Here is a 72,089-nt window from a genome sequence, read left to right as displayed (position 1 = left end):
CCAATAGATGCACCTGACTCATCAAACTTTTGACCAACCACTCATTCTAAATATTGTTGAGTGAGGGCGCTATTTACTAATGAGAGGAATATTTTAAAAGAATGCAACAGATATATATAACGAACTACAAAAATAAACTAGTAAGATACATGCGAGATAAAATACATAAAACACAGTTGTATTCATTTAACTCGTTATTTTCAACATTACATATGCTTTCTAATTCATGTATTCAATTTCAATATCTCTGTTGAAGCGGGGCATCGTCACCTGCGCATACATCTATCCATCAGTCTTTGCCTATTAACGTGCGTTGTCACCGTCAGCTTCTTTAATATTAAATTGTGTTAATCACACCTGGTACAAAAACAAAGCAATATTTTAATTTCTGTAAAGATCAGATTTGTTTTGGTTTTGTGATGTGAATCATCAGTATTGATAACTTTTATTTTAATAGCATATGTTGTAACTGTCTATAAATGACAATTTATTTAATAACATTATTCAACTAACTTACTTTTCCATTCAGTAGCATCATGAACTACAGTACCATCAGGTGTTAGGAAGTCATTACGAGATGATTAGTGATTTACAAGTCTGAAGACAATTAGACAATCAGAGAAAGCTTATAAAGAACTCCCATGTGCTGAGAGTTTTGGATAAACATTAAAAATCAAATCAATCAATTACTTGTACTTGAGATACTGTAGCTGAAAATTGATTAATTATACAAATAAGGTAATTAATATACATAGATTTTTAACCCAAACTAATCAAATTTGCTCATTAGTTCAGAGCATCAATATACCAAGTTTCATCAAAATCCAATGAGTGGCTCTTTAGAAATCAGTGGGACAGTCATTTAGGGGTGATCTCATATTCAAACATGCGGGTCAAACCTACGAAAACCCAAAACGCCCGAACAAAACCCAGTTTTTGCGGTTTGGAAGTTTAAACAATAGACAGTGCGGTTCAGGATGACCGCACACATTTGCATAAAAACTGCGGTTCGAACCGATCTCATTCACACCTCATTCAAGCTGTTGTTTATTTTTAGGATTGACAGAGTTTACATTTCTTTTTGAAGCCTAGATAGTTGTCTCTAAAATGTGTTGATTTATTGGTGTACAGTAGTCAATACCGTGTGTCTTGCCTAAAAACACTCTTTCATATATTGGTGAACAGCATGCTGAATAAATTTTGTTTTGATAAACTGTTATGCTCGAGTCGCAATTTGAGGACGTGAATCAGACTTTTCATTGGGCTGGACAATTGATATGTGTCTCTGACAGCTAATAAGTATCAGAATACGAACATTTGTTGATACAAAGTTGCACTTGAGACTTGCGCTACTGTGTTCAAGCCTTTACTACTGTTGCGCGTTCAATTTTCAAACAGTTCTTTCAAATGCAGCGTACGCCATGAAAATTTATTTCGATTTGCTACACATCGGTTATTTGCAGTTTTTCTTATTCAATTGCCAGTGACACGAAGTATCAAAACAGAAAATTAAACAAGTCATTGTCAATGACACGTCCCCGTTCCGTTCATATTTGAGTGACATATACATTCAAAGCAGATCATGACCGAAATGCACCTGCATATGTACAACACATTGTGCTAAATCTGAACAAAATCCATCCATGCATGACTGAGATCCGGTTCTGGAATTGTGAAAATACGTGATTTTGATGCATTTTCGGCCTTAAAATGGCCATCATTCCGCTATTGTTAAGCAGATCATGAAACAAATGCACATATCTATTTGTGACATGATGTACCATGTGTGTGTGAAGTTTGAACTTGATCAATTCAGACATGTCTTGGATACGGATCCAGAACTGAATTCTTTAACAAAATGGCCGCCAGTCGGCCATTTTGAACTTGATCCGAAAAAAAAGACGTGCATCACGGTCCTATTATGTTTAATGTATGTACCAAATTTGAACAAAATCCATCCATGCATAACTGAGATACGGGTCCGGAATGGTGAAAATGTGCGATTTCAATGCATTTTCGGCCTTAAAGCGGCCCCCATTTGGCTATCGTTAATGAGATCATGAAACAAATACACATACATATTTGTGACATGATGTACCTTGTGTGTGTGAAGTTTGAACTTGATCAATCCAGACATGTCTCGGATACGGATCCAGAACTGAATTTTTTAAAACAAAATGGCCGCCAGTCGGCTATTTCGAACTTGATCCGAAAAAAAAATGACGTGCATCAAGGTCCTATTATGTTTAATGTATGTACCAAATTTGAATGAAATCCGTCCATGCATAACTGAGATCCGGGTCCGGAATGGTGAAAATGTGCGATTTCAATGCATTTTCGGCCTTAAAGCGGCCGCCATTTGGCTATCGTTAATGAGATCATGAAACAAATGCACATACATATTTGTGACATGATGTACCTTGTGTGTGTGAAGTTTGAACTCGATCAATCCAAGCATGTCTCAGATACGGATCCAGAACTGAATTCTTTAAAACAAAATGGCCGCCAGTCGGCCATTTCGAACCCGATCCAAAAAAAAAATGACGTGCATCAAGGTCCTATTATGTTTAATGTATTTACCAAATTTGAACAAAATCCGTCCATGCATAACTGAGATCCGGGTCCGGAATGGTGAAAATGTGCGATTTTGATGCTATTCGCTATTCGGCTATCGTTAATCGGATCATGAAAAAAATGCATGTGCATATGTCCCATATAATGTGTGATGTATGAGTGAAGTTTGAACTTAATCGGTCCATGCATGTTCGAGATACAGGTGATCACGGACGCACGGACGCACGGACGGACGGACGGACGCACACAGGGCAAAACATAAGTCCCCGTTTTCGGACTGCGTCCGAACGGGGACTAATTAAATGGACTCGCGCTGCTTATTTAAGGCTATTCATCTGCAGACGAGACTGCTTATAAAAGACGAACCCTTACCTCTGAAAATACCTTATTCATAGAGTGCCTTGTACCTAGGACCGTCGCCCAAGGCGACACAGTGCACGTTGCGATATCGCAATCGATGCATGATGGGTGACAAGGAGAAATTTGGATTGAGGTAACCAAGATGGCTGCGTTGAGTGCATGATTTACTGCGGTGTTTAAAAACAACACCTCGCTGCCTACTTCGCCCACAGTCCCTCAAGGCACTGTGCTTCGATGTATTTTCTAAAATAATCGTTTATTTTTAATTAACCGGGGCCGGGGTTCGAAATGTGTGCATTTTGTCACAGAAAAGTAAGATATTGGCAGCGGTAAATACCCGTAATTTCCCCGCAATGCCGTCAGCTGACAGTGCTACGGTGGTCGTAGCGCCGTAGTCGTAGCTAACGACTTTAGTTTTGACACAGTAATAGAGGAACTGTGGTTTTCAGATGCCTTCGTAGAAAAAAATGTTGCCATTATCGATTTAATACTTACATATTTTGATAACTCACAGTCTCACAGACTTTACAAACTTAACCAAAATAATGTGTTCTATGAATTTATGAACTGACATGGGCACAAAACTGACCGTACTTGTTGCGAATAAAAATGTACCAGTTCGCTCCATGGATAAACATATTTTACTGACTATGCCAAATATATATATAACGTATAGTAATTTATCCTAAGAAGCTGCTCATTAAAATTCTAGTGCATTTTTTCCCTGTTCTGTTTCAAACATTAATTTACCATATAGGGTTTAGAGAGGGTTTATGCACAGGTGTTGAGGGACTGTGGTTTATGGTATCACTTGATTCACAAAATATAACAAACATTCACGTCTGTAATTAGTTCCAGATAAATTGAATAACAATAACAATTGTATTGACTTGTACCAAAATGTAAGTTGTGGGAAACTAATTATTATTACCAATCACAGAAATAAATAAATATAATTTTCATCACACTTATAAATGACATGATGTAAATAGATTTGTGAAACGAATGCAAGTTTACTTTTTATTAGCATTTACATGTACAACTACAAGACTTGCAAAGAAAAGAAATAGCTGCTGTTATTCTTAACACTTCAAAATATAACACTCAGTATGAACATGGAGCTCCATAGTATACATCTTATTTTTTTCCTACTGAAACCAGGCTGAAACAGTATTGTAAGAAAAACCTAGGTTTCCCTAGGTCTGTCTTTTTTGTTCTCTGTTGTTTGTTTTCAGTGGGGCGTTAATGGGCAGTTAATCAGGAGGTTAGGTTAAAACCTACTACTAATTTGCATATTGTAGGTCTAGTAAGTCTGAATAGGGCAGGCCGGGTTAACCCAGGTGTTTGAATATGAGCTCATCCTTTACTACCTTCACGTTACGGGATCTCGGCACGTGACGGAATTTTTCATCCTTTGTGTTTGCAGAGGGATTACAGCAGTTGCGTTCACGTTATTCGGAACCCACTTAGGACCGGCTCAGCTCATGCCAAAATCACGCCCTCATTTATCGATCTGTTATTAGGCCTAAACATGGAAAACTATACGCATACGATAATAATAATAATTGCTATACTGAAATTATATCCATTTGTTGTTATGGTATTTATTACGAGTCATCGTGGACATGAATGGCAACGATTAAAAAAAAAAAAACAATTATTTTTTCACATCAATGTAGCATTGCAAGAAAATAGCGGTTGCAGCAGCACATTAATATGCGTCGCTGACGATGGTTTGCATTCATTTCATTCATTACTACAGCATCCGACCATATACTAGTATATCTGCATTCCTGTCATCGTCATTTTATACTACATGTAGTATGAATCAGCATATGTTCTCTTAAATTTACCACTGAGGGCGTGATTTTGGCTCGTGCCGAGTGTTCAAGCAGTAAATCCTGGCACGTGCCGAGTTTCACGACCAAGATCGAGTTTGTTTGGCACGTGCCGATTCGGTCCTGACCGTTCGCATACAAGTTTCGGTCTTGAGTCTCGGCACGTGTCAAGATCTCTAACATGAACACTACTGTTAAAAGCTAAATACTAGCTAATTATCATGCAAATTAGATAATTAATATGCATGGTTTCTACCAAAATCTAATAAAATCTGCACATTAGTTAGAACATCTATGCATTAAGTTTCATCAAAAACCAACATATAGTTCTTGAGATATCAGTGGAATAGACAGACGGACGGACGGACAAACACACACACACACACATACATACAAACACACTAACTGCAAAGACCCCCATTGGGAGTAAAAAAAAAGACTATTGTAATCATATGCAGACAATTTTAACTGAAATTGCACCAATAATTTGAATAATATATAAAACACATACCAAAAACAAACTTGGCCTAACATCCAAACTGATTAATAAAATATCAAAATTTGAAAAAGATTGGACAATCGAAGTTAAACTCTGTTGATCCAATGTGAATACAGAACATATCAGCATCACACATTTAGGACAAAACTCCATTCATGACCAAACATTTTGCATAATTATCATCTTGCCCATGAAAAATGTGTTTACTGGTACTTAAGTTTGATTGAGATGCAGTTTAATAATAAATTAAACAGATTAAATTTCAATTTGCTACAGAATTATACAAGATTTCAAATATATAAAATATAGAATATTCTCTAACTACATAGCAAATTTGTTTGAAATACATGAAGCAAAAATTACTCAATAACGAATCATGTTTGCATATGAATTTGCTCATTTTTTTTTATAGTTTGTATTCACAGACTCAGCAAACTGAGTTTGCACCACTGTTTTGCACCAATGGGAGCTAAAAACTGCTAAAAAATAGTTTACGCTAGAGACAAAAATGATGAGAAGGGCAGACATTTTCCCCTCGTATGAACAAATATAAAATAAGGCCTATATAGAGTATCCTGTTAAGTTTTCATCAAAGACAATTGCATTGGTGAAGGTTAAATTGTCATTAGAAGAGAAACAGAATTACCTTTTGATTCACATTTTTCTTTTATATAACTATGAAAAAACTCAAGTCCTTCTGTTCAGTATCATCTAGATGATCATCCTCCTTCAATGTTATCTTCGATTTCAGGAAATCATAATGAATAACTGGCTCAGCTGGAAATAATGTTGCCATGATTCCATGTTCACGTTACAACACTTTCAGGAGTCCAAAACTATTCATCCCACGACACAACTGATCCATTTGTATTTTTCTGCTCAGTAATACATGATGTTGTATTAACTCAAATACAAGTATTCCCTTATTCTCCGGTGTCACTTCGAAATGTGATGCTCCAGCATTAGCCAACATTTCAATAAGTTGTGGTCCATATGCCTGAAGGTTTTCACTGCAATCCAAAATCTATTCAGGGAACAATTACAATAAAACATAATATCAGTTTATGGCATATTTCAAATGCATAACCCTTTATCAATTTTATACTCCCTAGTACATGCACATTAAATCGTGAAAGGGAGCAACTTGTTAGCTTAAACAGATCTGCTGTGTCAGAAGCATATAACGAAAAAAAAATATATAAAATCAGTCAGATTCTGTTTCTGTTTCAGTCTACTCTCAGACACAGCAAGAGGCTTGGAAAACTTGGTCATAGTGCTGTGTCTGTCCACAGAGAGTGGGTAGGAAGATATTACCGGTATATATATATTTTTTAGAAAATTTAAGTTTTTTATATCCTGCTGTATAATGGGCTGTTTGTTTTCCTCATCAATGGCCTATTAACAGAATGCAATGGTCCACTCCATCAACGATTTCATCAAAAAATATATTATACATCAGTGTACATAGTCAATGGCCCATACCGGTATATACATATATAGCGCCAAGGGTGTTAAATGAAACTTCAAACTTGTGTTGGTCAATCATTTATGGCAAGGCAAGTTCAAACCAATCTGACTGGCTGTTTTCAAGAAGTAAAATATTGAATCGCTGATGACTGACATACGGATAGACAATACAGAATAGCCAGGTAACAATATAAATATGCAGGAAAAAATATTTTGTTTATATCCTACCTTCATTAGACTTTCTTTTAGTTCATAGTCTGCTAATCACCAAGTGATAAGTGGTTTGCAGTCTGATCATTATTCCCATGGACTAAATACTGTTGAACTGGCTTAGCTAGGCCATTTAATCCTGGTACACCATGCAGCAAAGAATGTGTGATAACCTTACCAACCAACTCAAATAATTCTTGGCTTATGATATACTGTTTATTAATAGGTAAAAGATGATCTTTGGCTCCTTCAAACAAGGGTTCTTCACTTGTAAGAATGGTTTGCATGAGATGAAAGAATTCTCTACTGGTCCCCCTGCATCAACTGCCACTTCCTCTTTCCCACCAGAAATAAAATACACCATAGGATGAATGCAAATGTTGATGTTTTTCTTATAAATCCCAACTAATTGTCGAAAAGGGTGTTTACAATCCGGGTCATAATAAATTCGTGGCTGTTTTCCATCCTCCACTAAGGTTATTTTTCTCCAGTCATCTAATAATCTTTCTTCTGGTGTCTTAAGTACTGCTGATTTGCTAGCATCTGAATAAAGACAAAATTACATTCAAGTAATTAGTATACAAAATGTTTGAGCCTGGTGCATTTGAACTACCATTCATCCCAAACTGGAACTGTTTATTTTAGCTGGATATTAAAAAAATAGAGAAACTTTCTAATCCTTATTTGTTTAAAAAATTTAGAGAGCAGATTATGCTGTAAAAGATTTTGGTCATTACTTGCATCGCATATCAGGAAATCGTGAACATGCAACAGCATTATATAAGGTATCATATTACAGCATTATCAAGAGTATGTGAGGCATATTTACTTGATTATACTGGTATGTACTTAGAACCACAAAGTCAAAGCATATCACGAGATATGGCTCTAGAAGCGCATTCATTTAAACAAAATGGCCGTCAGTCAGCCATTTTGAATCCGATCTGAAAAATAAAATGACGTGAATCAGGAACCCCAAATCTTTAATACATGTACCAAATCTATCCATAATATAAACACCAAGATCCAGTTCTGGAATGCCAGAAATGCTTGATTTTTGAGCAAAAAAATGGCTGCCATTTGGCCATTTTGAATCATATAGTCAAACCAATATATCTATGTCATGATGTACAATGAATATATACAAAATTTGAACATAATCAGTTAAAGCATGAGAGAGATATGGCACTAGAACTGCATTCATTAAAACAAAATGGTCGCTAGTGCATCAAGGTCCCACAATGTCCAACGTATGCACCAAGTTCAAACAAAATCCATCCATAAGTGCTTGATTTTGTTAATTTTTTAGCACAAAAATGGCCACCATTCGGCCATTTTGAATCAGATCGTGAAACAAATTGATGTATATATCATGTATGATGTATGTGTGAAGTTTGATTGTGATTGGTCCAGGCATTTATAAGATACAAGTACAGACGCACAGAAGCACGGAAGCACAAAGGTCAAAACATAAGTCCCTGTTTTCGGACTGCGAAGACAAGCATACTGAATGAATTATTTTTTCCAAAAGATGACAAAAATTGACAGTGGAATGAAAATTAATCTTATCATTAACGGATGATAAAGCATAGAATACCATATCAGCATCTCCATTGTATTCTACCAATTTAGAAAGAACATCTTCCCTTGATTTATCCTTTAAGATTTCTATCAATGTGTCAGCTTTTTCGTGTACCTGAAACATGTTTAGAAATCAGATGTGTTAAGGTGACATCTCAAGTGGAGGGATATAAATGCCAAACAGCTTAGTTTCAACTCAGTTGATACAAGTATGATACAGATCTGCTACCTGCAATCAAGCATCCCAAAGTAAGTGTCATATTGAATTAGGAATAAATATGAGAACAATAAATACCTCCGACTGCTTGGTATCATCATGCACATCAGAAATAACAGTGACATCGCTGGCACATGCTGAATTATCCTGAACAATATCTTCTGGATCGATATCAATAGGCATGGAATTACAGACTTCCTGGTGATCAGTAATATTGGCAATTATAATATTTTCATGACAATAGATACAGTCAACTGTAGCCACTTCTCCATGCAGGTTCTGTGAAATTAAGATTGAATAATATTATGACCAACGGAGATATAACTGATATGTTGATTTAAATGTCAACAGCATACTAGACAAAATGACAAATATAATGTGCATCACACTTTTGAACATTCAGTATATCCCTGCTGTATTTCTTGGTAATGAGAATTCTTTTTGTTTTATTTTTAAAATTCAGAACCAAAAATCCAAACTTATCAAAGTTTAGTAAAAAATCCCTTAGTAAGCAACTGAAATATTAAATAAACAAGCACTGAGTACTAAGTTTTTACATAATGTTTGTCTTAGATGAAGTATATTTTTGATTGTTTATTGTGTCTAATCAGATGCAGCTTATCTGTAAACAGTCTGCTGTTGAATAGTACAGGTAATGTCTGATAGTGGATTATCCATTGATTGGTATACTTATATAACAATGGATACTAACATATCACTGGCAACACACGATTTTCCCGAAATTTGCATCCATCGGTATGAAATTATTCTCTTAGCAGCATGATTATTATATGCTCTGCAGTAGAAATGGTTAATAAACTGTAACATTCATTTACAAGTATTTTGTTGTAATAGTGGGAAAAATTAGTCTAGTGTCGAACACACAGGGGAATACTTTAAGATCTAACTTACTATTCTAACCAGAAATAAAATGTGTGTTTTTACCTTTTGATCGCCGTTGTTCCCTTCAAATCGGCCAATTTTTGGATGAGTTACAGCTTTTTTAATATTTCCTATTTTTAATATTGTGAATACATAATGAGCAAATTTATAGTAGTATTTATTATTTTGATTTTTCCAAGAATTAGTGAAATTTTCGGTTTTTATAAAGGTCAAGTGGCAGTGTTGGCTTTGACAATGTTCCTTTTTGTGGATGCTTTGTACGATATGCTCACACAACTGAACAAATGAAGGCATTTAAATATTCTGTAGGATGCTTGTAGTTTAATGGAGCATAAATTTTAATTATCTCTATTCTCGTTTTTTGTATAAATAGAGAAACATGGAGATTAAACTTAGAAATAACCTGCATATGTTTTGCCGCATTTGTTGTGAAAGGAAATGAACCACGATCCAACTACCCAGTAATACTACTCCGTGTGTACATATCGTGTTATTTGATAAAAGTAATAAAGGACATTGCATTAATTTAACATGCTTTCAGGGAATGACAGGTTTAATCATTTTGACAAGGTGAATAATAAATGTGTCATATGATGCTTATGTAAACAAATGACTAGCTAGTATGTTCAAATGTGGTCCTCTATATAAGGACTTTCAAACAATATTTAGAAGATGAAGGTTTTGAGTGGGATAAGAGACAGAATTCTTCATGCAATAATATATTTTAATTTTGTGTTTATTTTGAAATAAAAAATAAAACTGATTTTCAATAATTGTTACAGTCTCCCTAGGTTTTCAGTTAATGATCACACCATATACACACACATACTCAAATGTAATAAATATTGCCTCACAAGGAACAATCATATTTGAAGACGAGCATGTACTAGTAAGGAATTACTAAGGGCTAACTATTTGATCACTGGACGAACAATCATTCATAGTTGGCTAGACACCTTAACAATATAGTATATAGTATCTACTATGATGCTTGAAAAAAAAATCTTCACCCTCCCAGTTTTCAAACATAAAAACACGAAAGATATAATATGAATATAGGTACCTTCTCATTTTCTTGGATTGACGTTAAGTCTAGATCTCTTTGTAGTGGTACCACATATGCGATAGATTGACGCAAAGGACTTTCATCACGTAAATACGGTATGGTGTCACCATTTCTGTTCTGGAAGATGACCTTTTTATCACGCAGCCCGGCTCTTCTCAGGTTATCTTTTTCTGCACTTGGCACTTGAATAATGAAATTTGATGAATTAGTTTTTTGCCGCTTTCTGAACTGTGACTTCGACGTCTGGTTCCTGTTTCTACCAAATAAAGCTTTTAGTTCGCTGTCAGATGAACCTCTGCTAGAGGCCGGCGACGTGGTTGTTGTGCGCGCTCCTCTGGGCGTGACAACATTCGCGCCGGAACTGCATGGTGAATTTGGCACGCGGGTCGAAGTTCGACTTCCAAATCATTCTCTGTTGATAGTGGTGTTGCTTCTCCATCACTATGTCTTATAAGCTGAGCTGCAATTGATAGGTAACGTCTTGCGCGATCAAAGGACGATCGCCCTGCACCTAATGAACTTTAATTGTTCTGGAAGTTCTGCGCCATTTTACTTAACATTTCCGAAATTTGTCGATAGAGGGTGCATTCGACGAATGAGCTTCCTTCAAATGAGGTGACGTCGAATGCGAAGCCTTCAAATGGTGAGACGCACAATGCGAAGGCGTGAAATGAGCGTGCTTCAAATAGCAGGACGTAGAATGCAAAGGCATCGAATGAGGTCCCTTCAAATGGCATTTCGCATAGTGGAATGGCACTTCGAGGCATCAAATGGCATGTTTTGGCGTCAAATGGCACGAAGCATTGTGGAATGACATGACGCATTGTGAAATTGCAATACAAATACTCGAATCTCGCATTGTAAAATTGCAATACGAATACTAGAATATGGCATTGTGGAATTGCAATATAAATACTCAAATCTTTCATCGTAGAATGGTATGTTGTGGCGTCAAATGGCATAGAATACCATTAAATGGAATATTATAATTTTGGCAGGAATACGATGCCATACCAGAACAATTTTGCAGTGGTATCTTTATTATGTACACATACACACATAACCCCATATACTTGATCACTGTGGTAGAAGGTTTAATTTCTACAGAACTCGTAAAACAATAAGGACACCACTGATTTTCAATGATTCCGAGTATTTCACATTGTCAGTATCGAAGCGTATCATCTCAACAACATTGGTCAGCTGTCACAGAGAGTAACTTCTCGCCATACTTTCCAGTTGTGCAACTCTCCCTGGTTAAAATAACTATATGACCACCTGTAAAACAGATCAAATATACAAATTATTCAAATAAAGTTAAATGTTGTATATTATGAGCGTTACAATCAATATTTCTTATATTGATACGACGCATTGTCATTATTGTGTGGCGGGGGTTAGTGGGAAAATTTTTTTGTTACGATGTTGGCTTGTTTTTAGCTTTCGATTTCACTCCCAGAATAAACTAGCTCGAAAAATAAATAGATTTACGAGAGAACTGGAGGAGGGGAGTTCACTTAGATAAACATACCCATAAGGCAACTGATACAAACAACCTTCCAACACCAATGTAAGGTTCTCTGTTTACAAATTTCATTTCATTATATATATATATATGATGGCACCTCACACCTCACCTCGGGGTTATGAGTTCAACAAATAAATACTATCCCACATTTCTTCACCACGCGAACAATTTCCTTGATACCAGATGGTGGTATATGGTTGGGTAAGAACGACCCCACAGAGATAGCTGCATCATACATATCTGAAACGAATTGCGATAGTATTAGTTTTACCCAAAATAGAGGTAATGTAATATGCAGTTGGACCTTCATCGCATCAGGATTCATAGAAAGTGAACCACTTTTTCTCGATTTGGACATATTTCATAATTAGTATCATGCAAAGCCTTCACCAAGACTAATAGGTGCTTTCCGATTTGATGATCGATTTCATGGAAAGCAAAACTAATTCCTACATAAAAGAATTTCTACTTCGGGTACAGTCCCATATAACATGACACATATTGTATGAAAGTTCTAATTTAAAATTAATGCAACAATTGTATGTCACTGAATTTCAGCGGCAAAACACTCTCAAAATTGTGGAGAAAAGGACTTGGGTACAATGTAAATTGTATTTATACCATGTATATTAGGATGATTACTAGAATGTTATCTGACTCCATTTGGATATAATTTGAATAAATGCTTAAATATGTACCAATACTTAAATAATAACATAATAAATAACATAATGATTTCATCGATTTTCTATTTTTGGCGGATATATTTTTTGGAAAAAAGACATAACAACAGTATCATGAACAATTTTCCCCAATTGTTTTGAAACTTGATATGTAAGTCTTGTTGATGACCCTCTCTCAGATTTTTCAATTTTATGACACTTCCATTATTTTTGGTGTAAATTTTTGTTAAAGGCCAAGGTATACTATAAATACGCTTCTAAACAATAGGCATTATTTCCTTGCTTGTCACGCAGTAGTAAATAACTCCAGCCAAGCTCCTGTAAAAAACGCGTTTTCTCGAACTTACAGTGGATGTATGTGACTATGAATATCACAGCAGTGGCTGTGTGCAGTATTTATGACAATAAATAGTGTACGAGTTGAGATTTTGGCGGATAAAAGTCAAAAACACGAACCCAGAAAAGGAACGCGCTACTAAGCTTGAATAATTAACTGCTGTCAATCAAAGTCACGCGATGGCGGACCGCTGAAACAGGATGCGTCATCTAATCTCCATTTACACCACCGTTATTTTTTTAGTAACCGTGATTTACACAGTTCCTAATGCGTTTCTCATTATCACATAGCGGATTCAACGAAGACAATGACAATCGTGTTCCCAAATTTAAAAAGTCGCCACAGAGAGTACGAGTCAGAAATACCTCTAGTTATTTTAAGGGTATGTACGTAGTGATAGAGCATGTTCCGAAAATAACGCAGCCTATGACGGTAAATGGAATCTAATCACATGATTTTTAGGGTTGCCGATGACGGTACACTCGTGACTATTTTTTATATTCTCTAAAATCATTTTTTTCAATGTGACTACAAAAGCTAGCCTTCACAGTCATGCTGAAATATATATAGCCGTTCTGTTTCCGTTACGAGTGGCTGTAGTCGGTCAACAGGCTTTTTTACGCAGTGGTTTTAGCGCAGAGAAACAGAAGCTTCAGACTATCTTTTAAAAAATGGATATTATACTAAGCTACATTCGAACACATTTGATATTTACTGCTTTTCTCTTTTTGGAGGATGTGGGTGGACCTTTGTTTTGTTTGTAACGAGTATATACTTATTCCAATGTCGTCGATGTACCATATATGGCAATGCTGATAAATAAGGGTGAGGTGTTAACGCGAAATCCCCTGTAACCGCGAAATCACCCAGACTGGACGTTTTTACCGCGCCCTCTGTGGTGAAAGTTTTTATGTTAATGAGCAGAATAACAGGCAAGAACGTTATCCAATCAGAGTAATTTGACCTTTAAACTATATTTAGTTAACCTTTGTACCTGAAGACTTCACTTTTCTTCAAGTTTCTCGATCGTCAATCATAACAAACGAATCACTGTTTATAACGTTCCGTACAAATTATTCTAATGGAGAGAAGTAGCCTGCGTGTAGCTTTATCTCGCCTGGGTACAGTGAAGCGCGATCTGCACAGAAGACCCACAATGTTACTCATTATGCAGCGCGCACTCCCACTTTTTTTCTGCATCCGTTCAGTGATGTCACTGCATATCATGAATAAATAATAGCAACAGATTTGCTGCAAATAAGACCATTCTGTGGTGGTTTCGCGTTCACCCAACCCAACTATTTTTTCTATTTTTTTAACTGAAAAAAAAATCACCACAGCTGGGCCAGTCTACACATAGGCTATGTAAATGATTAACAACACTCATTAGCATAGCCACACCTCTAATTCATATTTGCTTGGGGCAAGTAAATTGGGCATTTAAAGATGAAATTTTAGAATTTGACTTAATCATATTTTTTTTGGATACTTGATTGTTAATTTGCATTTTTGTGATGATATCATCATTTTTTTTTATTTTTTATAGGCGATTCTGTCTATATAGGTTGGTATGTATATTGAATATTTTGGACAAAACTGGTTCAATGTTATTTTTTGGACTACAAGAATTAACAAAAAAAAAGAACCACTTTTTGAAATCACCATAACTTTTATCTAATTGTCAAATGTTTTTATATTATTATACAACATAATACTAAAAATAGCTTGACACTGAATAATATATTTTAATTACATGATTTATTCATTTGTTTATAAGTTAGAAATGATCATCGCAACTAGTGTGCATGAAAATTATTACAAAAGCAAAAACATTTTGGATAAAGGTATGCCTCTAAACGAATAAGATTAACTTTCATCACAGAAGTGAACTGAGCGTTTTGTTAGCAACCAAGTAAATGTCCATATCAACCAACAACAAAACATTAGTGGTGAACATGAACATTAATTGCCACTGCACTGAGTGAAAGTAAATATTCTTGACAACTAGCAACCAATTCAAAATGATCTATAAGCTACTGTTACACGTTTTATGTTAAAATAATAAATTAAATTCGCACGCTTTCTTCATTACATTTGAAACACATGCAAATCTAAGTAAACACATGGAAACAACTAACATAATATATCAGCCAAAAATTAGTATAGTCATTACTTACCTTCTCATATTCCTCTGAATTGTTCCACTCGTCAGCCCTTTTGATAGTAGTAGTTTATCCATGTCTAATATACGCGTGTTGCTGTATTGTGATGTTTTCAGACTGACTCAATCGACAATAATGCGATTATAAGGAATATTTATACTTACAACGGATATATAGAAACATTTGGAGTTATTGGCTTGCACGTGACCATATTAAACGGTCATGGGTATATACATTATTAGAGGTCGCTGATTGGATTGTAACAGCAACACAGTATGGAGGGTGCTGATTGGTAGATTGAAACAGCAACACAGTATGGAGAGTGCTGATTGGTAGATTGAAACATCAACACAGTATGGAGGGTGCTGATTGGTAGATTGAAACAGCAATACAGTATGGAGGGTGCTGATTGGTAGATTGAAACAGCATCTGATGTGCATATTAGTGTTCAGGGGCTGGCGTCTATACAAACCATCGTGTGATATTACATGTGACTGATTTTTCATGTAATATTTGTGTCTCGTGATATGTTTGACCAGCTCCAGTGAAAGTGTGTTTGTGTACAGTGCCTACTGCCTACACCTGTCAATGTGTCTGCATGCAGGTGTGAAGACATTGTTGGACCACCATGTCATACACGTTTACTTTGCTTTTCGACCACGACCAACTATGCCACTACTTCTCTCTTAACACTCACTTGTACATTATAAGCCGTCCATTACATTATTGTACTGATTGTATTGGTGTAACTACTTTGTAAAAATAAATTATATTTGACCGTGTCATCAAGAATTCAATCCTTACTAAATTTACATAAGCTTCCTATTTATTTCGCAAGATTTGTACTTTTGTCTTTGAGAATGCAGAATGTTTGATTTTTTAATTTGCTTATTTGTTCCTGCGATACTCATGGATGTAAAAGCTATAAAACAAATGGGGTGCAGTCTTATTATGAGACAGAAGATTTGGCCAGGAAATGGTTAGACAGCTGCAAGGACGGGCAAGGAAGCGAATGCGTTCAGTTTCAAAAGAAGCAGAATAAAATCATAGAAGCTACAGAGATGAGATGGAAAAATGAGAAAAATTAAAGAACAGCATTTACTGTTCAGAAAGCATCCTTGCTATATACCACACCTAAAAAAAAATTCCAGATGTAGTGGGGTTTTAATCAGGAACGATCGGATCGTCTTAAACATCCCTCTACTGACGAGCCCAAGTGTGGTATATAGTATTCATATCAAAATGCAGCCAGCCGTGACAACAGTCTTCGAACCTTAACATGATGACATCCAGCCTTTTTGCAAATTACAGCTGCATTGACACAACCATTAGGCCTGTGGTGGTTCATTTGGTACGACCAATTGACGATAATAGAACCGGCAGTTACTGAAGCCCTGATTTATATCTACAGATAGGTAGGTGTACCCAAACAAAGCCATTTTGATATGAGTAAACAGTTCACAGCTGGCTTAACGGTTGAAGTGAGTAGACGGCACCCCTCGCATTCCATGGCAAATGGTTTGGTAGACAAATATAATGGTAATCTTAATAATATATCTTGCTGCTAAAAAGTCAACCCTACTTGAATCTGGACAGCTTATCAATGAGTTTAATTATGTATTGATTTGTTTAGCACGCAAAAACACATTATAGAACAAACATCTCACTCAAGTGTAAGTTTCACTAACACAACTATAATTACAACAACGTGAATATACTAGTTCGTTGTTGTTTGATATTGATGACTTGGTGCCAAAATACTTTTTTTAAATATTATTACTGATTATTATTTATTTCCACATTTACCGAATTTAGGAATCGCAAACGCCGCGATTTGGTAAACGATGTTGTGTATTTGATGCCGAGTTTCTGTGTGTAAATCGTTAAGGATACACACCTTCCTAGGTGAATTATAAAAAAACAAACAAAACAGAACACCCCTGTCACAATGTTTCCAAATAAACAACTTTAAATCTCATCAACAATTATTATTTGATGTTATTATTTAGTGATATTATACAGGTTAGCCGAACTTAGATACATATAGCTTCCTTCCAGCGAAGAAGTGTAACATTCGACAATATGATATACAATATAGACGGGATATAGTTTAGAATATTATATGTGTACATTGTATTAACATGTTTAGAGTCTTGCAATTACGGTGGATCACTGGTGGGGCATTCCAGAGTTAAACAATTAATATCTCCTTTATTCATTGACGTGTTTGGCATAGGAATACACTGGCGATCAACAGTAGCCTGGTCAGTATTGTAGTTATGCGAAGAAACAATTCGATAACAAAGTTTGTAAAACATGTATAGCACTATGCAGGTTTACGACAACGATAAACTCCCTAGCAATATAAACTAGTCTCAAATCAAAAGAAAGCGAGAAATCTAAAATAAACATTGTGAAAGCGGACTTCCTGGGATCAGCCAGGGTCGTAACACCAGTATATTATAATTGCAGGAATGTACACAATACATATACATTCGTATTATAATATATACACATTGAACTTGTTAACATATTTCAATTAATTAATTAATTTATTTGTTCATACATATTGAAGTTTTTTTAGTTCGGCACACCAATCAGCAAAACGTGAATATCAAATTAAAAAAGAAACTGACGCGTATTCGCCATCATTATGCCTTCTGTCTAAGGAAGAAAGCGTGTCGTGCTGAACACGGGAACAGCCATTGTAATTAAGAGATGTTGGTTCACATCGACCTTCTCTTCGACGGCTATACGCGACGGGCAGCATTTCGGTAGTATTTTCTTTCAGTTTTGTAGCAATAAAATAAGTTGGAATACAAACATAGAATTCATATTGTCAGAGGCATGCATGTGAAGACGCCTTCTCAAATATCTACTCTATACAATGAACCCAGGGTTGTATTTGTTATAATCCTCTGATCTGTTGTAGTCACTAGGAAATTATGTCCGATTATTTTTTTAGCAAAATGTATTAAAATATCTAGAATGTTGTAGCACCGATATTTTAGCTGGTCTGTCGTTTAAGAGAGTGAACTACATTGAACGAACCCAGCTAGTATTTGCTATTTAGTGCACACGGCTCGATCATAATATACTAGTGTGAAATTACAAGACGACAAACACTCATAAATTGTGCCAATTTAATTGTTTTTGGCAAAAGTCAAACGATTGTTTACATAGATAGTTGAGATATAATCATAAATATACATAAATATTTGATGCGACTGCTAAGATAGATTAGCGTAAATTATTTATGTTGTGAGTGTTAGTAATTAGAAAGAAAAACACAAGTACAATACATAAACCCTGGCATAAATAATGGAACAATCCTAAGACTATATGTCCTGTTGCAATGAAGTTGAATCATTTATATATGACCATATTTCTATACTCTTTGATACTGCATGCTGATGATCAAATTGAAGTATGATTTATTGTACTCTATTATATATATTATAATATATGGCCACTGTTTAACAGGTAGATGTAATTAAAACTATACATTAAAAATCGCACAGCTCCTGTTGATATCTCATATGAGTTAAACACAAGACATTTGAAAAAAAAACGTTGATTATGAAGCACTTTCATGTGATTGCAATGAAAGCATTATTCAGTCTCCTGTCTGGGCAGTCAGCGTACACCAAATGTACACAGGGTATAAACTTATGTGAAATGCGTCTATCGCTCGATCTGTGCCACATCTAGTGGACTTTCTATATTATGCGACACACACCAGAAAGAAAGTTTAATGTTCTCAATTGTAGAAAGCTAACAATACTGTATTTCCATCAGTTTGACGATGATGGTAAAATTTGACAGAGGGGTTTCAACGCGCCTATTCACATAAGTTCATACCCACCATAGACACTGGTCAGTCAAAATGACTATTAATCTGCGAGTCAGTCAATGACTGAGAGAAAAATCTAGGTCAGGGCAAACCCCATGATCTCATAAATTTTCTTCCACGTCCCGTACACGTGACCAGGATCAAGAGGGTGATGCCATCTTGCCTTAATATCACTTCTGGTTTTCTCCGTATACAAAGAATAAGCCAATCCCTACAGAGAAGTGGGGTGGTCGGGAGGGCCCTGGATTCTATAATGGGTATGAACTATGTGAAGGCAGGTTGAAAACCCTCTGCCTAAATTCACTTCATTCAATTACTCACTATAGACTCCGGTTAGACAAAATGACTATTTTGAACTGTAGGCAGAGTCAGACGCCGAGAGGTGGTGGGTTTCCGAGCAAAAACAGAAACAATAATGGGTGTCCCAGCCGGGACAATATTCCTTACTTACGACGACCACCTTGTTAACCAAGTGACTTACCTTGTCAGTGTTATCCCATCTGGTCTGAGATTGTCAATTGCCATCCATCAGGATAAGGCATCCATCTCTTGGTCCGCGAGAGTTACTTACCTCTGCAGTTCTGCTGCGTAATGCAGCTTGGGGAACTACCCTGTGAACTGACGCCATCAATCCAATGATATGCATCAGCTGTCGGAAAGAGACCGGGAGAGGTCTGACTAGACGTTCAGCTAGGTCACTTAGTGCCCGACAACTAGCCTGTGATGACTGTACCAAGCCTGCTTCCATGTCAAACTTCATGCCGAGTAACACCAACTGCTGTGTTGTGTGGGGATGGGACATTTCTCGATTTACCTGGAAGCCCAACTGGTGTAGTGAATCCCATGTTAGCCTTACTTGCTTGGCCAACAACCCCTTGTTTTGGTTGTGTAGCAACCAGTCGTCTAAGTATGGGTTGATGTGTACCGACACCCGGTGCAGCAGCAGCACCACCTGTTTGAACACGTATGGAGCCATGCATAACCCGAAAGGAAGTACCTGAACTCAAATACTTGGCCCAATTGGGCGAATCACTGTCACTCACTTGCTGGGTGCATTGGTATGTGGAGGTACATGTAAGCATCGCTTAAGTCTAGTGATGCTAACCAGTCAAAAATGTGCACAGAGAGTAAAACGGTGCTTGGTGTTTCCATGCAATATCGATTGAGAAGCATATACTGCTTAAGTCCAGAACTGGACGCCAGTCACCTGCAGCCTTTGGAACTACAAACACTTGTGAGTAGAAGCCCAGGTTTATAGCAGGGTCTCTTATCCAGTGTATAGTGCCCTTTGTGAGCAAACTGTATACCTTTTGTTGGATTGCTTCCACCTTGCAGGATCCGGTCAGGCGTGCAGTTTCGACCCATACCTTGCCTTGGTATCGGAAATGGAGACCACACCGATTGGGTAGCATCTGGTCCAGCGGAAGGAGTTGAACATAAGATTGCTCCAGCCTGGAGCCTTAGGAATAGACTCCTCCTGCAGGAGACCAACATCCGCCCATCAACACCATCTGTGTGCCCTTAGCTATGCCCACCACTCGGCCAAGGGGCCACCCAAGGTTGTACTCGCTGTGTCAGAAAGCGCCAAACGCCCTCCCCTCACCTTAAGAAAGTGAGCGAGAGCGTGTGTTCAACAGCATCTCTGCTGGCCGGGTCAGTCCCCTCTGAGAACGCCTGTCACTTGGGCAAACCTCCGCCTCAAAATCAAACTGTGAGGATGCCCTCAGATCAGCAGGGGGCCGAGAAACCTCGGATCCTCCCACTCGTCGATGCAATACCCGAGACACCGGCAGACAAGCGGGAGGTCTTTCCGCCCATGCTAGAATTCCACTCACACATGATCACAGAGCCCCCAGAACTGAATGTGCAACTACCCCAAGCCACGCGATCAGGCTCAGCAACTTGCACCCAGGCCTGAAAAACAACCCAGGCCTCAGAATCCCAGTTGTCACACACGTTCTCACTGCAAAACCCCAAGTCTTGAACAAACTCAAAGCAGATATGGCATTTGCTATGGGTGTTCCAACCCAGGAGTTTCTGGTGGCAATTATCACACAACCAATTTGACCTTTGGACGACAACTAGGAGGTGAGAAGACCTTGGACTGTTCTCTTTCTATCCATTTTTTGAAATGAACAAGGCATGAAAGAGGAACGAATTACAGTTAAAAAAGCTGACACAAAGAGATCCAACAATGTGGTCGAATGCGTCACCTGAGTTTTTTTTTTGTAAGCAGTGCACACAAAAAAGACATGGGCCGCAAAAATAAGAAAACTTATTCTACCAGCCACTGCGTCTGCTATAACTGACTGTTCAGAGCTTCCCAGACAAAACTCAGTTGAAAATTATGGAGAATGAATCACACTGTTTTTGCTACGATGCACTCGGTGCGGAGAAAAACAGAAGTGATCATAAGGCAAGATGAAGTCGCCCTCTTGACCTCGATTACGTGTGCGTGACGTGGAAGAAAATCTATGGGGCTTTCTCTGACCTAGATTTCTTTTTCTGTCATTGGCTGAATTGCAGATTAATCAGTAATTTTGGCTGACTAGAGACTATGGTGGGTAATCAAATGTAGTGAATAAGAATTTATAAAACATTTCACTCAGTCATGGAGCACTGAGTCTCTAAGTTGGTTACCTCGTCTTAGTCTATGTGTTATTTGCATCTCTTTATGAAGCTTGTTGCTCAAGAGGGACAGGCAGTAGATGGGGAGAACTGCAAGATTTATCTTGCTGATAGGTTAAATTTCATCAAGTGGGCGCAGTCAAATTATTAACTAAATGCCACTTCACGGCTATGAACCAGTGGCCAAGTGAATTGGTCACATTCCACAGTGGTTCTTGGATCAATGAGAAGAATCATGTAACATGCGTGTCACACACAAGATATCAAGGGGAAGTCAGTCTCAAATATTCATCTGCCATGTGGCTAGTCAACACGTGCACACAATCCAGATATGGAGTTTAATCAATGTCAGATGGTTACGAACTCAGACGAGCCTCACGTAATTTTCAATTATTTTCATCAGGTTTTGTTTTGCTACATGTAATAATTGCAATGCATGTACTTAATAAATCATTACAACAAATTGGTTTATTTAATATACGATATCACATATCAGCAATTCAAGTTCGATTTTTCCTGATTATTGGGACGGAAATCCGGAGATTTTCACTGTCCATGAGAATACCACCCATGAAAACTCTAAACTGTGTCAAAACCTATTTTAATCTTATGAATAATCTTGTTTTTGTGCAAGACTCTCACTTCATTTAGTAACGTACAGCCGATGATGTTTCCATATCTCTAGACACCTCACTCCCGAGGGGAAAAATGCCATTCCTCAGCTTGAACATGAATGAACTGATTTTCCCGAATGATAGTTTTATTAAGAAAACATTCTTTTATTTGAGCTGTTGGCACACCAGCATCTTTACTGGAAGTAATATTCATAAATATGTCAGTAATGTTACTAATCTAACAATGTCACATAGTTTTTCAGTGAATCTATGACTTGAACGAGAATTTCCACTGCAATCTTTACATACAGGCTACATGCCAACTTGGTGATTAATTTATTTTATGGTTATAAAATAGAAGATTTTGAAACATTTAATGCGCAAGTAGGAGATACAGCAATAGACGTGTTTGTTAGTCGTCAGCATGTAATTAGACAAAGATCTCAGGCAGCGACAGGCCAGACCTCACCGTGGTGTTATATGGCTACTGTTTAAGAGGTAAATGTAATAAAATAATACACTAAATCATCTGCTCTAATGTACTCTGTATGTACATGATGGATACCAGATTTCAGTGCAATGTGATTAGCAGTTCTGAAGAAGATTACCAAAAGCTTCTTTGTATTGTTAATTATAGCACAAAAAGTCACGCGTCACATAATTTATATTAGTGATAAACAATAAATAGTAGATACATGCATACGTTGATGATGCTACAAGAAAAATTATCGCAGAGAACCCCAAGTAATTTATTTAGATCAATAAGGCCAATTGTTCTTTGATCTGTGTGTGCCCATTGGTACTGTTTTTTTGTTCTCCAATTATGTAGCATACTGGCAACTTGGCTTTTACAAGGTTTAATAACCCTTGGTAAGATTTTAACTCACTTTGGACTTCAAATTATTGTACACACACACAGTGAGCATTTGATTAATACAATTCATAACCACTAAACAACATACAAACATATCACCGCAACTCAACACCCGTGAGATATTAAAGAAAAACCAATTACTGTAACCCTACAAGAAATATATTCAGGTCAGCAAATAAATAATTTAATGAAGATAAAATATTAATACCTGAAAACATTTATTGTTTAAAACAATTTTATTGTTGGGCTTTTTCATATACTAGATTGTGGCCCCAAGTTTCACCACAAAACATTAAATATTCAATACAGATAAAATGACTTGAACTGAAATGGTGAAGGCTTAAGCTTGTATACACATTAATTATTGAGTGTGAGTGATAATGTTCTTCTTAATATACAATACTGATATAAAATAAGCCAATATAATTGACACTTGGATACATTATTGAATGCCTAAACAAATGTGTTATCAAGTTTTCCTCTATCAAAGCATGTTGTTGTTATCTTACATTATCAGTGCTACATGTAGGAGCTCAAAGCTTTTGATATAGTTTCAGGCAGTGATGTACATGTATTCTATTTTTTTCCTGTGTTCACATCGTGTACTGGATAATTTCTTCATAATAATCTCTTCAGGAGTGCATTAGTTCAAAAAAGAAAGTTTCTTAAAATCAACAAACATTCGTTGTTTGTGTATACTATATTGGTGCATGCAAATAAAACTAAACACCGATGAATATATCGATTTAATAAAAAATATTAAATATGCAAATAAGGTTATGAAGTAAACTTACACACTAAAAACAGAGGAAGTATAATGAATTGTTGAAACTAATGTCTGCTATTTCTGATATGATTAAGTTCGTCAGGTCTACACTACACCATTATAATTTTCGAAGTTCCTGTAAAAAAACAAATATAATCTTTGAAGAGAAAAAAGATTACGGTTCATTTTCATTGAACATTGTAATTTGAGTTAACGTATAAAGTTGTGTAATGTATTTAGCTGAATTGACTTTGGTGACATAGCAGAAATGATATCAAATCATCAAAACAAAAACTGGTATTTCTACCTTTCTAACTACTCAGTATTTCTGGTTCACTAACAGTACTATGTGAATGCTAAGTTTAAAATATATTATAAGCCTGTTATTGTATTTCAGTGGGAAAATAGCTGCCATTGGGTGTATTATAGTGTGCATAAACCCTTGCTTTCTACCTAATTTAAACAAAATCAAAACATGTAAAAAAGCTAATACATTTAAAATATAAAAGAAACTTCCACCAATCCAATCGCAAAGGTAAATGTAATGTGTGAGTAAGCCGACATAAATGATATTAATTCAAAATTTGAAACGAATTGATGCACATAATTATGTTAACTATTATGATCTGCCTTCATTTATAACCAATTTAAACAAGCAGCCTGTCGGCTGAGATAGCTCCGCTGTTAGCAATGAACAAATTTAATTAAAAAACAGAAGATATTATTAGAAAATGAACAATATGTATAGTATCAAAGCAATCAGACTTGCTGTTTTCAACAAGAATCTGAAAATGGGCCATTCCAGTTTATATCTGCACCTCCACCCTGTTGATGAGCTTGTGTGTTTACTTCATACAGAGTATAATTTCCATGGGTGTACAAGTCATACAAGGTTTTATTTCCAAATCACCATTCACCATACAGTAATAGAAATCCAAAACTATAGTTCCTACTTATGGTGTTGATGAGTTCCATTGTGCCACCATACAGAATAGGATTTCTAAATACAACTCTCATCATATGCTAATTTACCAAGTTCAAAATTTTATATTTGATAATGGAAATCCAAACTAGTCCTCATTCATGGTGTTGATGAGCTCATTCGTGCCACCATCCTAATGTTATTTCAGTAATAACTATTTCATACTGGCCCAATTTTTTTACCATATACAGTCAGAATTCCAAGTTTTCTTTTAGTCATACTGTTGGAAATTCAAACTCATCAACCGGTATGTGGAGAGATAAACTAGGCCATATTTTATTTAGTAGCCATAACTGCCTGGATTTCCAGGATTTTTTTTTCCATACTCATCTGGATTTCCAGATTCTGTTTCTCCATATACAGTTGGAATTCCGGGGTATTTTCCCCATCATACAGACCACATCAACAGTGGGGGGGGGGTGCAGATATAAACTGGAATGGCCCAATATCACTTTTTACCAAAAATATTTATCAAAATTAGAGAAGTGAAGTTATCATCATGAAATGAACAAATCTGAGAGGTCTACCCAAGGTACATATACACCAAATATCAAAGCCTTCAGGCTTGTAATTTTCAAGAAGAAAAAGTTGAAAAAGTAAGAAGTTGATACGGACAATCACTCATACATTGTAGTATAAGCTCCGCTTGACAAAGTCAACAGTAGAGCTAACAAAATCAGTCAAAACTGTGAATGATAAGTTTAGAATAATTGTTTATAAAAATGCATAATTTCACATGATATCATAATTTCTCTACATGATTGAGGATCACTATGTCCAGCAATGATGGCGAGTTTATGACCATGATGAAGAAAAACATTTTACCTGGTGTACAAACTGTGGTAATACAAATGCAGCACTGTGTATTGCACTATTGTAATATCGTAGATTTAGCTTTTCTAGTTCCTCTCTGGACCACTTTCTAACTGGTTCATTAAATTTAGTTTTCTGAAATATAAATTAAAAGAAAAACAAATAATCCTAATGTGAACATGTGTCAGAATAGGCAATCTGGTCAGGCAGTTTGTGATTATAGTGACTTCTAGACTTGATCAATGTTCATTTTTGATGCATGAAGCCACCAGAAAAAGCATACACAAATTTTTACACAGTAATTTTATTTTTTTAATATCGTCAATGCACAGTCCCCAGTTGGTATTATAGATAGTCAGTCAATGTTTAGCACCAAGGGACTCTTTCATCATATGCATGCTTACACTAAATATTGTATTTTTCATTGTATTTTAGAGAAAGTAACACTGATAACCATAAACAGAAATGGGTGTCAGTTGGCCATTTTTGTTTTGAAAAATGACAGGCACCTGTAACTCCGAATGCAATTTGAATGAAATTGTCCTGTCCAACTCAGAAAAATGGTTTCAGGCACTTTAACAGACTGGGAATATAGTGTTTGATTTAAGTCAGATACCTATAAACTAAACAAATATTATCTGTGTATAGTAGAAAGTATAAATACTTTTAACCGAATGAGGCGATCAATGAAGAATTGATATGGACATGCATAAAAACAAAATGGCCACTATTTTGTCCAAATCTTGAAAATGTATGTGCACCTGTAACCCAATAAACCGATCATGACAAAGTTTGAAAGAAACGACCAAGGCCTTTTCAAATAAACAGTTCCTGACACATCTACACAAATATCAGAATTTAGTAAATTGAAGAATGAAAATTATCGCTAATCAGCCATATTTAGTCAAATTGTTAAAGAAAACTGAATACATACAAGTATGTAGGGTATCATGCATAGTCTTTGTGTAAAGATTGAATACGATTGGTCAAAAGTAGCTCTGCATAGACAGACAGAACCCAAATTAGTAATTTCTGACTCTGTCACACTTTGGCTTATCAAATCCGTCTGTCTATTCTGTCATACAATGTTAGTACTTACTGGATTAATAAACTACATAATGTATGCAACATGCACAACATACATGTATACCATGTACACGAACATTTGATTGTACTACAAAGCATAAAGCCAATATGGTAGTTACTGGATTGAGACTACAAAGCATAAAGCAAATCTGATACTTACTGGATTGAGATTACAAAGCATAAAACCAATCTGGTACTTACTGGATTGAGACTACAAAGCATAAAGCCAATCTGGTACTTACTGGATGGAGACTACAAAGCATAAAGCCAATCTGGCACTTACTGGAATGAAACTACAAAGCATAAAGCCAATCTGGTACTTACTGGATTGAGACTACAAAGCATAAAGCCAATCTGGTACTTACTGGTTTGAGACTACAAAGCATAAAGCCAATCTGGTACTTACTGGATTGAGACTACAAGCATAAAGCCAATCTGGTACTTACTGGATTGCGACTACAAAGCATAAAGCCAATCTGGTACTTACTGGATTGAGACTACAAAGCATAAAGCCAATCTGGTACTTACTGGATTTGAGACTACAAAGCATAAAGCCAATCTGGTACTTACTGGATTGAGACTACAAAGCATAAAGCCAATCTGGTACTTACTGGATTGAGACTACAAAGCATAAAGCCAATCTGGTACTTACTGGATTGAGACTACAAAACATAAACCCAATCTGGTACTTACTGGATTGAGACTACAAAGCATAAAGCCAATCTGGTACTTACTGGATTGAGACTACAAAGCATGAAGCCAATCTGGCCACTGGGATAGGTTGGAATAGTACAATAGCCATATCTAACAACTGGATACAATGTTTTACAAAATGATGTCATTTCTTTGATTAAATCAAGATGAAGCCATTGACATTCTCCTGTTAAGAAAAAGAACATGATAGTAGTTCAAAGTTTAACTGTCATTAGAAATGTTCACAACAGTTAGAAGAGGTACACATATGTTTACATATTGACAACGACTAGCGGTGTTAAAATTCAGTCATGCATTTCATAGGCAAGCAAGTAAGTTTGATCAATGATCACAATTACATTGCGCCTTGTCATAATGTTTTGTGCTGTTAAAGTACTAGATACAACTGTGAGCAATTGTGTTTTACTGAACTGCTTACAACATATAGTGCGGGAAATGTACATGTAGGTAAATCCCAATCACCGAACAGGACAATACTAGAACCTTAGAACACACAGATGTACAGTTTTGATGAGTGTCAATGTAAATATGGACCAGGATATCAAATAAAATGTGAAAGTTTCATCAAATTGAAAAAAAAAAAGTTAGGTTATCTAAACTTTCTATGGAAACAATGGCTGATTTCTCCTATACCATTTAGCCATTTGAATCAAACTAACGCAATAAAGTCATAATTCCAAAAACTATCAGGTACCCCCCCTCCTCCACTGAAGTCAAATATCTAAATACATATAGACAGCTAGAGATATGGGCTAAAGTCAATGATTAATTGTTGTACCAAATGATATTTCTAAGTGCCAAAAATATGGCTATATTGCTAATGAATTCATTTAGTGAGTTTACAAGGAACTAGTATATGAACAGGTAATTTATTTCGCCTAATTCACTGCACAAATGTTCAGAAACATTTTCAGTAGATTGAATTTGGCAAGTCTGGATTCCATACAACTGTTTGGCTGGTTATCATGGCTCGCAATTCATGTCAGAAATGTCTGCCAATACCCTTCATAGTCAATGGTGCCAATCATTAGATATGCAAATAGATATGCTAATTTTCTAAAACAATAGATGACAGTTCTACATTTCCCTCATGTACCTGTAAACCTAATATGCATGATCCTGATAACAATTTTGAATGAGTCGCCCTGTTTATTTCTGAGAAACGGGTCTGGACATATTTGAATATCAGAATTTAGTAAATTCTGCCAGTCAGAAAGGTCTTATATATGTATAATATTCTATTAACCTTATTTTCATGTCTTTAACATTTTCACCATCAGTTCCCTCTTTTCATCACAAAATAGTTCTGTTTATAGTCTACACTATAGTCCTTCAGAAGATTTGGACAAAAATAGCGAATTTTTTTTTTTAAATAAAAAACGAAAATTCACCCAAATTTTGTTTTGAGTGATTTACAATTACTATGGCCAAAACATTCCATCATACATGTATCTCAAAATTTTGTTTGGTAAACTATGCTAAAAAAAAAGTTATGTAGTATTATGAGGGCTACATTGGAGTATTTTGACTATCCATAGAATAATGTGTTCACATGGATTCCAAATGGCTGCTTTTTGATTATTTTGCATGTTAAGTTTTCTTGAAAACGCCTCCTTTCTCCATAAAAACTTTAAACATAAATGACTTGTATGTATGGGAACCATTATTATTGTCTTGCATTATCACAATAACAACTCACTAATTCAATCATGACTTGCTTTAGTACATTTCTGACTACGTCTGCCATCTTGTGATTATATACAGTGTGTTTTAAACATTCTAATAGTAAATCACTGTTTCGAAGCATAAACTAAACTAAAGAAAACTATTTCAGATTGCTATACTTAATAAATCATTTGTGAGCTTGATCAACATACAAATGTATGTCAAATACAATTCACACAACTTTGCAATAATGTTTTTGAATATGGTATATATTAATGTTTCTGTTATTTACCATTATTTTCAGATATTAACCAATGTGCGTGGTGATATTAAGTTATACATGTATATACAGACTGCTAACTGTATTACATTTTATAATTTAATTAGAATATATTGTGAATAAAAATCATAACTGTTTTCAAAAACAAACAAAACATAATTTCTGAAGTTGTCCAGTGTATGTACAATTTACTTTTCTGGGATTGCAGCAATAAATTTTTTTATTTGGTGATTAAGTTAGTCAGCCACCATGAGAAATTATTATTTATTTTCTGTGTTAAGACAACCTGTAAAATTGGGTCTACAAATGGGTTAGTATGCCAAAGACTCAAATGAAAGACCAAATCTGCTGGCCAAGATTCATTAACTAATGGATGTGACCTTGGGGAAACCCTGGTTAAGTTCTGCAGGAGTTCAAACAGATCTGATTGATCTGCATAGCACATCTACATGTAATTGCCATTTGACATTTGAAAATTGCAAAGTTGAGGTTGGCAGAATTAAAAATAACAGTCTGTATATGCAACTTTAACATCAAAACAGATGTCGGTGAATGTTTAAAAACACCAGTACATATAGCATAAACATTAATATTTACCATACATGTATACATGTACCATTAAAAAAGGTAATTGCAAAGTTGTCAAATGAGTCATGTTTTGTTATCTATGGAGATGACCTCACACTTTTGAATTGAGTGCATCACCCAATCATCTTCATCAATAGCCCATTGGGGTCAGGAAAACAAAAGTATCCAATGGGCTGTATCACATGGAACAGGCATGATACACAGGATAAGTTAACCACACAAAAAAATGTTTATATTTGCTGATTGCAAGTCCCACTTATTAATATGACTTCTCCAAATTATCTACACTGTCAAGTTAACACTACATGTATGCATCTAATTAAGGATTTCTAAATGAAAAAGGTTTACAATCTTGTATTTTTTATGACAATTTAGGACAATTTCACATTGGCTATATTAATTATGTGAATGTTTTATGTAAAAAAATAAAAAAGTCAATTATGGTTTTTAAAGTGCCAAAAAAAAATATTTTGATAATTGAAACATGATAGAAAAATCTAACAATCATATTTTGCTGAAAATATTGACTACATATTAAGTAATCATGATTACTTGTGTTGCTAAGCAACACAGGTTGAAGATAATTTTCTAATTATCAGTATTTTCTATGAACAGTTGTATGACAACAACTTAACACTAACAATAATTCTTTATGTTGCCGTGGCAACAATTATAGATACCTTACCTTGTGTACAGACTATACCATTTGGTTTTAATGCTGCTTTCATTAACTCATAATAGGGTTTCTCAAACAATGACTCAGCTGGGCCTACAACAAAACATCATGAAATATTATTCTTACTCACTAACTGTTAAAAACACTGATATATTGTAGCACAGACATTTATTTTATGATTCTCTGTGTGACTTTATTATGCACTCATCTCATGGCAATCATTATACTGTAAAATACTTGTTTTCGCTTGGAATTAATTTTCGCTATTTTCACTGAAGTAATGATTCAGTGAAAATAAAATCCAGCAATATACTTTTTTTCCTATATTTTACATTCAACTCGCCAGAAATCAGTGAAAATAAATTTCATACAAAACACTCAAAAAGTTTTTTTTAGCAAAAATTAATTCCAGCTAAAATAAAGTATTTCACAGTACTTCAAAGTTGATCAATAAATACAGTTTCAAGTCTTTGTAATTTATATTTTGCAAAGAGATTATATAGGTCATATGTGAAAAAGAATAATGGTGTCACATACCAATTTTTCAGATAAATGTGATACCACTGTATGCAGATTACATAGTTAATATATCATACTCTATTGATAAAAATTATATTTTAAATTTTGCAAATAGATAATATAGGTCATATGTGAAAAAAAATAATGTCACAGAAATTTTTGTCTTAGATACAGTAGATGGGATACCATTGTATGCTGATTACATAGTTAATACATTAGACTGTTGATTAAAATACGCCTTTTGAATGATTTTTTTAAAAAACTTGTGTTAATATAAAACTGTGCCTGGACGTATATTTTATTAAAAAACAAGCAGCCTCTCGGCTGAGATAGCTCCACTGTTAGCAATGCACATTACAATTAAAGAACAGAAGATATCATTAGAAAATGAACAATATGCATAGTATCAATGCAATGGGACTTGCTGTTTTCAACAAGAATTCGAAAATATCACTTTTCACCAAAAATTACAAAAATATTCATCAAAATTAGACAATTGAAGATATCATCACGAAATGTACATATCTGTGAAAGGTCCACATGTAGTATCTATATATGTAATATGAAAGTAATCAGACTTGTAGTTTTTAACAAGAAGTCAAAAACATCACTTTTTACCAAAAATTACAAAAATATTCACTTAGAGAATTAAAGATATCATAATGAAATGAATAAATCTAAGAGAGGCCTACCCAAGGTACATATACACCAAATATCAAAGCATTCAGGCATGTAGTTTTCAAGAAGTTGAAAAAGTAAAACATTGACACGGACGACAGATGGCGATGGACACCGGACGCCAACAGACAATCACTCATATGATAAGCTCCGCTCGACAAAGTCGACAGGGGAGCTAAAAAAAGAGGTACACAGACATATTTCAAACTGTTTAAGTAGTTTACCATGAGCTGATTCATGAGCAATAAAATCAAACAAATCCAGCTACGTGAAACTATACTAAACCAGCCATGCATGGCACAGTCCTCGTTAGTTATCAAATTTAAGATATATAGTTTTATTTATAGTAATATAGCTGGAATATAACCATGTCAGGAATATGATTTTTTAACATTAAAATGATTGACATTTGTATCTGATCGTCAAACAAGTACTTGTCCATATTGAGAGATATTGCTCTGGAACAGCATTCAAAATCAGCCATTTTGAATACACGTATATATATATATATATATATATATATATATATAACATGATGTATAACGAATATATAAAATTTGTATATATAATCAGTCAAAGCATGTCAGAGATATGGCTCTAGAAGCCCAATCATTAAAACAAAATTGCCGCCAGACAGCCATTTTGAATCCAATCTGAAAAATAAAATGACGTGCATCAGGAACCCGTAATGTCTAATATATGTACCAAGTTTGAACAAAATCCATCCATAAATGCCAGAAATGCTTGATATTTGATGATTCTTTAGCACAAAAATGGCCACCATTTGGCCATTTTGAATACGATCGTCAAACTAATCTGTTTATTTATGACAAGATGTATAATGAATATTTAAAATTTGAACATAAACAGTGAAAGCAAGTCAGAGATATGGCACGAGAACCATATTCATTAAAACAAAATGGACGCCAGTCGGCTATTTTGAATCTTATCTGAAAAACAAAATTATTTGCATCAAGGTCCCGTAATGTCTAATGTATATACCAAGTTTGAACAAAATCCATCTGTAAACAGCCGAGAAATGCTCGATTTTTTGGATTTTTTATCACAAAAATGGCCACTATCAGGCCATCTTGAATCAGATCGTAAAACAAAATGATGTGCATCAAGGTCCCATAATGTCTAATGTATATACCAAGTTTGAACAAAATCCATCTGTAAACAGCCGAGAAATGCTTCATTTTTAGGATTTTTTAGCACAAAAATGGCCGCCATTCGGCCATCTTGAATCAGATCGTAAAACAAAATAATGTGCATCAAGGTCCTATAATGTCCAACGTATATACAAGGTTTGAACAAAATCCATCTGTAAACAGCTGAGAAATGCTTCATTTTTAGGATTTTTTAGCACAAAAATGGCCGCCATTCAGCCATCTTGAATCAGATCGTGGAACAAATTGACGTGCATAGGTATAATATCATGTATGATGTATGTGTGAAGTTTGATTGTGATTGGTCCAGGCATTTCTAAGATACAGGTCTGGACGCACACACAGACGCACGCACGGATGCACGGAGGTCAAAACATAAGTCCCCGTTTTCAGACTGTGCTCGAACGGGGACTAATAACCATAACATGACAATAGCCAAATCACATGTGTTTTTTTATGACACTGTGCCACAAGCTAGGCTTGGCTACATGTTCTAGAAATGATAGAACATATTTGCTCAATTAGAAGCAAACCTCTAATATAAGCATCACAAAAAAAGACAAAAAAAAATTGCACTGTACATGTACATATACTAGATCATTAAAATTTGACTTATTTTGACAATAGACACACCTTAGTCATTTACAAAAGTATGTGGGTGTATTCGCTGCAAATACAAAGACAGAATAAAATGTTCAAAACAAAATGACACAGTGTCGTGTATAATATGGTCACTTACCTATAGGATCAGAAGAGTCTGTTATTATGACATCAAATTCACCTTTATGTTCACCCATGAAAGCAAAACCATCCCCGATATGCTGCAGCAGCTTGGGACTCTCATAACCCACTGCCATTGTAGGTAAATACTTTTTAGATACTTCTATCACTTTCTGTCAAAAAAACAACAAAAAATGAATATTTGCATTAAATCCTTGAATACTAAAATCAAATTTGTTAATATTTTCTTCAAAAAGACAGTAAAAATAGGCAATGTACCTACCGGGTATGTAAAGTTTAATTCGTCCAAAATATACAAAATTTATAAAAAAAATACATAAAAATGCATGAAATATTGCACCAAAACTGACTCGATTACTCCAAAAAAGTCTTCCATTTTATAGTATTGGGAGGTTGATGTTAGCATGTATATCTATATTCACCAAACCTTTTTTTTTTTTTGGCAAAAATGCCATTTTGTGAATTTTGGCAGCATTTCATTATTTAAGAAATATTATTCATATTAACGATTTAGACTAATTTAGAAATTCACATTTGTTTGCAAAATTATTACTTATAACCTACTATGACAGATGAATTGATAATTATTTTTTAAATTCACTAAATGACATTTTCTGACAACAGACTGGCACTGATTATATAATTCCCTATAATAGTATAGCTAATACATGTATATGGACACTGTATTATGTCAGTGTTGTACACTAGCACAATAAGACAATATTGAGGGTTACACTGTTGAATTCCTGTGATATTGAACTAATACATAGTGAGACGCTTCATTTGGGAATGAAAAATCAGAAAATGATGCTGATGTTAGACATGCTGAAAATTGTTGTTATTTGAATGGTAATTTCGCACTCTTAGACCATCAAGTATTTCACTTAATAGTCCACATGATTATTTCAGAATATGACTGCATTATAAACAAATTAAAATAAGGCTTCACATTAAGAATGTATCAACTTTAAAATATTTTTTGTTCAAAAGATATATATATCCTGCGTGTACATCTCCTGGGACATTTTTTGCATACCTCAGTGTACTTGGGTTTTGAACATACCCTAGATTCTACATGTACTAGTATATTGAAAAATATTGAAAAAATCTTTCCAAAAGCCTGGTGAAACAAGAATTTCATGAAAAAAAAACACTCAAATTTATTGTGTATTCTACTGTATCTGTGCAAAATATATTGAAAAATAAAAATCTACAAGAAGAAAATATTTCATCTTCACCAAATAAAGCAATGTATTAAACATTAATACAAAACTATATAAAATCCAATAATTACAATTTTGAACCTTATCTTGCTACAAAAATACCAGACAAAAAATTATTATATCCATATTTGAAACAAGTATTTGTACCCTGTAACCACGATTTAGTAATTGAGAAAAGAAGGGAGATTTAAGATAAATTACGACTTTGTCCTAAATACCATTTAAATAAACAAAAAAATCTTGACAGATATTGGGCCATTCCAGTTTATATCTGCACCCCCCTGTTGATGTGGTCGGATTTCCAGCACTGTATGATGGGGAAAATACCACGGAATTCCAACTGTATATGGAGAAACAGAATCTGGAAATCCAGACGAGTATGGATTAAAAATTCCCGGAAATCCAGGCAGTTATGGCTACTAAATAAAATATGGCCTAGTTTATCTCGCCACATACCGGTTGATGAGGTTGGATTTCCAAAAGTATTACTAAAAAAACTTGGAATTCTTACTGTATATGGTAAAAAAACTGGGCCAGTATGAAATAGTTATTACTGAAATTAGATAAGAATGGTGGCACGAATGAGCTCATCAACACCGTGAATCAGGACTAGTTTGGATTCCCATTATCAAATATAAAATTTTGAACTTGGTAAATTAGCATATGATGAGAGTTATATTTGGAAATCCTACTCTGTATGGTGGCACAAAGGAACTCATTAACACCATAAGTAGGAACTATAGTTTTGGATTTCCATTACTGTATGGTGAATGGTGATTTGGAAATAAAACTTTGTATGACTTATACACCCATGGAAATTATACCCTGTATGAAGTAAACACACAAGCTCATCAACAGGGGGGGGGGGTGCAGATATAAACTGGAATGGCCCATTGCACTCTCTGCTACAATCACCAATTCACTTCAGAAGCTTGTACACGTTTATCTACTTGAAAGCAGAGATGAGGATATAATCAAAAGCTTTGTAAACAGATGCTTAACAACACAAAATGAAATTGCATCAATTTTCCTTTGGTGTTACTTGCATGTTCACATGTCCATGTATATTATAGTTTTTGTTGCCTATATATTTAACGACTGATGGAAATGTTCTTTTTCGATTGATGCAATACTAGTAAAATGGTACTGTTACGATAAGATTTTATTATCTAATAAAGATACATGTATCAAATACAAAGGGTAGTATGCTAAATATTACACAACAAATTTATATCACCTAGACCCTCAGAAAATGGACAACTTGCTATTTCTTGTTAAATTGCAATCAAAAAAGGCTGCCAAACCAGTGGATCAATCAAAATTCCTAATGTGTTGAGAATTAAGTTTCAGAAGTCTAGGGCAATGATGGTCAAGTTCTAGAGTGACGAAGAAACAGCCGAAGAAGATGAGGAAAAAGAAGAGGAAGAAATACTTAAAAAATAATAGAATCCTAATGGACTTGGACACTAAGAATGAAATCCCCCAGTGGACTTGGAGTTATTTTCATACTTTATTGCTATTACCCTTGGGTTGAACTCTGTTAGGGTTGAACCCGACATGGCTCCGACCTTGTATACACATCGGGACCCAGAATGTAATCACACCCTCAATCATAACCTCTCATTTCAATTATGGCGGAGACAACATCATTCATAATTCCGCGCAATTTTTGGCTTGCCCTAATGGTGTATGAAATTATGTGTCAAAAATTTGTAAGAACGACTGAACAGATCCAATGGAAATGGAAAAGACACCAACGATTAAAATCCTAGAAGCGGTGATGGTACGATGATGTGTTTCTAGTAGATTTAGATTGGCAACAGTAACACATATCACAACAGTTAAACAATTACAAAATGGTAATTTTGCATGACAATAACTTCAGCGAATAGTGCGTTTCATGTTTATTCAAGATATACTAGTACCTAAATCATAATACCAGTCATGCTTAGAGACGTTACTTGTTTGTTTTTTCTCCCAGCACAACAGCATCATGTAAAGAAACAACACAAGCATGAAACCAAAATTGTTATCAGCCATGTTGTTTTCATACTAAGTATTTCAGGGCACTGTTCCGTTCAGCTCTGGTCGAACTGAATTGAACTCTGGCAGATCTCGGCTCTCATTCGGCCCCAATCATGTGAACACATTGGAGATAATCTCCTGTTCATCAGTGGGAGGAGCAGTAGTTCGGCCCTGATAGAATGCTGTCGTGTAAACGCATCATAAATTGGCACTATTGGGAAAGATTGTGAGAATGTGATCATGGCCACTTCCCAATGGTTTACTTAAACTATCCCATTTTGTAAGTGATAATGGCCTTGTAAAGTATTTCTACATCATAATATACGAATGTATTCCTTGAACAGCAATAAATTGAACAAAAGATTGAAAAAAGTAAAAACATTAAATTACGGATAGATAAAATTTGCTTCTTATAAATATAAATGTAAATATGAAAAATCTCCTGAGCATTTGGCCTATTTAATAGAAACAAAATACTTGTATTTTTGTTTGATATTATTTTACCATATCTACCCATGGCACATGCATTTCAATGTAACAAGTAGTTTAGTGCAGCTACATTTTTTTGTTTGTTTGTGTTTGGAAAACTGTTTTTATTGTATTTAACAACCTTTAGTCAATTTGCATCCTTTAATGTACATACTGATTCACTGATAGGATAATAAGGTCTACTTTCAATCACATCACTCGATTCAAAATATGATTCTTGTACTCAGATGATAGCAATAAGCAAATAATAAAATAAATAAGTGAAAAATGTATAATTGTTTGTAGAAGTGTGCTCCCAAGAGTTGACAAGCTCTGTTATCGAAAACTTGTCACCAGTCAGATTTTGCTTAGGTCGATTAATTTTGAATGTAGTCACCATGGCAACTAAAAATGATCAGCATACCCTGCAGTATATATGCAAATTTAACATATTTATATTTAATCTTCTTTAAATGCAGAAAACTATAATAGTACAGACATAAGATTAGGAATAAATAAATATTATTTTGAAAGGAAATATATTACTAGTATTTAGTGAGTACTCTGAAAAAAATGATTTCTCACCCAAGAAAATAAATTCAATCAAGAAAGCAAACTTAAGTAAATGCTACAATAAAGCCAATATTATTACTGTACCCGTACATGCATGTAATTGATAACAAAATCATACAGATCTGAATTAGAAATAATATGGTATTGTAAAATAGAGCTTTAAATTTTATTTAGATTACTTTCAAATTATTAACCTTGCAGGGTCTGAAAAGTGTCCATTGTCTGTCCACTTACCTTATCTATTTCACACTGTGTTACTGTTTCTACGCATGGGTGTTTCACAACTTCTCTCACGACACCACCATCACCACCACCAATAATCAGTACCTAATACAAAAATGAGAAAACAATTACAACCCAGTTTTTATATACAGCATCAAACTAATATGGAAATGCATGTACATGTATTACTAAGATCATAAAGTGTGCTATTGTGCCCCCTAAACCAATATGACATGACTCTTGGTTTCAAAGAGAATTTGTTGTTACACAGTAGTAATTTTGCGGTATTTTACAGGGTATTTTCATCCTACCATATTAGGAAATGCAAATTCCCAATATGGAATGATTACGCACATAAGCGTTCTCTAATAATAAAAACAAACATGGCTGCCACTAGGGTTTGACCGGACTCCACACAAAGAAGTTTGCTGATTCTGTTCTAAGATTTCTGGATTTCGGCATTCCTATGGTGTATCCTTGGAAGGAAAAGGTGTATAATATTTAGGTTATTACGAGAATACCTCAAAGTATGCACTCAGACAGTACACCGCTGCGCCTCGGTCGATACTCCAGCTGTACTGTCATTGTGCATACTTTGAGGTATTATTGTAATAAACTCATATTCTTTGGCACACCAACAACTCAAAGAAAATACAAGAATATAGTCATCATTTTGCAGAAAAACATTTCACGGTTGAAATGCAGTTATGAAATTTAATTTTACAAACAAAATAACGAAAGAAATCGGAAGTAAAAACAGTTTAGGTTGCGCCCAAACGTACACCCATATATAAAGTTTCGTTTCACACATAAGGTAGAAACAATTGAGCAATGACTACAAAATGTTTGTGTATTTTAAAGTGCCTGTGAAACTCCCACCCCATCAGGTTTTTGGATTCTGTTGCCCTGAACATTTGAAAACAAAAAATAAATAAAATAAATAAATAAATTGACTGAGTAAATTTGAAAAAGATTCTGAGTTGTAGCCATGACACTTTCCTAACACAGTCAACTGTCTCTGGCTTTCCAACTTCTCTTGAAGTGAAACTGTGCCACCAAATGTCAGACAAAGAGGAAGCCATGCAAGTGCCATGCACTGAATAAAACTTGTACATGTGTAGTTGTAATAGTATTTCTTTTACAAGTGTGTGAATTACTAATATATACAAATGAAAGTCATGATATTGATGTCTTCAATTAGAATAGAATAGTTAAAAATCAATTGAAAACCATTTTTTTATTACGTCATTTTATTTCAAGAGAGCAAAATTTTACCAAACATCTTGGTCAAATTGGTCCTCTAGCGGAATTATACCTATGCGTAGTCAGTAACCCAATAAGCGATCACTAACATAAGATCACTGCTTACCAAGTGGCGTTCATTGGCAGGTTAAGCCCATGGTCACCACGGGGGAAGAGATAAGAACATCAAGTTAATGTTTCAAACAAATTGACATTTTTGCAATCCTGAATAACGCTTTAAAGAGACCATTTAGTTCATGTTATGTAAGAGGTAGCAATAATTTTGATAGTCTCGTGAAAACGGAAGCGTTGGACAAACAGGAATTTACGCAGCACTTACAGACTGCTAATTGTTTTCAATTTTGTTGTCTGAAAGTTTCTGAATTGTTTGGTTATTGGCGTTGAATGACTACTTCACATCTGTGATCTTTACTTGCATCTTGATCGGCATAATAATATATGGAATAATATTCGGGCATGGACTGTCAATATGTTTCGACCAAGCAAATTTTAATATGATGTCATAGTTATGATGGGGACGATCACGGTGACTAGCTATGCCAGAAAGGGCATATTTTGCATCCAACTCAACCCTATGCTACAAACATGATATTATGTGTTCATTATGGTTCATTCTTCCTCAATGAACAAGTACATGAGTGGCAATTTAGACAAAGATAAGAAAATTACATAAGAAATGTGCCTCAATACACATATCAGCAATGCAGGCTGCCCAGTAAGTTCCCCTATATACGTCAGGGATGTTTCTGTATGCAAATGAGAAGCTAATGAGGAGTCTGTCTTTAAAATACACAAAAATAAAGTTGCCATAAACTGAGTTTAATTCAAACCCATTTTCTCACTTTAAAAAAATATTTTATGCTTGGAAACAAAAAAATTATTAATATTGATGCACCAATAAATGATTTTAGGTGAGAAAGCAGCATGCATTTCATGGTTATTATACATTACTTACATTTTTGGGGTGTGGATGACTGTTTAGAGGCAAGTGAGAAATCATCTCCTGGTAGGAAAACTCATCCCTCTCTGTACACTGTATAACACCATCCAAAACAAGAACGTTTCCATATGTTTTACTGTCAGAGAAATAAGTATTTTCTGATTAATTATTTGCAAGCTGCCTAGATGTACTCGCATAAGTACTCATGGGGTGTCCTGTGGCAAAAAGCGAAATGATAAGTACATCGCTCAAATAAAAAGAATTAATAATCTTTATAATTGTACAGAACTTTCTTTGTGAAAACATCCATTGTGAAGTTTCTGATTATATGATTAAATAAATTTTCACTAAAAAAGAACATTTTTTATGAGTAAAACATGGATGAAAAAAAGCTAAAAATTATTGAATGAAATTCACATGACTATTCATGACACAGTATCAACTAGTGCTAGGACACTTCAAATTGTGACCCTTCTGAAACCCATCACCAACCAGTGTTAATTTGGGGGATGACCATTATGGCATTAACAACTTTTTGGGGCAAAGACGGAATTGAAATGCTGCAAAAAATATCCTGCAGGGACCAATAAAAAAATCTGCACCCCTAAATCTAGAACAAATATTCAATATAGTGTGAAAAAAATTAAATGAAAACGAACTGGTCATGAAAACGAAGTGAAGAAAAAAAAATAACGTTTTATACAATTGCCCCTCCCAAATTTCCTAATCGTTCACCCCTTAATAGCAACCAGTTTCGACTGCATTTTCAGTCGCTTGGGTGTATACAGTTGTATACCGATCACATTGGCCATGTATACATCCCCCATTATTGCCAGTTGATATACGAATATTAAAGTAAGACAAGTTCCGTGGACGTCATAGTCAATCGTATCATCAGTTACAACACACAGAGCTATGGTCACAGTGGCATATTCAATGGCCGGGCGATTGCCTACCCCGGTTGCCTACCTTTTAAATACTAGAACATCTTGAAAGTCCGATCTGCCTTCATAAAGTACCTCTTCCACTTCGAGCGACATGCACTGACTTGGCCACAGGGGACTTACTTCTCTAAACCAACCGTTTTGTATCGAATTCATTATAGCCACACACAATCTTACTACCGGCGAATGAGCAAATGAATGAATGAATGGCAGAGCACGCTGACAACACGTTTTGACTGATAGACCGGAAGTGATGTTTGTTGCCGCTTTCCTCCAGTCCAGAGAGTGCTTCCGGGTTCACCACTACTAATTTGCAGACGACGTTTTATTGCATCTCGAGTTTGAATCTAATAAGAGGTACAGTTACAAAAAAAGTAATTACAATGTTGTAGCATAACCTTATTTGAAATTGTATGGGACAGGACCTTAACTAAAATGAATTATCATATAAAACAATACAATTGTCACGACTGGGTCAGTCTATGTTCCGTCAACACTCACGATCGGGTGCGTGATACACTACAGGTCCACTGGTTACTCTAAGAAATCCATGTCACAGACGTTCCACGTTGCTAAGACGCGTCGAGCTGGTGAAAATTCGAGAAAACAACACAAACTCAACTTTGAAGTAATCCTGAACAACCGAATTTATATATGTTAAACAAGTAGGGCTAATCTTGTTACACTATTCAGGGAAGTCTCAACAACCATCCCAAAGTACCGTTTTCTGCGAATGTTTGGCCTTTGTTTTCACCGCGATGGTTGCCGGGCGGTGAAAATGCCCGGATGTCCGCCCGAGGATAACTTGAAGCGCGAGTTAATATTTGTGTTAATAGTTGAGGCCCCAGTGCATAAAAAATCAGTGACGAAAGCCCGTAACAAAATGTATTTTACGGACGTGCTCTGGACTTTTTTGTACAGCGCCCCCAGCGTCTAAGACATCATTGGATTTTATTTGGTACTGGTGACACTTCTATTATAATCAATGTAAATATTAGTAGATGTAGTATTCTACTTCTGTATTATTGTGACCTTTGACCTAGTCTTGTCTTGTAATTAATTATGCGGGCATGCTCAGTAGCACCTAGCAACCGGGGTTCAGTCATCAGTTGGTTAAATAAACAAACCAGTCCTTTCCCTCAGATAAACTGTCTCATAATTATTCTTTAAGAACATTACATTTTGGCGACGAGTGATAAATTAGTTTAATGGTACACCCAGGATCATCCAGATGCAAATTTCCAGAATTTTTGAAGTAATCTGAAGAAGAAATTTGACCTTGAAGACAGAAAGTTGCAGAAATCTGAGCAGCAATACTTTAGTGCACAGCACCAAGGAGGTACAGTACATAATATAAATCAATTCTGGAGTGGAAAGTGACACATTGTGGACATGGCTACTGCATTACCAGTATTCCCAGCTTTTTCTGTGTATGGGGACTCTACTTCTATTGGTCCTCGATGGGAGAAATGGTTGAAGAAATCTGAGACATTTCTAGTTGCATACGATATAAAAAACAATGCAAGAAAACGAGCACTGCTGTTGTTTTCTGCGGGAGATGAGGTCGCTGATGTTTTTGAAACATTACCTGACGTTGAGGGCAGTGACAATGTATACAAAGCGGCTGTAGATGCCCTGAATAAATATTTCCTGCCAAAGGTGAATAAAACCTATGAGGTCAATGTTTTTAGGCATGCTACTCAGAAAACTGATGAATCTTTGGATCAGTATTTTACCCGTTTGAAACAACTAGCAAGAAATTGTGGTTTTCATGATGTTAATGAAGAAATAAAATCCCAGATAGTATTATCATGTGTGTCAACTAGGTTACGTCGTAAAGCTCTCAGAGATGATTTAACATTAGAGGCACTGTTAGATTCTGGTCGTTCTTTTGAAGTTTCTGAACGTCAAGCCAGAGGTATTGAAAATCAGTTTGAGACAGAAACAGAAGTAAATACAGTCCAGCCTGTAAAAAAGAGCCAGTGGAAAAGAAATAAATATAAGAAATCCCAGCAGTATACTGGTAAACCAAAACGAGTGGAGCCTGACAGAAAACACAAGTCGTGTTTCAGGTGTGGAGGAAAATATCCACATTCAGGTGAATGTCCAGCAAGAGATCAAAAATGCAGAAAATGTGATAAAACAGGACATTTCGCTAAAGTATGTCGGAGTAAAATATTGCAACATGTCAATTCTGCTACAACTAAAGATTTTTCTTCCTCAGATGATGATTATGCATATCACATCACAGTGTCCTCCATATCAACCAATCAACAGCCTGATACTAAAATTGACATAGATGGTCAAACAGTTAAATGTATCATTGATTCTGGTGCAGGGACAAATGTGTTAGACGAGAAAACATGCAAGCTGTTGAATAATGCAGAAATTACACAATGTTCAAAGAATGTGTATGCATATGGATCTAAGAAACCACTTCCAATACTTGGTGAAGTTAAGGTGAATGTAAAGTCTCCTATAACCCAACAGTCTACTGTCACTAAGTTCCATGTTGTAAAAGGATCAGCAGGAAATTTACTGGGTTATTATACAGCAACACAGCTTGGTTTACTACACATAGTAAATTCACTTTCTACATGTACCAGTGATAGTTTGATTGAGGAGTATGCAGACAGATTTGAAGGTATTGGCAAGATGCGAGATACAAAAGCAATTTTGCATATTAACACATCAGTCAAACCAGTTGCACAGCAGCATCGGCGAGTGCCATTCCATGTACGTGAGCAAGTTGAAGCAGAGATAAATAAGCTAGAGCAGTTAGACATAATAGAGAAGGCAGATGGAGCCACTCCGTGGGTATCTCCCATAGTAATAGTACCTAAAAAAGACAGGAATCAGAGTATGTGTTGACATGAGAGCTGCCAATCAAGCTATAGAAAGGGAGAGACATCCCATGCCAACAATAGAAGACCTGATTGTGGATCTGAATGGTGCAACGGTGTTCAGCAAGATTGATCTAAACCAAGGTTACCATCAGCTTGAGCTGGACACACAATCAAGGCATATAACTACGTTTGCTACTCATATGGGTTTATACAGATACAAGAGACTGAGTTTCGGAATAAACTCTGCTGCTGAAATATTTCAGAAAGCAGTATCAGACATGATACAAGGTATACGTGGTGCTAGAAATCTTTCAGATGACATTATCATATATGGTAAGACACAACAGGAACATGATGAAATGCTAAGAGCAGTGTTCCAAAGGCTGCGGAAGTATAACATCACAGCTAATCAACAGAAATGTGAGTTCAGCAAGTCTTTGATTCAGTTCTATGGTCATACATTTTCCAGTGCCGGTATAATGGCGGATGATAAGAAAGTGACAGCAATAATCAATGTCAGAGCACCAGAAGATGCAACAGCTGTACGTAGTTTCCTAGGCATGGCTCAATACATTGCTCGATTTGTGCCTGATTTTGCAACTATTGCAACACCATTACGTATTCTAACTCACAAAGATACAAAGTGGGAATGGGGACCTGAGCAACAAGGATCATTCGAGAAGTTAAAAAGCCTGATGGCAAGTCACAGGGTGATGAAATACTTTGATCCAAGGCTGAAAACAGAGCTGTTAGTAGATGCAAGCCCAACAGGCCTTGGTGCAGTTTTAACACAAGTAAATGAGACCAGAGATACTTGTAATATCATTGCATATGCAAGTCGTGCACTGACAGATACAGAGTCACGGTACAGCCAGACAGAGCGAGAAGCCCTTGCAGTTATATGGGCTTGTGAACATTTTCACATTTATGTATTTGGTTCAGAATTCAAGGTGATAACCGACCATAAGCCATTAGAAGGCATGTTCAATAAGTCTAATTCTAAATTAACAGCCAGACTTGAAAGACTAAGTTTGCGTCTTCAACCGTATCAAGTAGTTCTTGAGTATCAACCAGGTGAATCCAACCCTGCTGATTACATGAGTCGACATCCTGACCAGGTAAACCACTGTAAAGACCATGTTTCACGTATTGATACATACATAAATTTTATAATTGAGAATGCGATACCCCCTGCTATGACAATGGCTGAAATTAAGCAAGCAACATCGGAAGATGAAATCTTACAGAAAATAATGGAAGTTATTAACACACAAAAGTGGTATGATTTGCATCATGATGTTGTACAATACAAAGCAGTCAAAGACGAACTGTCAACAGCCAATGGAGTTTGTGTTACGTGGAAACAGAATTGTGGTTCCAAAGAAATTGCAACAGAAAGCCATATGTTTAGCTCATGTCGGTCATCAAGGTGTTGTAAAAACGGAAAAGTTGCTGAGAGAAACTCTTTGGTTTCCAGGTATTGACAAAATGGTGGAAGAAACAGTAACCAGGTGCATACCATGTCAAGCATCAACACATGGACCAAAACCTACTATCGAGCCATTAAAAATGTCTACACTGCCAAATGGTCCTTGGCAAGAGGTCTCAGCAGATTTCTGTGGTCCATTCCCAAATGGTAAATATTTGTTGGTAGTCATCGATGACTACAGTAGATACCCAGAGGTAGAAATTTGTAATTCTACATCTGCAGAAGCAGCTATCCTGCACTTCGATGCAATCTTTGCCAGACAAGGTATACCGGACATTGTTAAAACTGATAATGGCCCGCCATATAATGGAGATGAGTTTAAACGCTTTTCTAAATATGTTGGATTTAGACATAGAAAAATAACACCACTGTGGCCAAAAGCTAATGGAGAAGCCGAGAGGATGATGCGAACGCTGGAAAAAGCAGTCCGTGCAGCCAAGCTAGAAGGCAAAAGCTGGTGCCAAGGACTTTTTCAATTTCTGCGTCAGTATAGAGCTACACCACATTCAACTACAGGCATTTCTCCATTCAAAGCTTTGAATAGTAGAAAAATGAAAACAACCCTACCTCAGATATATAATAATAAACCTGATAGGAAAATTCAAGCAAGTGATGCAAAGAGAAAATTATGCATGAAGAAGTATGCAGACACACGCAACCATGCTAAAGCATCAGATTTAGGCATCGGAGACCGAGTCCTTGTAAAACAACAAAAGAGAAATAAAATGTCAACTCCATTCAATCCTGAGCCATATGAAGTTGTGAGTAAGAAAGGCAGTATGACCACCGTCCAGAGAGGAAATCATGAGATCACCAGAAATGCTTCATTCTTTAAGAGAATTCCTCATGAAAATAATGTAGAAACTAATCAAACAATATCGGACAATCTTCAAATATTAGACAATCCTCAAACATCAACAAATCCACCAGAATCGATACATAGATCCAAGAGAGAAAGACAAAAACAAGTTATCTTCAAGACTACATAACTTAGTTTCTAAAACATGTCATACTTTCGTGATTTGGGCAAAATAATCCGAAAATAATGGCATTTGAGTAGAAGGACGTCGATCCCTTCACTCACAATTGAAACGATTTTGAAGTTAGTGTTATCTAATTTCTTTTGTTTTATTGAGTGAACATATGCCTATGTTTTAAAAAAATTGTAAGTTCAAGTTCATACTTTCATAAATATTGTTCGTTCTTTGACTTTGATATTCACAATATCAACAATTACAATTTGAAGACTTTTAAATATTGATAAGTTATATTTGTTATACATGCTTTCGTGAGTTTCCTTGTTTATCTAAAAGAGAGGAGAGATGTAGTATTCTACTTCTGTATTATTGTGACCTTTGACCTAGTCTTGTCTTGTAATTAATTATGCGGGCATGCTCAGTAGCACCTAGCAACCGGGGTTCAGTCATCAGTTGGTTAAATAAACAAACCAGTCCTTTCCCTCAGATAAACTGTCTCATAATTATTCTTTAAGAACATTACAGTAGACTATGTCGTCATATCCAAATAAGAACCTCTTCTGGCACCTATATCATAAAAGGACGAGTTCGTTTACAGGACCCATTAACGTAAACAGTTTAATAAACCAGTGGTGAGAATGTCCCTATGCTTACATCAGTGTCTGTTAAAACATATAGCAAAACCGTACATGTTTAAACAGCTGGAAACGTACGCATTTTATTAAGCGATCAAATAATTTATGACATCTTTTAAATTAGCTTTAGATAATATATACATAAACAATATTGATACACTTGACATTTTAATAACAATTCCACAATTTATTCCTCCAACCAGCACTGCGTCTACTTAGTATATTAGCTGTGGACCCATAGCTCTTCTTGAGTTGGTCTTTAGTTTTTGTGATGGTATTTTCGTCATTGCTGATACATTTGGTGTTTTTATTTATTTATTTTTTGTGGATACTTATTGAAATTTTATTTACCAGACGAGTTATGGTTCCTCCCATAGATTTGCGTAACACAAGCGAGCAACGACAAATTTCAATATCCAAGAACAACAACTTTAAGAACACCAAATGTATCAGAAATGATCATAAAATACCATTACAACGATGAAAGATCGACACAGGAAGAGCTATGGACCCACCATGACAGCTACTTCCACATCTATATAACTATTACGTGTATCATCAGTTACGTAATCAGTCCTATTTTAATAATAATAGCCTTTTATGTAATCAACATTACTTTGCTTATTCTATCATGATTGAGAACGCATTTGAATTTTCCTGAAGTTCACATCTGCAGCATACAGAACCCGAACATCGACATTTAATGTGCAAGTAATCTAGAAAAAAATAACTGCATTAACCAACAGTTAATAATAACCACGTATATTTATAATAAGTAACAACCTCCATTTTACTAGTATGACCTTTATAGTACCATTTCCCTGAACTTCTCTAATTTCCCGCCATTGATAAATACCAGATTTTATGTCTGCATAGATTTATGCTCATTTTTCATTTGTATGTGAATAAACTAATTACATTTAACAACATCTGTAAGCGATAAACAGTATTAGCAAAAAGTACGAAATCCTCTGCATAAAGTACTAAAGAAATACCCCATACAACTTGTACGCCTCCGTTTCCTGTATGTAGCCCAGACGTAGACCCATCGGAAGGTGAAATTGTTCGGTGCTGTATTGATAATAAATCTTACCAAGGCAGTGTTCTGTATGGCGTAACGTAACGTTATTACTAAATATTTATAAATATGCCTTACTTGTAAATTGTGATACGAGTTGTGAGTACAAGAGATTCTTTGATAAGATATAACACATGTATATACATGTGACCGAAATTGCCTTCGATCATTTTTCTAATCTACGACTTGGTAAATTTTATTAGCAGTGTCTAAAATACACTGGTGTCAAATTATTCCAATTGCACCATAATTATTAAAAAGAAACAGTCCTTGCTTTCATTTGTCGCCTTGGTGAGGTCTATTGAAGGTGTTTAACATACGTAACCATAGACAGTGTGCAATTATTTCGTAGCAAATGCGAGACTGCACATGCCGCAGCGCGGTATGTCTCTAACTATGCCTTTTATTTTCCGTATCCGAAACTTCATTGCAGTTTTGAAGTTGTACTCTCACAATGAACGTGCGTGAAAGTACATCTTAGTTCTTTTCTTTTTTACAACAGTTTTGTTAGTGGCAATTCAAAACCCGGGATTTCCAACACATTTCTTCAGATCAGCCAAGCTCTGAGTCTTGAGACTACTGACTAAGCAGAGGCAGCCAACGAGCGATTTTACACAATTCCATACAAATTTCTATACAATGTTTATGTAGTTGTCCCTATCAATTTTAAAAAGCCCTCTACGCCTTTCAGAAAGTGCCGTCTCACTATGGAATTAAATCTTTGCACTTCCTTTTAATTTTCGACTCAACTGTATGGGCTGCGTGCATCCCCACTACCGAATATTTTTTTCGAACAGTTTCTGTACTTAAAAATGTACCTCAATTAATATCACTAAACGAATTATACACATAAAAAGAAACAAACACATCTATGAACATAATTTTTATTTATAAATGCCTTCAATTACGTTTTCAAAAGTGCCCTCTAGTGGTAATTTTTGGATTTTTGGAGCAAGGCTTAGTAGTATACTAGTATTTTGACCAGATTTAATGTCCCGAATACTGTAATACATTACAGTTAAGTCAAACATAAACAAAATGTTCATATAAATGAATGTTGAAGAGTTGATAAAAGGCGATTTTGAGGTGGCTACGTCACACATAATTTTGAAGTTTGTATATTCATTTATTTATATAGCTGACTAGAAAATTTCAATGATGCAATGCTTTACATGGTGAAAATGTTTTTATTGTAAAATAAATGTTAACATATAACCTCACTACTGCGTGTACACAGAACGGCGTATGTAGCTAGGATATGTGATTTACCGTTCACTGCATGTTCTTGCATGTTGTGTGACAGGCGTCAACCCTCGAACATCTGCTACAAAATTGAATGTTTTGATTCTGATTTTGAATTTAATTTGTGTTGGCTTAATGTCAAAATGCCAATCTTTCAGAATAGAAAATGGATAATTCCTCATAATTGACCATCATCAAATGTGTACCGAACATTATAAAAGGGTAAGTGTACAACTTAAACACTTTCCCGTTTGCCAAATCCCGCGCGATGATTAGACGCCTCTACCACCTTTGCTTGTCATGTTTTCACGTTCGATTTCACGCATAATGTGAGATCTCGAAGTGAAAAAAAAAATTATGTATTGGTTGAGGAATTAACATGCTAGACATTGTTTTTATGAGTAGCGAGAAATTTCCCAAAGTCATAGCTTGTTCCCAAAACCTTCTCTCTACCTTAAACACTTTCCCGTTTGCCAAATCCCGCGCGATGATTAGACGTCTCTACCACCTTTGCTTGTCATGTTTTCACGTTCGATTTCACGCATAATATGAGATCTCGCAGTGAATGAAAAATTGTGTATTGGTTGAGGAATTAACATGCTAGACATTGTTTTTATGAGTAGCGAGAAATTTCCCAAAGTCATAACTTGTTCCCATTCCAGAATGTTTTTAACTTGGTCCTTTACATATACCAATTCATTGTGTAAAGTGAGCCTAATTTGGCGGAGCTACACTCCAATACATTGTTTACAGTTTTGTCAAGAAACATCGTCGTAATTCCCCCTCATTACCAGCTAACCATCCTTCCATAAAAAGGAATGGCAACGAAAATCGATATCGAAGAAATCTTAGATAGCTTGGAGATATATTAAAAAGTAGAATCTTGGCAGATAATATTTGTCTGCTAGTTTGAAGTTTATAAAATAACTTCTGTGATTTACAGTCTAATTTATTTCAGAATATTTCAACTGCAAGTTCAATTTAAATATGATTTTTTGAGATATAAAAAATTGGCTAATTATAATTAGATAATTAATATGCACAATTTCACATTAAACTAATCACTACTGTCGATTACCCCCACACCATCTAATAATCAAATTTCAGTGAAATGTACATGTGATAATTATACACATTAGGCAATTAGTATTGTCATTGTTCCCAGGCACTTATAGACCAAATCAAGATTTTAGTAGCGTATCACTGCGAACATCTCCGACTATGCATTGAAGTCGATATTTTACGTTAAAGGCGTCATTTTTGAACTTCGGCAAGATTTTCAAAGACCCGAAGCCACTCAATAACTTTTGTGGCGTCACATCCATGTGTGCACCGCCATATTGCACTTACTATTGACTATTTGTGTGCCGAATATCGAAAGTCGTTACAAATCTACAGGGATACTTTACGATCAATTTTACCGAGACCACATCGGTACACGTTTACCAGAGACACGAGCTATCTACTATAATACCGGAAGTCACACTGATGTACATTAAGTGTACGTGCATACTGACGATATACGCTACGTAGCAGTACAATTACCTGAGTTTCCGTTGCCGTACGTCGAGCGGGACCACGTACAAACAGATTTCGTGTTGAATACAGTTCAACCAAATCGCGTCGTTCGGGTCATAGTGTGTGTTTTAAAAGGGTTATATGCAAATTTAATTATCCTGTTTTATTCTGAATTTCATGATACACTCGTATATTGTATTAACCGGTCAGCTTCTTGTCAATTCCTTTCCAACATATCCACGAAACGGAAAAGCGTGGCTTCTCTACTTCACGACAATGTGACAACCATTCTTCACCTTGTAAATAAAATATTATATAAGATGATAGTGTCTTTTTTGTTACTCAAAGCAATAACCACCAGGCAGTGGTACCTATTCTGAATGGTTTGCAACGCCCCGATGTAAGTTTCGACACAGACACCCCCAACAAAAACTGGATAAAAACCGCTTTCAGCATATAGAGCTTTCTATATCACCCACCAAATATATTCGCCTCCCGATGAGAAAACATCCCATCGCCGATAAAGATGTTATTTTACTTAAAACCCAAAGAGAAAGTATTTATCTACCGACATAAACAAAACTCAGCACCCCTTACCGAAATGGGACTAGTGTCATTCACGTTTGGGATATGTCAAAAATATGTTACTGTGCCAAGGACATACACTAGATGTTTTTCAAACAAGATATGTTGCATACCCTGTATCTACTAGTTTGAAACTAGTATAATTCCGGGCGACTGAGGCGGTCACTTTGGAGACATGAATGGAAGTTCGCTATAAAAACACACTTAGGAAATGTGTGGGAAATGTTTAGAGCTTGATTGAAACATGCCATGTAAAATATGTATAAAGATATCTGTTTCAAAAATATCACAAATATATACATGTTTATGACACATTTCAAAAATGTTTCAAGACTAATCTGAAACATGACAGCACCAAACAAACTGGGCTTGAACTACTCGTAGTTTTGAAATAATGGTTTTAATAGGAAATGTTTCATTCATGTTACAAACATATCTCACCAGGAGTGCACAATGTCCCATACGTGTTTTGGACATGTCTAAAACATGTCACTTCATGGAAACATAAATGTGACATATTTCTGACCAATCTGGGACATGTTTTAAAGACCACATTCTGGTAACGGACAGCTAAAGTACATTGATTTAGGCCAGACTTTTCTTATCCATTGTTTCGCGAACCCGCCGAATAAACAGGAGCCGAAAATGGAATAAATGTTATTCTTCATTTTGTTTCCGCCCGCCGCATAACAAATCCAAGTTGCATTTTTGTGGGAGTATCATGATCAAAGTACCGAAGTATTGCGCAGATGAGAAACAAGATTTTGTATTTCATTTCTTCTCTCAGATCAATGATCTCACTTACAATTCTCTGAGAATCACACAAATGTTATGGAAAAAAGTGTTAATTTTTGTTTCCGTCCTCCTCAAAAGGTTTGCCTTATAAAAACTCGAGAAACAAGGAATAAAAACATTCTGGCCCTACTGTGACGTAGGAAAAGTAACATCAAACAATACAACAACCGCAAATGCCAACATGATTCTATTGCATTGGAAACATCCGCATGTTGACAAATATGGGCATGTAAATTATTGAGTATAGAAGTGGTGACCTCTGGTACTGACATACGAGTATGTCTTACATGATTAGGTATTCATCAAAAGCTAATGGTCGAGATATGCAAATTTATAATACAGGAGAATATTTGTGGTAGCAAAGCGGAAAAACAGACAGAGGAAGCTGGGGTACTACATACCAAGTATCAAAGTAATTTAGCTTGAAATTTTTAAGAAGAAATCGAAAATAGAAATGATGATGACTGACGAACAGACAATCATTTATTTGAACAGCCCCGCCCTGCCATCTTCAGTGACGTAGGAGATACAAATGTCTCTTTCAAATCTAACCCCTTCAACTATTGAATAGCCCAAACCTTGCTCCCAGATATGCAAATTAGCGCAATTATGTTTCAGAAACATAAAAATAGAGAATTAATAACAAAATAACGAAACTGATAGAGCTCAACGCAATGCACTTGACCTATCGATCATGTAGACCAAATTGTGCAATGAAATGTGCAAACTTTTTTTAGTTTTTAGTAGCAAATTTGCATAGTTCTTTGGCAGATCAACTTCTCATGAACACATTTACAATCGTGGCAGCTACACAGCAAAAATCAAGTCATAAGAGTCAACAGTTTTGAGAAAAAATCGCCAACATCAACTGAGTCACTCATCTGTCCAAACGCTAAACACGTCACCATCCATATAGCGGTCCATTGAGCTAAACATTGGCAAAAATAAAGAAATGGCCACCCGTCGACCGACCTGTAGGCCAACAAGTGTTAGAATCAGAATCAGCCAACACAACGTGGGGATAATGCTCTATACATGAAGGTTTTTTGAGTTTTGTTGGTCAACTTTAGCCGGCAGTCAGCCATTTTGAATCTGAACTGAAAAAAATAGTTCGGGCATAAGGATACTCATCATGTATCAACCATGTACCAAATAAGGGAATAATGAGAAAGTGGGACATAAACTATATCCAGATTGGGGCTAAAGCATTTACTTGTTTTTGTAGAACGTGTTACATTTCGATGCCATGGAAATGCTTAAAATTATTTTGCCTCAAAACATGAAAGAAGATGCTGTATATAATGTACATGGGAATTTTGTGATGTTTCCAATACTCAATCCCAATGAATTAGCGACAGAAAAAATAGACACAGCAGCCCAATGCGACCGAACCAGTGAATAGTATTTAAACGAACTAAGAGATATTAGGAAGAAATTGAATATTCTGACTAAGTAAAGTATTTTGAAATTTATCAATAGGAGGAAACTCTTGTATATAACTTCTGAAAGCATTATACATGAAGATTCAGTTCTACCAGATTCGTTGAGATATCAGTCAACTATCCATACTGGATCATATAATATTTCATTTCCCGGCAGATTCTGTTAAAAAAAGATTGATACCAGTAGAAGTCATTAAAGTGCCTGTGAAGTGCCCACCTTAACATCCCTGAAATGGATATTTGTAACAAAAATTAAAATTTTATAATGAATCATCTTCGAGTTGTAGCCTTTCCCCTTCATGTCGACTCGACTGTTTTTGGCTATCCGACTTCTCCCTAAGTGATACTGCACCAGCAAACATCAAACAAACGTGGTAGCCATGCAAGTGCCAAACACTGAAAACCGCATTCATTTTATAAGTGAGTAAATCACTAGTATGCTATTGAAAATTGTGTTTTTGCCAGCAATCAATAGAATATTTGAAGATCGTTTAAATATCATTTTGCGAAGCAGAATTCGCCAAGCGTTAGATTGATAACCCACCAACAGGAAATGTGAGATGGGTTAGACCATCGTGAGACAGGCTAGTTTTACCCTACTGATAAGTGCAAAATATTACCGAACAATTATTGTTTTGGCGGCAATATACTGCATATCTACATTCAATATCCCAGCGATCATTGACATACATTTTATATTTGCTCTACTAATAATAGAGCGTAATATCAGTCGCCCGGATTATCCGTGAGAATATAATGTCAGATATCTTGTCTTCTACCGAATGTTGTTGTACACTATACCGAGTGATTGCTTAGTTATACAATGTAAGCATAGGTGGCGACATAAATCACGATCAGACAAGCATAACTCGCGAACTCCGTGATTTGGTTCATGCCGCAGTATACGTGAAAATATTTTAAATGTAGCTACATTAATAGTAATACATCGTGCTGATGAACTGATATTCCACACGTACCTTTGCATACTGGAAGTTCTGGAACATACGTTCCGTTCAGACACTGTACAGTATTAGCACCTTCTATTGATGCGGGTTCTGTGCAGCTTAGTGTAATGTATTCTTCGTGTGCGTACATGACCTTTGACTCTGTCCATTCCAGATCAGTTACGTTATTATACATACAGCTTGCTAAAAAAAAAACAGAAACTTTACATCATGACGTCACCGTCATTAATTAGCGTATTACAAATTTCAATTTTCGGTGTCATTATTCCGTATATAAGCACGCTGTAGCACATGTGCGTTGTTGCCAATATCGTATTTTATTAAATTCGCATAATGTTTACTTACTATAACAAACCGGTACTTCTTTATCCCATAACCCATCGTCTTGACACTGTAATGCAGCAGCAGATGATATTGTGTATCCAGTACCACACGCATACGTTATTGTTCCCCCCGGTATTACAGGAAGTGAACCCTCTACCAATTCTCCGTTATCAGGGGTACCTGGGTCTTCACATATGCCTGTATATTAAAATAGCCAGTTTGGTCATTTGAGATTGTTCCGACAATTGTGCGTGTGTTACAAGTTTGCGTCTAGTCTAATAAAATATGTACAGTCAATATCAATTTCAAATTTGTATCAAGATTTGGCAAATAATACAATATGTATACAAATATAGGCGTCAGTGTGCAAAACTTAATTAGATTCAATTTGTCGTCTAAATAACAGTCCAACATTTCTTGTATATTTAAATACTATTATACATTTTTAAGACATTTCGTTCTCTATATGGTTTGTTGGGTAAAAAATGAAAACAACTGATTTTGATAAGAAAATTCAGAAATATATTAAGAATAATTCATTACAAAATGTATTCCTTATGTACACCAATGATAATTTTAATGATTACAGATTACACAGGAATATTTTATAAAATATTGCTATATCTTTGGTATGTTATTTATCCTGAATAATAATTAAAAGACGCTGAATGAAATTGCAAGCGATGTAGTGTGTTCAACAAATAATGTATGAGGAATAACTTTAATAAATTTAATTTACTTTGGTACAATTACTGTATTTACTGTATAAAAACGAAGGAATTTCAGAATGTCGAAAACGGTAAGTCCTTATCGTATACTAATACTCAGTGTACAACTAACCCTGACAATTTTTGCCAGTATACATGTCATGTCTGAAAACATTGAGTACCACCCAAGCTCGTACATTTCTCATACTGCGAATACATGTTCATAACAATTTCTATGTTCTTTGTAAACCGAAGCATAATCACTAGTACATTCCCTGTAACCATTGTATAAATAGGCCGTGTTGTACTTACGCTGACACTCTGGATTACTGGTGGCAAAATTTAATTCCGGGGGCCACCTTACAGAAAAATCGGAAAAATCTAACTGGCATGTAAACGTATCAAGACCGTTAACAAGTTGAAAGCCGTCGTCACATGACAGTGTAATTTGCGTAGTTGCAGCGTAGCATAGGCTTGGATATTGACATCTCACACTACCGTTCGTCAGTACTCCTGGGTCTGGACAATTTTCTACAAAAACGAGACAAGTTAACATTCAAATATTTACATGACAATGTCTTAAATTGCTATTGTTTCCCATGTGCACATTCATATGATAATACAATATATTTGTTGTGTATATATCCTCGGGGGCTGCTGATCTGCACTGGCTCGGAAGATGAATTCTGATTGGCTAAAAAAACAAAAGACTTGTGGCGTTGAATGCACGTTCATTCTCAGTAATGTTATGCAAATTAGAAATTCAAACTAGCTAATCATTTACAACCTTCCGAGCCAGTGCAGATTAGCCCCTCGGGGGCGGAGCTACGTCACGGACGTTCTACGTTGCTAAGACGCGCACCACTGTACCACGTATTTCTATGGGGCTTTGTGCGCGCTGCTGTGGAACGCCGTGGAGCCGGTGAAAACTCGAGAAAACAACACAAACTCAACTTTGAAGTAATCCTGAACAACCAAATTCATATATGTTACACACGTAGGGCTAATCTTGTTACACTGTTCAGGGGACTCTCAACAACCATCGCAAAGTACCGTTTTCTGCGAGTTTTTGGTCTTTGTTTTCACCGCGAGGGTTGCCAGGCGGTAGAAAATGCCCGGATGTCCGCCCCCAAGGATACGAAATACAAACAATCAATAAACAAGCCTGTAAACTATTATTGTAGGCACGCGCACACACACGTGTATTACAGTGGATTTCAGACGAGGGCAGGTATCGAAATTCTTATAAAAATATTTGATACAACTCGCCAATGTAACTTTAATTGCTGTGTCGCTATAGTAGACTGTGAAGTAATGCATAATGCTATGCTATAGATCTGTTTTGGGGATGGACAAACACACTCTGAATAATACTGTGTGGGGGCTGAGTGGGAAGACAGATTTGGAACATCGTTTTGTCGAAAGTAGGTATGCAGGTAAGGCTTACCTTGAGCAATTCTGCTAGTCTACTACTAAATCTGTGAGAATCAGTCAGAGCAGTATGCTGCATACAAATGGTTTTGGTCGCATGTGGCTTTAAGATCCACACGATCTTGCTATTGAAGGAGGTTGCTACGCCAAGTTACCAGTGTCGAAAAAAGTTTTAACAAGAGTGTGCCAGTGGGCAAGTCGACGGTGAGCCACATATCTAAACGGTGTCAGTTCTCTCAACGCTATACAACGTTCAAGCGGACTTTAATAGTTTGACATTTTAGAAAAACGTTTATCACAATTACGAAATGGGAAAAATACAACTATCATACGCATTTTGTTTATCGAGGGTAACTTCTCAGGATTTCTTCTGATATGTATTGTTTTACGAAATTGTATATAATAATTTGGAACTCGTTCCAACATACTTTACTGATAATCTACAGGATGCGTTTACTTGATAACTTTGACCATGATATTATTCAAGTAATATACACTTACCGAAACAGAACACTGCGGACTCTGGATTCTCTGACCATATTCCATTTTCACATTTCAAATCAGGCCCACCAAATAGACTGTAACCATCGTCAGAATTACTCTGGTCACATGCCAGTGTTAAAATATCACCATCATTGTACGGAGCTGAGCCGGAAATAATCTGTACTCTGGTTTGAAAAGTTCCGGGTGTGGGACACGCTGAAATATACACATAACACGTATATCTAAGTGATTGTCACATGTACTCTCAATAATGTGTCATTTCTTTCTGATCGGTGTGTTATATTCACCACATATATTATATTATATTAGCTATTAATAGCTTATATAGTGCGACATATATGGGTATATTTCATTTTAACTACCACGACTACCATTTACACGATCCATCAGAACAATTACAAGACAATTGCAATTCTGTCAAAAAATATAACTACTGTTAAAATCACAATATCAGAACACGTTGACACTCATTAATACATGTATTAGATATACATCTTGATATGTTATAACAACGGATGGCGTGTGATGGCATGGCTTATCAACTGGACATATTAGTATAGTAAAGGGACAGCAGATTAAATGAGACAGGGTTCTCATATATTCATAGTTTTCCGGAGAATACTGTTCATCCGATTTAAAAATTTAGATGATGAATTAACAAACGTCGTGTTCTTCCAATAAATTATATTACAGTTTTGATTGGAAGTAGTTTTGTTATTTTGCCTAAGTTCCTCAATTTATTATTTTTGCGTCCAAAACACGTATAGAAATTAAATCGAATATTATACATGACCGGTAAGAATAATGCTAAGTCCAACGAACTGTAGTTAGACGAGAACGATCAGCCGATTAGACTCTTTCATTTCATCGGTAAACGTTATAACTTTAGATTGTTGCACTTACCGCATGTTATTGTTGTGCATCCTATGAGTGTACTGTCGCCATCAAATCCATCAAGCGTGAAATTTGTGTTAGAGCCTTGTCGTAGTTCAGCGCATACGTACGTAGCACATGACTTGGGTGTCACCGCGTAATCAAAATCGAATGTGATAGCGCCACCTGGCGTCAGCTCCTGGTCTGCCTCCTCTTGCGTTAAATTGGAAATGGTTTCCAAATATCGTGTAGCCCCAGAATTGGAATCACTGAGAAACACTTTTATAACCCAAAGATTGCTCCCAGTAGCACCAGCTCCAAGACTACTACTTGTAGCATCCACAACTAATGAAAGTGTTGACTCTTGTGTCGGTATCAAAGGTAGGCCACTGTTGACTGTCGTCACCACTTCAGTAATTATAGTACCTGTAATATGACAATATATATATACTGATATAAAACTATCCCCAATTCTCAAGTTATCAGAATTCCCAGAATTAATATTAAGTGAAACGATTAGATTGTAATCAAACTTACTTCCACATAAAGGTACCGAGTTATCCCAGGTTCCATTATAACACGTGAGAGTAGAACTGCCTATCATAGTTTTCTCTCCGTCACACTCGTACTCAACGGAACCCGCGTGTACGTAACTTGCACCGTCGACTTCTTTGCCATTTTCTGGAGTGTCGGGTTTTTGGCAATTTACTATAAAATAGAAAACGTTTAAACTATATATGTCTATGATTAATTTGCTACTCGAGCCTTGCACAATTGATCTAATAAAATATATAATTTAAAGAATGATAATATTGGAATTGGAAGGCGATTGTGTATATTTGTAATTACACCACACACTTCAAAACCTACACCGATGTATTAAAATCAATGTGTTTATACCGGTATATGACGGGGAATACACTCCGAGAATATTTCTCTTCTCTTAATTATAAGTTTCATTGTCACTTACAGAAACATAATTCTGGTGGAAGAGCTGTTTGTATATTACCCCCGACCGTCCAGTTTCCGTCGTCACACGTGACTGTGTCTACACCGTACGTCGTGGTATTAACACCACATGTAAACGTAACCTGGTCACCTGTCTCATAAAATGAACCATCTACCGTTGGATCTGGACTTCGTGACCCTAAACTTGGATTTCCTGGATCCTGACAAAGTCCTGAAAAATAAAGTTGTGCAAATCTATTTTACAGATATAAGTATATCAGCGAATATTTGCAATGCTCCTCTGACATGACGTGTAATAAGAAGCGCTTACAAAAACCGAAAATAAAAGTATATATCAAAAATTCACCAACGTTTTCAAACCTTACATATGTTATGTAAATTCCAAAGCCGTTCAAAGTTATGTGTTATATAACTTATCATATGGGATTGGCAATACACCTGTGCCATTGTTCAAAACAACCCCGAAAAATGTACTTTATTTTTGTACTGTTTGTGAATTGATTTAATAGTAAAAATAACTAAAACGCAGTGAAAGTATAAGATATTATGTCCGTTAGCATGTTCTTTCGGCAGTGTGTAATAATATCGTTCATAAATTACCTACGTGATCGTGATTGCACAGAAAATAATAATTATTCAGGACAGAATAAATTAACAAACTAATGAACGCAAATAAATGATGTAAGGTTCAGTCAAAATGTTAAGAATGCAATGTACTACACTGATAAATCATGCATAATCAATTATTGCGAAATAAATTGAGAGAGTAAAACAAATCAATGCTTAAACATTCATTCACAAATGATCACAGCCGATGTTATTGAATGCAATTATATTACGTTGCTGGATACATTCAATACATTTAAGCTAATTTGAGTGCATCTTCCAAAAACATGTCTGACATATAACTGTTTTATACTGACTTACTAGATTATACGATTAATTATAAACACGCATATAAATTATCAAATACTAGCGCAGAATTTTCTTCGATAAAAAATATGAGATTTCAGACTTTTAATTTGCTCGTGACTATAGTACAATTATTCATTGAGCTTTATTTGTATTTGAAATTCCTTTCTAAAACAGTGTTAATTTAATTCAGCATTTGAACAGTAATGTACATGTCATTTGAGGGGTATTACGCAACATATGACTAACATAAGTGACTATGAGATTGATGAGAAATTCCGTTTTTTATAGCTCAATGTTTACTCTTAATGTAGGGTGAAATATATATAGGAATTTCCTTCTGAAAATCGAGATATCTTCGGGGGACACCGTATGCACCTTCTTATTGTGTTTGAGTTTCTAAATCTATGTAGATATATTACTGTCACAGTTCAACAATACAACTACTTACTTGCGCAAGCGGAATCGCCCAGCGTCGGGGCTACCATGGACGTACCGAAAAATGTTAAGCAGGTATATCCGGTTAATGTAGGCACAAAACCATTATCACACTGCACATATATGAAATCACCAGTCGCCAGGACATCGTCGGGTTGCGTCACTGACGTATCGTTACACGATCCATCTATCGCTGTAGTGTAGCAATCCACGTTAGATGGATATGCTGGAAGGACACAGTCCGCTGTAAAAACAATTAATAAACACATACGCTTAGGAGGAGACAGTTACACACAATTTTCGTCAGTTTACCTGAGACTTGACATACTAAAGACCATGACAATGTAGTAATTAAATCGTTGAATGTGCATGGTGCATGGTACACAGTACTACCAGGGAATGGCGTGACCATCACAGGCTAACGTTTTGTGCCGCATGAAGTGTCAGTTGCGGATACAGTGTGGGGCAGCCCCCCCCCCCAACGCATGAAGATTCATATTATCTGGATTACGCATAGCTTCTCTGCGATTTACGCTCCGTAATTTTAAGCGAAGCCCCCCCCCCCCCAATACATTTTGCTGGATCCGCCACTGTGAAGTGTTCCGTTGGATCATACAGACTATGGAAAACGTGTGTATATAAAGTGGTATACGAAATTTATGAATAACAATTGCATTTCTTATTATGTTGCAGGTTATTATTCCCTGGTCGAGTTCGATGCAAAAGAGAAGTCGAAATATAATTTGAAACAGCCATCTTCAAAATGATTCCTAAACTATGATACATGGAAATATATAATGAGCCTTACATACTTGGATGCTGAAATATTCTTATTTAGGATAAAAACATTAACTATATTAACGCCTTCGTATATACTGTTTCACGTTGCAGCGACCGAATACAAATAATATTCTTTTTGATTATTAGGAAACTTATGGTGTCCTTATAGGAGCAAGTGTTTAAATATATGTAAATCGCTGAGATCTAAGGTTTAATTTCAAAACAAATATACTGAGGAACTTAATGTGTTTGGAATAATTGTGAATAAAATAAAATGAACAAACCGAAAATTGAAATATTACAGGCGTGTTAACAATGTCCATCTAAGGTCGTGCAATATCAATTCTTGGTAATGGACGTTTAGTAATAATGGATATATATATATAGAGAGTGACGCGAGTCTGGGTGTTGATTTTCTGAGTGTGTTTGTTTGCATTGCGCGAAAATGTGTTCAGGAATTTAAAACCGGCTTTCAGTAATTGCTTGGGTGTAACAAAAGTTATCCCTTGCAATAAAACGTATAGTGTCGTAAAAGGCGGGCGCCAGAAAACGAACTTTACTTAAAAACGTTGTGAACCGAGTATATTATTCTTTTTTTAAAGCTGGTTTCATATACGATCAGAATCACAAGTATACAGGCGATATGCTTAGCATTCATTGCTATTTTTGTACTGCCCTGTGAAGAACACTGTCTCCATGCAACACGGGAAGAGGCAAAACTCTGTCGTCGACAGATTCGTGCCAGCAAAGTTAAATATTAACCGATGGAAAGTGTCAACACAACACTGAACTGGTAACAGCCTCGTCTTTCAGTGTGTTGACTTGATTAATGCACAGTGTGTCAAAGATCCTATCCAACGAAGAGGTGAGCCTTGTAGACAGTCTCGTATATTTAAAACATGTCAGGTTGATGGTTGCCTATGACAACTACGGCATCACGTGACTAATCACTTAATAATAATTGCGAAGTAAACTTGTATAAAAAACATGTGGAGATTTGATTGGCACAAGCAAGTTAATTACTTTACATACTACGCATACGTGATTGTGACATTTAACTGGTATAGAGATACCGTAATGGGAATTGGATTTCATGCGTTGAAATTCCATGAAAAGTACGTGTCATTATATGTATACAATTGATCCGAGTACAGTGAAATGTACACCCACGCACGTAAAATGATGAGATGATGATGTAAGTCTAATATATGAAATAAAATAAAAATGGCTGACCCTCACCCATTTACTGACGTTATAGTTTTCAATTTGTAATAAACACTTCAAATATAAGTGTTGAATGTTCGTTAACAAATATTGTACTTTGCTTAAACATATAATGTCGTTATAACGGAGGAGAGAATGTTATTCATTATGGAGGGTGAGCTCGCACCAAATCAAACTTGCCAGAAACTAACTTTAGCATCGGGTAGTTAATTTTGGTGCGACCTCACCGGTGCCCGTACGTGCATGGTACGAAATTAAAGGCCTGGTGCGTTAAAAGGTAGGATCGGATGACTTCACGCAATGAAAGAATATGTAAATTATGTTGACCGGACAATGCGGTGTAAGTTACTTATCAAGAAATATTGTGTAACACGCCCTAAAAATACCCCAAAGCGGCGGAGAATTTGAATTCCAGTAGTTAGTTGGAATGTGTCACGTGTTGCGCACGTTAATCTAAATATTAGATTAATACGCAGTTGTATAACAACAATGCGTTTGCCTGCATTTGCACTTTATTTTTACGTGCCTTTGCACACTGACGCCAACGTACACTGCTTCGAATTTTTCTTGTTGTAGTTGTGCGTGTTGTTTTTTCCGCATCGGTGACGAAAAAAAGAGTGTCCATCCATGATCTAAATATAAAGAGTGGCTCATTGTGTCACTATTTTCAGACGGGGCGTGTTTCACAGACTGCTAGCGTGCCGTGACATGCATCAGACGAAGAAACAGCACGTCTGCGTGACAGTGTTGAGTGCAAACAAAACATACATTAACTACTGCATTGTCAGCCAGTATGGTCGAAATAAAATACAGCAGCAGATTCTTTTCACGGTGTATCGGAAAAGTGGTTCTAAACTCCTCTGTAATAAAAGGGTCATGTTTGATTGGCAGCTTCTTAGTCAATCAACGGTTCAAACAACAAAATACATGTATGCATATAACTAAAATTGGTTCCCCGTATCCTTTGTCGAAATTTTTTTACTAATGTTTCAGTTTTACAGCAAACATGGTCCTACAATAACGTGGTTGCAATCTTTAAACCTTTGTCGGATGTTACCTACGACACAACTGGCGGGTCAATTCCATCCGTCACCCACCACAGATGTAGCCTGGCAGTCACTGGAGTAGTAGCGTGTTTCACGGCGTAAAGTAGAGTTTGAGAAACAGGTGGTCTGACATTACCTTATATATATTTCATATCTCCAACCTTTCCGGGATATTGATATAAGGAAAGTACTATTAAATGTCCTTCAGGCTAAACTAAGTAATGCGCGCTCAACAGGATATTTATAAAACGTAATAAGAACTCACCTGATATGCTGGATACCGTCAGTAGGATTATAAGTATCGGGAAATATTTCTTCTCTCTCATCGTAATCGTCAAGCACAAAAAGAATAAACACGTAGAACTGTTTGGAAGCAATGTTAGTTCATTAGCAGTAGCTCAACGCATGAGGAAGTATATGCGGTGGATACCTAGACCTGTCTTTTAGTACTTTGCTTTGTCAGAAGGTATTGACGAAAGTTTTGTTGTCTCATTTATGTTACAGTCACGCCTGGTCAGCTTCTTTCGTTTTGGTAGTGCTCCCAAGACCAAGTGACATTATGTTATATCTGAGTGGTCCCGACAACATGGCAGATAATATTTAGCTGTCCCAAGAACAAAGCGGATAATATTATCCCCGAGATGCCATATATTAAGAAGACATTTGGCCCAAGAAAATAGATAATATTATCCCACAGTGGTGCTAAGAACAAAGCAGATTATATTGTCCTTGAGATGTCACGTGAACGATGGAGATAATTTTATCCCCGAGTTGTTCTAAGAAAAGAATAGATAATATAACTTCTGAGTGGTCGTAATATTATCCCAGAGTGGTCCTACGAACAAGGCTGATAATATTGTCCCTGAGATGTTACAAGAACGAAGGGGATAATATTATCCCTGAGTGGTCCCAAGAAAACAAGAGATAAGTTTCCCTCTGAGTTTTCCTAAGAAAAGATTAGATAATATAACGTCTGAGTTGTCGTAATATTATCCCAGAGTGGTGCTAAGAACAAGGCACAGAAACGAAGGAGATAATATTATCCCTGGGTCAGCCCCCAAAAAGAAGAGATAATATTATCCCTGAACGAACTCAAGAAAAAGGGCGATAACATTGAGTCAATCATATTCCTCAGTGGTAATAAGAACAAAAGGGATAATATCATTCTTGAGTGGTATTAAGAAAAAAAGAGATAATATTATTCCTGATCATGAGTGAACCTAAGAAAAGAGGAGATAATATTTTCCCGGAGTGGTTCCACGAACGAAGGACCCAACATTATCCCCGAGTGGTCCTAACTACAACAGAGATAATATAATTAGTGGCCACAACAAGGGAGATAATATTACCCCCGAGTTGTCCCAATAACAGCAATAGTAATACGTTGTTATGTAGTGATTTTTAAAATGTTGTTAATTTTTGGTGACATTGGGCTGAGTGGTCCCAAGAAAAGGAGAGATAATATTATACCTGAGTGGTCCCAAGAAAAGGAGGGATAATATTATCTTTGAGTGGTCACACGAAAATAAGTGATAATCTTATTCCTGAGTGGTCCCGAGAAGAAAGAGATAATATTATCACTCAGTGGACCAATAACAGCGATAGTAATACGTAACTATTTAGTGATTTTAGAAATGTTGGTAATTTTCTGGTAAAATTATGCTGTTTTGATATTGACTGCATTTTCAGCTAAGGGAAGTGAATTATTCATGGGAAAAAAATATTACATAATGCCAGAAAGTAGTGTTTTAAAACGAACGGATGTCCTACTCGCCGAGGGATGTCAGGCTATGCGGTGCACCGAACGTGAACTTTGACAAACCAAATACATGTGCCCAATTGAATTCCGGGAGTTATCTAGTGGCTTATTGTAAACTACCTATTACATGGGATAAAAATAAAAACCCAAATGTGCAAAAATCTCACGCTAAAATATATTTTACTCGCTCAACTGTGTGCAGACAAAATAAAACTGCCCCCAAGTGCGGAATATTGTTGCAGACTCTGATTTTCTTTACTTATTAATTTCTTTATAAAAAATGAATTTTATTTTGCAAATTACAAATTTCATATAAAGCTCACTATACCAATGTATGTTAGTATTTCTGTTGGAATAGTAATTATTCCGGTAATATAATACCAGTTCACAGCACTAGACGGACTATCACAGTGTACATGACATCACCCGAGAGGGCGCTGTAACATTGGAAATTAGTTTACATGTAAGAAGAAGGCAGGGTTGATATATATATTTTGATTAAAACAAATTGAAATTATAAGATTGAAATAAAGCAGTTGTACATGTCAGGATGTAAATTGAATTCTGTAATATCATATATTAAAACATCCAAAATCACTAGTTTTTCAGGAAAAATAATCCAGTCGTTTTGACGAAAAAGCTATAAAAACAATAAGATCGTCATTATTGTCGCGTGATGGCGTGTCCTCGTTGATCCTCTGATTGAATTTCCATTTCCAAAATACGAAGACATGTTTGACAGTTAACAACCTGTTTGGTGCAAAATATTAAATAAAAATAGAAGCCGGCATGCTACCGTGATAATTAGCGGCTCTAACAACTCATCATACTAAAGACGGCATCGTGTAATATTTAATTAATTAGTAATATTAATATTTGATAGTCGGAATTGGCGTGAATTCGGGAGCATATTGATTGTGTGTTTTTTCTGGATTTGCCTGGTTCCGAATTACTGGTGGACTGTGGTAATTTAGTGAGAAGTGGGACATTGTGAATCCACGTCGGAACACTGAACAAAAAGCATAACCAGGTGGAATTCGGACAAACAATCAAATGAGAAGCCGAAACTATCGCCAACAGCCTTGAATGTGGAATCTTAATAATGATGGGTGTGACTTCATGCGAAAGACTACAATGGTTAAGTATTAAGCGGAGCCAGTCCACCTTCTGTTATCTGTGGCATTACGCGATTTCAAAGCCATAAACAACTGATTCATCTGATCACGGATAACGCTGTTAAACATAGGCGGGGAACATGAACACGCCTAGTTGAATTATTGTACATTATTATACTCGCTGTGTATGTCAAACAATAACACACAGGGTTGATAATGCAATTTGTTTTTGATATTTAGATTGTGCCTTGTGTCGCAATTTGTTATAATCAACGTGAGTAATTGAACACGCTGTATATCAATATTGCAATTCATCGTACCATGCCACAGTCGTAATAAATCCGGGTCACACCTACAAACACGCCCTGCATTCCTTGTCAAAAGTCGATCGAACAGTTCATTTCACGACACAAAACTGACAATGTGCGTCGGCAAAAGCCATCAGATATGAATGAAATCACTTCACTGGACAGCAAACATTCTTTCAAACGAACAAGCATTTCAATGTATGTACTCGTATACTGAAAACATAACAGGTGGGCTTTTTCAAGGGCATTGTCTATAAGACTACAATGCCAGTGTTTCGCCCACATCACTCGGTACATCATCTATTGACAAAAATAATAAAAGGTGCAATTTCTTATATAAGAATACCTCTTTGTACTTTGAGAATATAACTATTGAACAGTAGAGATAGTTTCACAGTATTGTGTGGTTTATTGCGGTGAATGGCGTTATGAATGCAGACTCACAATGTCGTCGATCACAATGGCTGTGGGAAACGGCGCAACACTCGCTATATGCTCAAATAAGTGGATATTTAACAGAATGCGTTATGTTCTGGATATCGGGGAAAATGTAATGTATGTGAAATCTACAGTATACCATTTGTAAGTGTCACGTGATGCCTCAGTTTCCGCCATCTTGTTCATAATAGTTGGATGCAGTCGTGTAAAATACACTAAAACGTTATCTAAATAAACCTCATCGCGACTTGGTAGTATTCACTTAACAGTTTCGCATAATCCTGAAAAGTGATTTCGAACGAGGATGTTTGTTGCTGACGTAATCAAACGTCATATACGAAGGTTGTTCTTGTCAATTTTTGATCGATTAGATTCTGTGTGTAACTTTAACCTTTTGGTCGTCAAATGTTGTCACCTTTCACAAACAATAAACAATAGTGGCATTTTCCATGTTTTACACGACATGCAGGCAATGGAAAATTAATAATATTAAATGAATATACATGAAATAAAATGTGTTTCAGCAAAGTAGGGCAGGTACCATATTTATGTTTACCCATTTAAGATGCTGTGCCGTCATGTTGGTTCAGTGGCAAAAGCATAGTACACAAAAAGCTTGAAGAACGCAGTCTATGCCCTTTAACTAAAATATTTACACGAACAATGAACCAGTACAATGTGAGCGTCCCGTACGGCTTCCCATACTGCGTGACTTCAATTCTTAGATCATAAATGAGACGCTCCGTTAATTTAAAGCGGGGGAGTCGTCATCTGTGTATGCGTTCTTAGCGTGTGATTTTACCGTCCCTTGGGACTCAATTCCCGCGCGAGCGCAGGTGACGACCCTCCCGCTTTAAAATTTTACGGTATCACTAGTCTGTGTCCGTCTCTAACCGCGCCCCTTCCTCCTTTGTCGTCCATGGTATACGTCGCGCTTTTGCGGTTCACATAATTAAACCAATGCTCGTCAACGTCTCTTCTATATATAGATGGGTTCTGGTAACAATTCTGTTCGCACCCTTTTCCTGGTCATAAATATCACATCTTTGACAGCAAAACAAAACAATTTAAGTCAGGTTGTTTTCTCGGCGAGTAGTTATTTGTCGCGTAAACTGATAGTTTCCTTAGAAATTTGATTATGAATAAAATAATAGTTATAATGCATGTAAGGCATCTAGTCCATACCCATATGACATCGTATAAAGCATCGTATGCACATACACACAACACACTTCAGCAAGTAAGCTTATGATGTTGTGTTAACATAAGTTCCGGAACTGACGTAATGTCACAATTCTCATCTACCGGGAGATCCTCTCGCAGAGTGTTCTATTTGGAACACACTAGAACCAAATGGTATTCATTTTCCACATTGCAATTTTTGAAGCATAAATTATCTTCACAAATGTGGAAAAGATAGAGTATTTAGCTTTTCTAACTACAATATACGTATATTTATTTATATGTAGTTTAGGTTTTGGAACGAAGCTGTCCAACCATTGTGAGTCGTTCACGTATATAACATTTTCAGTTACCGATGTCAGAATCGTCCTACATTCGCTGACAAATACGCAAGGCATTATAAGCTTGGAGCATAAAATTGAATTGGTACGAGTTAGAAAATGTGAAAAATCTTTGATTTGCTTGTGTTTTTTTTTTCATATCTAGCCTTTACCTTCGCGTGCTTGCTACTTTGAGCAGAATACGGTAATAATATCAATAAGTTTCACCTATGTAGTATGATTTAATTTGAAATATTTATATTTGATAATATATACTTAGCACCTGACTGTCAAGTGGTTTTAATTCAGTCTGTTACAACATCTAGTACAACTGACAAGAAATAGAACGATGACTAAAAAACGTAACATGACCACTAAACAATACAGAACACCGTGACGACACGCTCATCGTGATCGTGTAGTTATTCTACGCGCTTTGGGTGTGGTGGGTTAATCAATTAGAGCGTGAATAGGTGTTTATGGTTTCAATAAGACTCGTGAAACGCAGACACCGTGATATTATTTTCACCAGTGCCGTGACGGTACACGCATGAATTGGATTTTGAATCTCGGACATCGTACTGGTCATCCAGGTCTGCACGACTTATGTATCGGTGCTTCCAAACTAAGTGTGAAATGCCCTCAATGCAGATGAATTACATCATCATGCTTCTGTCTAACAGGGCAACATCGATAGTTCAACTGTATATTTATTTACTAAAACGTGATTTTAGAGTATAAGTAAAATTCGATCATGTTCAGGCCGAGAAAACATGAGTAAGGCGCAATTTGATGTTGTCTGTCTACTTTGTATTATTCGCAGAACACCCCCCCCCCCCCCACACACACACACTGAATACTGTGACCACCATGAAATAGATCTTATCTCGAGCACTGGTACGCTGAAGCTAGTCTGAACGTCATGGTGGTTAATTACAAAATCACACATAAATGTTGTGTTTGTTATCACTATAGGTCACTTCACTTTATTTTAGGAGTACCTTCTCAAGATTGCTCGCGAAAGTCGTTGTGATGTTACAGGAGATAGCAAAATTGTGTTCATAATGGTCAGTAAAAAGCGTTGGTCTAGTAGTTTGTAGGTTATTGGCTTAAAGTTCATTTTATCCAGACGGAATTTATCTCTGGTCACGCCATTTAACCGTCGATCGCATTTACAACGAGCCTTACCTATATCTACGCTCAACACTCACAGTTCCTCCGGGCCGTTCTAAGCGATGGACAGATCGAGTTTTCCCGTTAAGTAACTGCAGTTCATACGGGCATTTCGATACAAGTTGTACTCAAAGAGGGACAATGGCGGACAAATTGTGTAATTTTGTTTTGTTTTTTCATTTAATTTAGTGCTAATTTTGTTTCCGGGCCAAATTTGCTGTGATTTTGTTACACTATGTGGAATGTTTTTTTGTTTCCCAAGAGATAGACTTGCAAACTGTATGTTGTTGTTACTGATCCATGCAAGATTGTTTTCCAATTCTGTCACCTCCCGCCCCTTTTCTAATAATTCAAGCAATTAGTACTGCATGGGTATAACTTAATATGTAGAGACACACTGTCAATATTAATATTATAACTGCATTTCATAGAAATAAGGTGCACTTGAACTGACGTAAAACAACCGCTAATTGGCTAATCAGCAAACTGAATTTTGGCGTCACCGCCGTGTTTGCTGTGACTCGCCGTATCTTAGTCGGTTTCACAAAATAGTCAATAGACAGAAATATGTGTGCACAGATAAACTGCCCCAGTTGTCAGTAATGATAAACCCCTTGTCAAAAGTGACGTTCTATGTACTATAAAACAGAAAGTCAAAGGTTTTATTTTGAATATGCCGTCGGCTGCTACTAGTTTCCTCTCATTAACTTCGAGTTCAGAAAAGTTTAATAGAATTTTATCTCTTTTTTAAAAATAATGCTATCTATTTATATGTTAATTTATGCTACATCGAACAAACTGTCATCATGATAAAACAAGCTGTTCTCTAATTGGTCTGTACTGCAAGGTGTTGGAATTGAGTAGCCAATCAGCCACCATCTTGTACGTATCTTCTTATTGACGCGTTTTCGATGACCGATTGAGTATTATGCCAACATCAGCGCAGATAATAGCGAGTACTTACATCAAGGAAATAATTGACGGGGTCTAGTCTAAGCTTATCGTTGTGATAAAAGCGACCATACCGTCGCACGAGTGATGTTTCTCTGCGTACTATGCAAGAACACGCATAGAATGATGACGTTCACCGGTGATATTATGACGTTTGCCGTACTATTTCAGCAGTAATGTTTCACATTAAACGTCATAGCCGTACTATGGTCAACATCATCATGGCCATAATCTAGGGAAGTAGGATACAGTATAGTACAATACTGTCTATGCTGCAAGCAAGTAACCTTATCCGCTTACGTTGAAAGAAAATAGTTATTGTTTTAATTTGGCG

At 36.0% G+C, this 72,089-nt stretch overlaps 3 protein-coding genes and 1 long non-coding RNA gene across 5 annotated transcripts; 1 reads left to right on the top strand and 3 right to left on the bottom strand.

Moving 5' to 3' along the window:
- Positions 1-176: 176 nt before the first annotated feature.
- On the bottom strand, positions 177-6,288 carry LOC144356664 (uncharacterized). Its single transcript, XR_013421479.2, has 2 exons — positions 5,918-6,288; positions 177-357 (listed from the first exon to the last, which is right to left on the bottom strand). It is a non-coding gene; the product is annotated as an uncharacterized LOC144356664 (long non-coding RNA).
- A 17,307-nt stretch (positions 6,289-23,595) lies between these two features.
- On the bottom strand, positions 23,596-41,974 carry LOC100370747 (spermidine synthase-like). Its single transcript, XM_006811951.3, has 8 exons — positions 41,755-41,974; positions 40,801-40,921; positions 38,595-38,687; positions 34,070-34,223; positions 30,974-31,057; positions 27,776-27,921; positions 25,968-26,090; positions 23,596-24,296 (listed from the first exon to the last, which is right to left on the bottom strand). The coding sequence occupies exons 1-8, from the start codon at positions 41,883-41,885 to the stop codon at positions 24,279-24,281; spliced, it is 870 nt and encodes a 289-aa protein (XP_006812014.1). The 5' UTR covers positions 41,886-41,974; the 3' UTR covers positions 23,596-24,278.
- Positions 41,975-43,121: 1,147 nt separating this feature from the next.
- On the top strand, positions 43,122-44,600 carry LOC144357499 (uncharacterized). The gene has a single exon (XM_078011666.2). It carries the CDS (start codon positions 43,122-43,124, stop codon positions 44,598-44,600), a length of 1,479 nt encoding a protein of 492 aa, XP_077867792.2.
- A 7,880-nt stretch (positions 44,601-52,480) lies between these two features.
- Positions 52,481-65,223, bottom strand: LOC102809787 (sushi, von Willebrand factor type A, EGF and pentraxin domain-containing protein 1-like). Of its 2 annotated transcripts, XM_085508323.1 has the most exons (10): positions 64,775-65,223; positions 61,473-61,703; positions 60,111-60,320; positions 59,678-59,848; positions 59,171-59,566; positions 58,265-58,462; positions 56,645-56,863; positions 55,647-55,823; positions 55,314-55,484; positions 52,481-54,496 (listed from the first exon to the last, which is right to left on the bottom strand). In XM_085508323.1, the coding sequence occupies exons 1-10, from the start codon at positions 64,833-64,835 to the stop codon at positions 54,480-54,482; spliced, it is 1,851 nt and encodes a 616-aa protein (XP_085364449.1). In that variant the 5' UTR covers positions 64,836-65,223; the 3' UTR covers positions 52,481-54,479. The 2 variants fall into 2 exon arrangements, with proteins under 2 accessions (XP_085364449.1, XP_085364450.1); XM_085508324.1 differs by lacking the exon at positions 52,481-54,496 and having other exon boundaries at positions 55,346-55,480.
- Between the last annotated feature and the right edge of the window lie 6,866 nt (positions 65,224-72,089).

The sequence above is a fragment of the Saccoglossus kowalevskii genome, chromosome 15 (assembly GCF_978046115.1).
Source record: "Saccoglossus kowalevskii chromosome 15, keSacKowa6.1, whole genome shotgun sequence".
Lineage (NCBI taxonomy): Eukaryota > Metazoa > Hemichordata > Enteropneusta > Harrimaniidae > Saccoglossus > Saccoglossus kowalevskii.
The sequence above is the reverse complement of the archived record's forward strand: the minus strand, read 5'-3'. Positions and strand labels throughout refer to the sequence as shown.

Coding starts and splice junctions, on each gene's coding strand:
- LOC100370747 (XM_006811951.3), bottom strand. CDS start 41,885: ATGAATTCGATACAAAACGGTTGGTTTAGAGAAGTAAGTCCCCTGTGG. Junction 40,922..41,754: donor GATGTTCTAGTATTTAAAAG/GTAGGCAACCGG, acceptor TTTCTCTGACAG/TAAAACATATGGAAACGTTC. Junction 34,224..38,594: donor CACAGTGTGAAATAGATAAG/GTAAGTGGACAG, acceptor TTTTTTTGACAG/AAAGTGATAGAAGTATCTAA.
- LOC144357499 (XM_078011666.2), top strand. CDS start 43,122: ATGGCTACTGCATTACCAGTATTCCCAGCTTTTTCTGTGTATGGGGAC.
- LOC102809787 (XM_085508323.1), bottom strand. CDS start 64,835: ATGAGAGAGAAGAAATATTTCCCGATACTTATAATCCTACTGACGGTA. Junction 59,567..59,677: donor CTCGGTACCTTTATGTGGAA/GTAAGTTTGATT, acceptor GTCATATTACAG/GTACTATAATTACTGAAGTG. Junction 55,485..55,646: donor AGAAGTACCGGTTTGTTATA/GTAAGTAAACAT, acceptor TTTTTTTTTTAG/CAAGCTGTATGTATAATAAC.